At 44.7% G+C, this 71904-nt stretch overlaps 1 protein-coding gene and 1 long non-coding RNA gene across 2 annotated transcripts; both read right to left on the reverse strand.

Annotated features, from left to right (window-relative positions):
- Window positions 1-4748: 4748 nt before the first annotated feature.
- On the reverse strand, window positions 4749-44105 carry ONECUT1 (one cut homeobox 1). The gene is made up of 2 exons (XM_072738573.1): window positions 42521-44105; window positions 4749-6995 (listed from the first exon to the last, which is right to left on the reverse strand). Exons 1-2 carry the CDS (start codon window positions 43623-43625, stop codon window positions 6703-6705), a joined length of 1398 nt encoding a protein of 465 aa, XP_072594674.1. The 5' UTR covers window positions 43626-44105; the 3' UTR covers window positions 4749-6702.
- Window positions 44106-53656: 9551 nt separating this feature from the next.
- LOC140595635 (uncharacterized) lies at window positions 53657-60068 on the reverse strand. The gene is made up of 4 exons (XR_011997386.1): window positions 59728-60068; window positions 58055-58376; window positions 57784-57872; window positions 53657-56175 (listed from the first exon to the last, which is right to left on the reverse strand). It is a non-coding gene; the product is annotated as an uncharacterized lncRNA (long non-coding RNA).
- Window positions 60069-71904: the final 11836 nt, after the last annotated feature.

Consider the following 71904-nt stretch of genomic DNA (forward strand, 5'->3'; position numbering starts at 1 on the left):
TAGCTAAGGTCAAAGTGTACTGAAAACAGAAGAAGGGGAGAGACAGGTCTAAGTGAGTGACAGATGGGCTGCCTTCTGAGGGGACAAGAAACACAAGGAGATATGAAGACAACTACCGAAGCAAGTGGAAGACAATGTTTTAAAGTTTATTTGTTAAAAAATACTTGTCACTTGGTTTAGACGGCAAATCTAAAACGAGCCCACAATGATTATGTAATAAATGCAGAACATACCACAAAAAAATCAAGACTAACACAGAAACAGAAAATATGACCTTGTGAATACAATTCTGTTCAGCGTTTCATTGCTGATGGTAAAAGTCTACTTCCTCAACAATTTTCCTGGGCTTTCTGTAACTCACTGCTCAGCATTTGTATTAAAAACAAATAATTAGTCAATGCTTACCAATGATCCTGCAACTCAGAGCAGATTTATTGCCCTATTAACATACATAACAAGTATAAAAATGTTTCTAAGAAAATGGAACATTTGACCCAAATTCTAATCCCTCCCTTTCTTTCCCCACCCCTAATACCCCTGCAAAAGAAAATAAGATAAAATTCTTGTGTTGAGAGGAAAAGTATTTACATCTGTGGTTTTATGCCATGTAGTTGAAGCAACTTATTTCAGCAAAATAAAGCAGTGGGCACCGGCGCTTCTGAGGATGCTGCTGATTGGCTGAGATTTGTGTGTGTGTGCTGACCTAAAGCAGGTCCAAGTATCTGAACAGCCTCAATTTAAGGGGGCCTGGGGCAGGGCCCATCTCTGGTTTGGACAGGAAAAGTCACGGGAAGATGAAGAGTGATGAGAGACAAATGGAAAGAGGGCTGGGTTACATTCACTCAGGACTCACATTTGAGGAGAGCTCTTGCCATTCTTGAGGGAGTGGGGCTAGGGCGTGGGGGGTAATTGTAGGTAACAGATTATAAGAAACAGCTGTGGAGAGGAACATATAACTGTGAAACATCTTCCTTGAGAACTGGGGCCAAGCAATCAAGTCTTGCTTCTTCTATGGGTTGGCCAGACAGGCAGGAGCTGAGCCAGCTGCCTCTCAGCCTTGACTTTCTTTGTAAGTGCACAAAGCCATCATCCTTTCCTCAGCTCTCCAGGAGGAATTGCCCCTCTGCCCTGCCCCTTGCCTTGATGCAGTTCAGAAACTTGGTGAGATTTAGGAGGATTTCCAAATTCAAGTTAGCTTGCCTCTTTGAATTTTTCTTTTCTTTTCTTTTTCTTTTCTTTCTTTCTTTTTTTTTTTTTTAATACTCTTTACTTCTCATACCCGTGTGAACGGTTAAAAAAAAAAAAAAAGGTAGCAAAGTATCTCACAAATGCCGGTGCTTTGAAACATTTAAACAACTCTTAAATTCTTTGGAATTTCAGGTCTAACCTGCAAAATAATCTTCTCTAAAAATGAAAAAAAAATTAATAAATTAAAGGAAGAACACGAATAATGCCTTTCTCCTTTCTAAGTGTCGAAAAGACTACCTTGAAACACTAATTTTGGCATGTACAAGTTTTTTTGAGGGGGGAACCTGGCAGTGTTCACAACACACATTGAAGTGCCTGCTAAGAAAAAGCCAAAGATACACCCTGCAGTTAAGAGAAGCTCTTGCCTTCAGCTTATCTTAGCATCAAGAACAAAAAGATTGTAACATAAAGCTTTGGCCATTTCAATTCTACTATATACACGGTAAAAACTACACAGTCATAAATTAAAGCAGTGATTAAATAAGCTCATATAAAATGTAATTAAATTAAAAAAATCACAGCACATTATAGAGAAAAATAGGAACCAGTTTCACAAAAAAGAGGTTATATATATATATATATATGTTTTTTTTTTTTACCCTGTGGAAACAAATTAACTACGAAACACAAAAACTTCGTAAGTCACCAACCGTCAAAAATGATAATCCTTTCTTATTCCATTCTTGCATTTTTACACAACCTTTAACCCACCTGGGGAACATTTCCGGAAATTAAGTCTTCCTTGAGCCACAGAGCAGTTCTGCCAAGAAAATAAACCCCAAACCGAAGGGGGGAGGGCGGGGGACATCCCAAACATACAAACTACAAAATAAATAAGAATTATAAAGTTTTTTTTTTAAAGTAACCTTAACAATTATCAAACTAGTAAGTTCTGCCTTATCACATAGACTCTCTATACAACATAACCCTAAAACTTTATTACTATGAGGTATTTGGAGGAATTGGTAAAAGTGATGCACGGCCTGCCTGGCGAAGGGACTCGGGGAGGTGGGGGGACCTCGAGAGGGAACCAGGAGGAGGAGCTTTGGTTTATCAGCAAGAAATTGGGGGGGCGGGAGTCATCCTTTGGTATCAAAGAAAGTTTCATTGCATGGTTGCACGGAAAAAGCACCACGGTGAATAATTATTCCTTTTTTTTTTTTTTTCATTAGTGGCCTTTCTAAGAGGCTGAGGTATTCAAAGAGTATAAGGTGAGAGGTCAACAGCGGTTTAACACTTTGGTTCAAGCAAGGCACTCGTCCTAGGAGTTTACAAAGTTTGCAACATGTTTGCCTAGAGATTTACAAGGAGAACTAGCAGTAGTAAGAGTAGTATTTCCTAATGTTGTTGTTGTCATTTCGTATCATTATCATTAAGAATGAAGACAAGTTTACACACTGAGTGAAGAGCGAGGAGGGGGGAGGGGAGGTGGGGGAGGGGAAGGGGTGGAGCTCCCTCTGCAGACCAAGTCCGTGCATGAAAATATCTTTGGTATTCTTTGGTATCATCAATGTGATTAAAATCACCAATGGAAATCGAGTGAGGTAGCGTCTTTGGTTCACACTATAAATAGTAGATCTTTACACTTTTTTTTTTTTTTTTTTTTTTTTTTAACACATGGAAGTAGCTATTTCTTACCTTCTGCTTCTTTGTCCTTACTATTTAGGAAATAGTTACCAAATGTACTGTAAAGCTAACCACACCACAAGAATAATCCAGAAGGCCAATCGCATCCCAAAATGGCCTCTGGTGTTTGAATGCACCCTAAACAACTAGATAGGAAAGGGAGAAGTGCTTTCTCTTTGTTTGCTAAATGCATAGTTTTCATCCTTTATGTACAAAGAAGGGAGGACCTTTCTTAGGGAAAATGCCTTTATAGCTCTTGTGAAAATGTCCTAGGACTCTTTGGTATAGCAAAGTTTGCATTTAACCTGCAAAGATGGATCATTCACCTGGGGTAGCAATGGGAGTGGCATGAGTCCAAAAGGAGCATAGTACTTTTACTTTTTTGTCCTGGAAATGTAATTATGCTTTTTTTTTTTTTTTTTTTTTTTTTTAATGAAGAGTGACATGTTCAGATCGAATGCCTGAATTTCTCCACATTCTCTTTGGGCTTAAGGATCTATACCAGCTGCATCCAGGACTAAATACTTAGTTCCTGACATCCAGAATTCATTTACCTACCTGAACACTTACTGAAATCTGGGCTTTTGGAGAGTCCAGATGTCATATCTCCCATGCTCTCTGTCTTTGCCTCCTTTGAGGGAAGCTTGCAGTCATGAGAGGACCTGAATGATGTCTGGTCAAAAACAGTTTAACTTCCATTCTACCAAAAAAACCCCAAACATGTTATGTGATGTGCAGTGTGGGAAAAAACAAATATACCAATAAAAGTGTGGGATACTTTTTTTGGATGGATTTTGCAAAAGGATTGAGAAATAATGGGTGAGCAAATGGCAGGTAATCTGCTCCATTGAATGTGGTAGGTTAAAAAACCTGAGCCATAAATTTATGCTACATGCCAAGTTAGAAGCAATAATCAGTCATACATGAAATAAGAGTGTATTGCTTGTGAGAAGCTGAGTTTGTCCATTATGATTTCTAAACAGCAAAGGTTGTGAGTATGCTTGAATAGTCTAGTAAAAAAATTGCTTTTCAGGCTCTGATTTGTGCGTCTGTTCATGAGAAAATATATCTCTAAGCCCTGAAACTATGTGATGGGTGCAAATTCAATGCTGGTATGAAAATTATCTTTGGTGTTAGCAAGTAGGATCACTGGATTATTTTTCAAAAAAACTATTATGATGGGAATATTAGAGATATAGTAATATTCTTTGAGACTGTGTCTACACAGTACCAAAATAATTGGTTGAAAACGTAAAATGCAATTGGATTAACCTGACGGAGTAATATAGCAAAAACAAAACAAAAAGCATGGTGTTTGAACTCAACTTTTGTTTTTCCTGGGGTGCTGAATTTGGTAAGATTGTGTGTAGACACAGCTTGAATTTCCCTGCATTTAAAACTCTCATGTTTTAAATAAATAAGGCTTTCCTCCCTCCTAAATTATAACTATACAGCTGTACTCCTGGCCCCCTCCATTCTGGAGAGAGAGAAAAAGTTAATTAATTAGTCTTTTCCTTTTGGTTTGTGTCATTAACAAGATCATATGTTAAGCATCTCTCTAAGGGTAGCCATTGAAATGGTCTCTTTTAATAGTTGAGTTGTAATTGTGCCATGTTTAGAAGGGAAAATTTTAAGCTGGAATTTGGTGTGAGATTAAAAGAAAATACTAAAACAAAATGTGTCAAGGTAAATGCGCTATTTCATTAAAGGAGAAGTATGTGTTGGTTTGCTTTTCTTATTCTATAGCAGACATGAACGAGATCCCGATGGCTTGTTGCTTTAGCTTCCTCTCCAGGTGCCTGTCTCTTCTAGACCTCTATAGACCTAGATGCTCCCGATTTGACTAAGGAAGTTAGGTTTTTGTGTCAAGGTGGTTCAATTTTTTTTCTTTAGCATTTTAATGAATCTCAATCAACAACTTATTGTGGAGACATTTTGTTTTATATTTCTAATTAGGTGTGGTAATTAACCAAGAGCACCCAGTTCTTTACCTAATAGTACAAAAGGTATCCACTTCTATGAGTCACAGTTCAATGAATTCAGAGAGAATTTTTCTGAGAAGCAACTGATTCCCTTAGGTACTACCAATGCAACTGTGTCAGCTTTTTTTCTTCCCCTTTGATTTCTCCAGCTGTAGGTAAGTGATTTGGAAAAACAGAAACTGAAAATTTTGTATTTGGAAACTCAGGTCTAGTGTTTTATCTGTTCCTGTTAGAGAGTGGACTTTATGTCAAAAAACTTCCAGCTTAATGCCATAGCAAGAAAGAATGTAGTACACTTTGGAGGCTATGCTTAGTGAAATAAATAGCTTCAAGCCTGTAGAGCCCAAAGTCTTGTCTTCCACTAGAATTCTGATTTTTTTTTTCTATGCTGTTACACCATTTCTCAGTTACATCTGCTATTTTTATTGATGTCTAAGTCATAAACTATCCGAGACTGGCAATAAAATCAATTTAACTACGAATACTGGACAGTTTATTTTTATAATAATTTGGTCTGCTCACTTTGTGTGTTTACAAAGTATTTTAAAAGGGTATTTGGTGTCAAATGCAAAAAGCAACTTTAAGTCAAATTAACCTAAATATGATATCCTTTATTTAGTGGTCTTTTACTAAAAAATAGCATTACTTAGAACAAATTTTCTAATTTAATGACTTGCTCTGTTAAACTTAGTTTTCTAATTTACAAATGGGGTCCTACTTTGGAAGAATCCCCAGGTTTTCTCCGCTATAAATAGACTATGGCATCATGACTATGTGTCTATTTAAGTATCATTTATGGATCCCAAAAGGGAGTGTGCCATCTGGACGTACATGTACACTACATTGACCTCTCTGTTATGATATTAATTGCTTCCCTGAAGCTACATTCTTTCTTGCCAGTTCTGAAAACTAATATTTCAAATGCTTCCAGAGTCATAAATAATAGTCATGATTCTATGTGGCATGTGTATTACAGCTAGATCAGTTCATACGTATAACTTTACATACTATCTTGTGTAAAAATAGCTTTGGTTATTAAAATCATTGCAATAAAATACCTGCACTATAATATTGTGTTCTTTGGTACCTAGGTGATTTTTTTTTAAATGGATGGACTCTTGTTTCATTTCTTAAAAAATATCTGAACATTCCTTAACAAACAAAGAGAATGCACTGGTTTAGGTGTCATTCAAATTTTCTTTGCTGGGTTTGAATCTGCATTTAGGTTGCGGGCCTGGCAGGTTCAAACGCTAGGCTAGACAAGTGAAATCACACTCCTATCCAATGAACTCAGACAACCCACACTATGTTGGTTGTACTCCTATAGCACAACCCTTCCTGAAGACCAGCCCTGCCTAAGTCCCTAACCACTGGTGGTGTGTGCATATGTGTGTGTATGTGTGTGTGTGTGTGTGTGTGTGTGTGTGTATGCACTCACGTACCCACACACAGTACTGAGACACCATACACCTTCATAGCATGGTGGAACAGATGAGAAAGTCTGATCTTAAAAGATGTCCACTCAATGGCTCAAAATCACTATGCTCCAAACCACAAAACAGCCAAGCACAGCGAGAATGATCATGGATTGAAGGTGTGAGATCCAGTGGTGCTTTCCTGCTCATAATTTTTCTTGCCAAGTCGTTGCCCCGCTGAAGTGTGTGTCTCCGAACAAAGTCAGAATGCAGGTGAGCTAAGTCTTTGGTTTCTTTGGACTATAAATAACACTTTTTTTTCTTCTTCAAATATTTCTAAGTATAAACCTGCTATCTTGAGGTCCTGGTCTTTTAAAAATTTTTTTTTAATTTAAAGCTTTTCCACCGAGGTTTAGTTCGTGGTTATTCCTTCATGCTTTGGTACAAGTGCTTGATGAAGAAGATGAGTTGCCTGAATTGGAGCTGCCCTCGTCCTGCCACTTGTCCAGACTCCTCCTCCTTGCGTTCATGAAGAAATTGCTCACGGTGCTCAGCTCCAACCCCAGCTGCTGGGAAATAGTGATTTGCAATTCTTTGGATGGACGCTTGTTTTCCTTGAATATTGCATGTAGAGTTCGACGCTGGACATCTGTGAAGACCAACCTGGGCTTTTTGGGTGTGTTGCCTCTATCCTTCCCGTGTTCTTGTTCTTTCCTTTTGCAAGCTGCAAAACAAAAACAAAAACAAAGACTCACAGCAGATGTTAGAACAGACTGCCTGGGAGATTCAAGAGAAAAAGGCAGAGCCAGTAATATTTGTTTGCCATTCCTTATGGACCACTTGTTGCAGATGAGCTCTAATTTTAGCACCATGGTGGGCTGGGAGGAAGTGTATATAAGGATGGGGAATTCGGAGGAGGTGGGGTTCTCTGAGTCCTGGGGGTGGGTCCTGGCATTGTAAGCATCTGCTCTTTGTCCGTGGTAAGTGGTAAATCTATTACCCCCACCTGGAACTCAGATTGCTCATCTGTAGAATATAGGGCTCTGGCAAAATACACCTCTTGCATGAATTTTTATATTATCATCTGCGAAATGGATAGACGAATATGTACCTTGCTGGGTTGTGGTCAGGATATATGAAATAGTATATGCAAAAATTTATGTCAATTGAAATGCTTTGCAAATGCAAAGTCTTACCGCCTAGAAGTGGCTGGACCCCTCAAAGGCTTTACAGTCTGCTCCTGGTAGAATACTAAGAGCCTAAGAGAGTCTGAAAACAATATAAAAAGGGATTGCAATTGTTATCCTTCTGATCTTTTTCCCAGGCAACTCTGTATGTAAGAAAGCCCTGTAGCTAGCATGCTACCAATGCTACCATGCCCGTCAACTAGTCTTCCACTGATGATTCAGTGGACCCTGGACTTTTGGAGGTGTGATGCCCACTTCCTTGCCATCAAGGCTAAACCTGTCACGTTAGGCACATTCCTGTTTGGAGTCTCTCTGTGCCTCCTTTTTGCTCTTCATGAAGGTTTTTCTGCTGGAGTGCCACTCTTCCCCTACCTTATCTCCCACTCAGAAGGCCCATTCCCTGCTCATGCCTTTTGGTCCTGTATCATGTATCATGATTCTTGTCTGCTAGAACTCTTGTGATATATCATCCCAGTGGGGCCCTTGGGCCCCCAGGGTTTGGTGTTGGAATAGGGTTTCTCCTCATCGCAGGTGCCAGAGTTCCCCTTTGTAGACTAATAGGGCTCACTAGCTTCCACCTGCCAAGGAGGCACTGAGGGCTGCATTGTTGATACCACTCTTCACCCACTCCTACTGCCCACCATCAATCAATCCCTATAGCTATCCCCAAATAACTGTATCATTTATATAAAAATGATGCCCTGACTCCAATCAGGGCTGCCTCTCGGCACCCTACACAGGCACTGTGGAGTAGTCAGTACTATCCTTATTTCTGGATGGCTATGCTCTGATGTGAGCTTCAATCACAGTGAGAGACAGATGGGGCATCTTCCTGGTGGAGATAGAGACTGTTACCCACCCTTCTTTCCCTCCTTCCCTTCCCTTGCCTTGCCTTTCTTTTCCTTTCTTGGATTGAGTGATGCAACAGCCTTCATTGTATCAGTAACACTGATACAGATGTCCCATTCTGGGTCAGGGCTTCCCCTACCCCACCCCATCCTACCCCTTGGAGCTCATCAATCTGGAACTTTGGGGAGGAGGGACAGAATTCCTAAACAGAGCTGGAGAGAGGCAAGTGGAACTATTGAATGTGGGGGTTATCTGGAACCAAGGGTTCAACAAGGTCAGGATGCTTAAATTCTCTGTCCTGATGGGGGCTGGGAACACTTGCATCCTGGGGCCAAGATTTGGCAATACCCTGATTGGGGCTCAAAGCTAGGGTAGGGTGTGGAAAAGCCTTAGTTCAAGGTTCAAGAGAATGCCTTTGTCCCAGATCCCAGCTTTGGGGCTGAGCATGGGAGATGGGTGGGTCCCAGATTGGGAGTGGGGGAATGTCTCTGGGTCAAGTGTTTGAGGTTGACCATGGTTGCTCTGGCTGGGGTAGTTTGGTCCCCGACGTAATGGGGGCTGGTAGGAGGGAGATCTCAATTATGGAACTGGGGGGAGGGTCACAGATGTCCTGCGTTTTGAACTGAGAGAGCACTGTATCTTAAGGGCTGGGAAAGGGCTCTGGGTCCCTGGTTCAGAGCCAGAGTGGGAGTGACATTCTCTAGGTCTTGGGTACAGATCCCAGACCCCTAAGATCCAGCCTTTTGCTCTTGTCTCAGCACCCCCAGCCACAGCCCCACTGGCATCTGGTTGAGACCAATACTCTCAAACTCTCAATCTTGTTCTCAATCTTTTCTTGAGGTGTTGCAGGTACAGTGAGGTGTGCACCAGAATCAGAAGCCCAGAGACACTGAGCAGGAAGGTGAAAGTGAGGATGAGGAGGCTGATGGCCACTGTGACCAGGTGGCCAGGCAGATAGCGGGTGGCTGCTTGAGTCTCAGCTGAGGGCCACTGTCACTACCTGTGCTGGTTGGAGAGTGTGCAGCATGAAGGTGTACCTGCTCCCAGCACATTTCAATCACAGCCAAGCTCCCTGCCAAGCCCAGAGCCTCCACAAGTCCACCCTCCTAATCGTTCAGCTTGACCATGTCCCTGGCTCTGTTCTTTGTCTGAAGTCCTATCACTCTTTCATATCTCCTCAGACCTCCAGTTGGCTGCCCTGCCTATTACTCTCTCCTGCTCCACCTCCTGCCTCTTTCTATTCTATGTTCTCAGTATCTTACTAGATGGTTCATCAGCTCTGGACAGATGCAGTCTCTGTGCTCTCTTCACATAGTCCTACTCTGCCTGCCCCTATCTTTCATTCTTCATTGCTCCTGGATTTTAGAGTTTCCTTAAGGCGTTAGCATAAATTAGCTCAGCAGTCAGATCAGATGAGAGGCTAATGGGTGAAGGCTGAAGAAGACACCAGTCTTTGAAGTCCAATCTAGAGGTCTCCAGATTGTTTTTAACCATGTGCTACTTAGTAAAAGATATTTTGAGTATGCACTCCTTAATATTATTTATTTATAAATTATATATATGTGTTACTCTAATACTATATGATGTATATCACAAAGCATAAACAAAACATAAAATCTGTGAAAGGAGTAAAATAAAAAAAAGACACAAATTCTCTTCTACAGGTGAATTAGCTTACCTAGGCCCTAGCATGCATTCATCCCAACCAAGTGACCACTGGTCCAATTCCAACCATAGGGAAATATGAGGATAAGAATTTCAGAATGGACATGAAGAGAAAGCTCAGTCATGAAAGAGATATTTTTAGGCCAGTCAGGCCATATGGTACCTTTCGTAACATATCCTGTAGGTCACTGGCTATACCTCTTCTCAGTATGAGGGGTAGCAACAACATAATGGGAAGTATGTATTAAATGCCCAATCCCTCAGAGCACCAAGCTACATATACTGAACCAGCTGAATTTACCCAAATAGAATTCCTGTCCCTAGGGACCTCTAGCCCTCACTGGGCAACTAGATAAGTCTTTGAAAAAAACAGCTGACTAGACTGAAGGCATCTCTAGTTTGAATTAGCCCATGTAGACCAGCTTTATACAATACTGATGCACATGGTTGATTGATTGATTCATTCACCTTCAAAAATGAGTATGACACAGACTTTGCTCTTAAGGGGGTCAGTCTAATGATCACAGAAGCAAATGACTCTGAATATCAAAAGAGTATACAGGATATTACTTCTGCCTGAGGATATTAAAGAAGGCATCAAAGAGGAGGGGTGCTTACACTGGGCCTGAAAAGGATGTATAAGAATTTGCTAATGAGAGAAGTGGGACAAAATCATGCCCAGCAGGAGGAGCAGTGCTCATGAAAGATTGTTAGTAGACAAAGATCAGAGTTGAATTATCTTGTTGGTAAGGAGGAGGTTACTGAAAGAGTTTGAGAAAGCATATAAATTAAATTTAGGTTTAGGAAAACCCTTCCAGTGGTATTGTGGGGGGACAGGATGATATGGTACATCACCCTGGTCCCCTTAGGAGTAAGGCACTCATTCCTCCACCTGCTGCAAGAGGTGGTGGCTGGTGGCTCTCAGCTGAAGGCCATTCTGGCAATTGCCCTTGTCATGGGGTGGGGTGAGAGGCTGCCTACATCCTGTGGGAGGGTGAGAGGAGTAGGGGATAGAGGTATGGAGGACGGAGGCTGAAGAGAGTGGGAATGTACCCCCTCCTCCCCAACCCAATGCATCAAGTTGGGACAATTCTGAAGGGTCATCCAGTCCTACAGCACGCTATAGAATTGGTTGAGGCTATTCTTGTAACTGGATCAAAGTTCATCTGCTTCAACCTGGTCATTTTTCCTCCATTCCCCCAACAGGGGTTATTCTCCATCACTCTGATAACCTGCCTACATGTAAGTCTTAGAAACCCAGAGTCTGTTTCCCAGAAAACCTAAGAAAACCACTGTAGGAAGGACCCCAAATTAGGCAATGACAGTTGAGGGTGGAATACAGAGACTAAATTCAAGAGCTTCTTGGAAGGTAGAATCAAGAGAACTTAACGACAACTTGGCTGGGAGGGTGGAATTCTAAACAACTCCTAGGTTTCTGATTGGAAGGTGGTAATGAGGTCATTAGGGAATGAAGATGGAGAACTGAATTTTATGAGGTCAGTAATCACTTCTATGTGGGACAAACTGCATTTGAAGTGCTTGCTGGACATTCTGTTAAAGATCTCCAATAGGTGGTTGTCCAGTAGACAGCACAACATATGGGGCCTCCGTGGAGCTCTGGGGTTGGGACAGGTCTGGGCTAGGTCTACAGACTGGGAAGTTATTAGAGGTCTAGATGGTAAATTACACAGAACATACCTATGGAAAAGTAAGTCACTGAGCATCAGGTGCAGACTCAACTTATTCACCATTCAAAAGGCAGAGTTAAGGGAAATCACAAAGAGATATCCATTTTCTACCTAACCAGGCTGTATGTTTGAACGAATTCAATCTGGTCCTTGGCATTTGGCAGACCAAGTGGTCTGAAGCTACTTCCAAACCAGCATTTCCCAAATGGTATCAGGGGAGAGGGTTCCTGGAAAACATGGTTTGCAGGTCGAGCACATTTGGAGAAATCTACTGTATATAGCTTCTTCCTCAAAATTCACAACATGCGTTAGCACATGTAATTGTTTCCCAGATTTATTTAACCCTAGAACCCTGTTTGGTAGGGGCTGTCTATTAATAACTCATACAATACTCATGTTGGGCAAATGCAGTTTGGAAGTTTCTGCCCTGAGCTCTCAAGCATTACAGATGTCATGATGTCAGAGCCTGAGAAGTGAGATTCTCCAGGAGCATGGAACCTGGCTGACTCATGCCATATCTCCAGGGCATCCTGGCATACTGCCTGGCTGTAAGAGGAGCTCACTTACCTGTGTGGGTACTATGGAGGGGTGGCCATGACTCAGTGTATGTGGTATGTCTGGAGAGAACTCTGCAGATGTTGGAGCTGCTGAGTAAGAATGCAGGAAATATCAATAGAATGAAGAGTGGCCTAAAGCTTGCTGAGGGTCACTGGGTGACCTTTACAAAGAGGCTAGGAGGAACAACCCACAGAAATAAAATCATGCATCTAGAAGCTTGTACAGAACTACCATTGTTAGAACTGTCAAGAGAATATGAATGAGAGCAATGCTTTATACATTTTGTCTGGGTGTACAGTTTCCATTAAAAATAGAGAAATACTTATCATAGAACTGGATTATAGGCAAAAAGATTCTTATTGTTTGTGAAAGGCAGTGCTGAAGAAGTAGACGTCCTATCATAAGTCACCTTTATAAAGGTGATACATTTGCTGCAGGTATATTTGCAGCACACAGTGTGCAGTGGTCTATCCCAGATGGGAGACTTTGATCTTCTCTATGGGTGAGGCCACCCATAGTGAGTACTAAATGAGAGGTAGAAGTAGGCATGGGAGATGGTAAAAGGCAGATACGACTTTGTGTATCACAAGAATAAACACTATAACAAATTATTTTTTTTATTTTTAAAGGCAGCATATAAAGATATGGGTAAAAGGCAGAGGCTTTCATTTTAGGCCTGGGACCTGTGCTTTGCCCACAGCTGGCAAGCCTGAGCCAATCGTATTTCAAGAAATATGAATTCTGGGGCAGCCTGGTGGCTCAACGGTTTAGCGCCACATTTGGCCCAGAGCGTGATCCTGGAGGCCTGGGATAGAGTCCCAAGTAGGGCTCCCTGCCTGGAGCCTGCTTCTCCCTCTGCCTGCGTCTCTGCCTTTCTCTCTGTGTCTCTCATGAATAAATAAAATATTAAAAAAATATGAATTCTACAGGATGTTGAAAGGTATTCCATGAACAATGAGTCTGTTCAAGAAATGCTGAGTTAATTAATGATTAAGCAAGCTTCTTTAATGCAGGACTTCTCAGAGACTTTAATATGTTAAGATGCACTGATACTTACAAGGTCTCCCAAAATATGATATACTAATGTGCAGTGATACTTATAGGCTCTCCCTAACTTCTTTGATTAAGGAATTCTTTATTCAGGGAATTTCTCTCAGGAATGGTGTTGCTTAGAACAGTGTTTCTCAAAATGTGGTTGGCACACACATGCTGGTCTGTGAACTGTTACTGAGCTGCAGCAAGATCAGTAAGGAAAACTGAGAATAAGCAATTGAAAAAAATTTTAAATATTTTATTTATTTATTCATGAGAGACACAGAGAGAGGTAGAGACACAGGCAGAGGGAGGAGAAGCAGACTCCATGCAGGAGCCTGATGCGGGACTCGATCCCAGAACTCCAGGAGGTCCTGAGCTAAAGGCAGATGCTCAACCACTGAGCCACCCAGGCGTCGCAGCAATTGAAATTTTTATGGCAGTTTGATATTGCTGCAATATTCAAGTGTGGGCTTATTATTCAAGTAATGCATTTTTTATTGTATTATCAAGACTATTGTTCCAGAGGTGCCTGGGTGGCTCAGCTGGTTGAGCCTCCAACTCTTGGTTTCAGCTTAGGTCACGATCTTGGGGTTGTGAGATCAAGTCCCTGTTCAGCTCTGCACTCAGTGTGGAATCTACTTGCCCCTCTCCCTCTGTTCCTCCCCCAACTCACACTCTCTCTTTCTCTAAAATAAATAAATAAACAAAATCTTAAAAAAAAAAAAACTATTGTTTCAGGACAGGCAGAAATTAGAAACAGACAGCTAGTTCTTTAATAGTTTAAGAAACCCTGTCTTAGAACATACTTTATAAAACATGGTATACAGTAACATCCAAGAATCAGCTATCAGCCAAGCATTTCTTCATCAGCTTGTATCCATTTTCCTGATTTAATGACATAAAGGACTTTACAGCACCTAAAGTGCTGATTGAGTTAGGCAAAATCCTGCCAAGAATTTGTCTAGGAACATGTGGGCACAGACTTATTGGCCTGGGAGATATTTATAAAGCCAGATAGATTTATAATACAAGTTTGTAGATGAACCTGGGCTCAGGATGCAGCTCAAGTCCCAGTTCTGTGGCCATAGTTAGATGTGTGATCTTGGGCAAGTCCCTCACTTTCTTTGAGCCTTAGTTCATTCAGTGGCAAAACAGAGAACAATGGCCTTCTTTCATCACAGGATATAATTAACAAGGTGATATAAGTTGAAGTGATTATCAAAACTATAAACCTTGGGCAGCCCCTGTGGCTCAGCGGTTTAGCGCCGCCTTCAGTCCAGGGCGTGATCCTGGAGACCCGGGATCAAGTCCCACATCAGGCTCCCTGCATGGAGCCTGTATCTCCCTTTGCCTGTGTCTCTGCCTGTCTCTCTCAATCTCTCTCTCTCTCTCTGTCTCTCATGAATAAACAAAATCTTAAAAACAAAAACAAAAAACAAAATTATAAACCCTTAAGAGAGTATTCCAGATATTTGCAAATTAATTTTTTATTCCTTCCCTTCTCCTTAGTCACGACACAAGGATAAATATTGAATTTGCACAGTCGGCTGGAATCTTTGCTCTAATTCTAGCTTGTGGCATGATCTTGGACACCTCATTTGCTCTTTTTTTCTGCCTTCTTTAAATGAGCAGACTATGTTTGCAGGCCCCTATGGATGCAAAGCCCTATGAGTCAATAAACACATGGCAGCAGTGTCCCTTCTGGTTTCCAAAGTCTGTTATTGCTGGGCATGGTGGCACATGCCTGTAGTCCTACTAGCTACTTTGGAGGCTGAGGCAGGAGGATCGCTTGAGTCCAGGAGTTTGGGGCTGTAGTGGACTATGCTGATTGGATGTCCACACTAAGTCCGGTATCAATATGGTGACCTCCTGGGAGCAGGAGACCACCAGGTTGCCTAAGGAGGGGTGAACCAGCCCAGGTGGGAAATGGAGCAGGTCCAACGTCTATTATCACCTCAATAAATTTCCAAACATAACATTACTCTGTCTTTTAGAATATACAGCCACGATGTTGACTCTCCTTTTCTCCCACCTTAAGGCTTCTCAAAAACGGCAAGTAATGGCTCTGTAGCAACATCAGGCAGTGCTGCAAATAATCCCCAACCACGTTCATCTCAATGAAGGTGATAAACATAAACTCACATTCCTCATAGTTGCTTCAACTTCTAAAATTTATGAACTCTGGGGATTAAAGCAGTTGCAACAAGCAGTACCACAGACACTAAAAACAGTTAAGCATTTGCCCACTTGGGATTCTGTAGTTCTAAACTACAACTGTAGTTTATATTTTTATTGAGTTGCTACTTTTTCATTACAATTGTAGGGCAATTTATTTAACTTGCTTCCTGACTTCTTGATCATCTGTCCTAGAGTTGGCTGCTTCACATAAAATGAAATTGTGGATTAGGATAAAGCTGTATTCTTGGGGGCAGTAGCTACTGAGAGTATACCGTGGGTCCAGGTAGAGTCACAGTGTACTCTATATTTCCAGTTTATGAGTGAGGAAGCTTTTGTAAAAAGCATTGCACTGGTCATCAGAAGTTTTGGGCTGTGATTCTAACTCTGTCATTAATTAGTTGAATGAGTCGGTTAGGGCAGCCAGAGTGGCTCAGTGGTTTAGCGCCACCTTCAGCCCAGGGCATGATCCTGGAGACTCAGGATTGAGTCCCATGTCAGGCTCCCTGCATGGAGCCTGCTTCTCCCTCGGCCTCTGTCTCTCTGTCGCTCATGAATGAATAATATTAAAAAACAAAAAAAAAAGAATGAGTCGGTTAAAGCCCTTAGCCAAGCTGGGACCAGGTTCCTCAGCTGTGTACGTATAATGAAAGGACTGGACTAAATAACTTACAGTCCTTTCAAGGTGTAGCTCTATGACTTGATGTGTGTGAATAGCTTTCCAACATCACTCCAGGGGGAAGCAAGCAGCAGGCAGTACAGACCCTGTTCAGGACTACTGGTTTCCACATTATTCATGGGCACCTGGACAAGTGTGAGGGTTGAACTATTTACTTTAGGGAGTAGATGAGCAATCCTTCCAGTACATGCCCCATCTTTTGTCAGACTGTTCATGTATCACTACTACTTCCATCTTACTTCTGGCAGGCAGAGATGGTCCAGGGGGTGGGGGGCTTAGGGAGAGATCTTTGGGGCAGCATACCTTCTAATGAGGTAGGAAGGAAAAAATACCTGTGTGTACAGGAAGTAATATTATCAGGTAGGATTGGAAAATTAGACTTCATAAATTGTGTTATTTTTAGACATAATTTATAAAGGTCCTTTAGAAAATTCTAGTTTACCTTAGTTACACTAAGAAGGACTTATGGAGAATATGTATTTTGAAGGGGGTGGATGCATACGTAGACAAGTAAATATCAGGGATGGGGGCTCACTTCTAGGCAATCACACTATCTGATAGAATAAGATGGGAATGGGGTCAAATGAAGGGCAAATCTTATGTCTGTAACTCTAGAGGCATTACTGAATCCAGCAACTGCTTTATGAGGACATTTAATAGGCAAAAGAAATTTAGGGACATATCCTGTTGGGGAGGGCATTTTTCCTTGAGAACCCCAGAGAAGCAGGGTGAAATGACTGAGGGGTCCAGGGAAGAACCAGACCTACGTGATTCAAACCTGATTCATCTGGTGGTCTGAATGTAATGGGTTGAGGGAAGACTGTATGCCTATGGCTCCCCCATTCATACATGGCTTGTGCCCTGTGACCCCTGTGCTATGGCCAATATTTTCTCCCTCCAAACAACAGTCCGAGTGTCCACTTGTCTCAACATGATTCCAGGGGAGGTGGTTCAGAGAGAAGTAAAGGGGCAAACTGAGATTTCCAGAGCACCATGAAACTGTGGCATTTTAATAGGGGCCTGCTAGAGACCCAGTGTCTTTGCCCTAAAGGCCAAGGTTGGTGCTGAAACCTGAAACCTGCTGGGTCAAGTATTCTTGAGTAGGGAAGCCAATGATGTCCCACATCCCTCAGGGGAGGTCCAGCCTGGATTTGGAGGGGGACAGTCCAGGCAGCTGCTAAGGCTCTCTGTCCCTTTGCTGCTCTACTGACTCCAGGGTCAGGTGGGGGTGCACTGATAACATAAAGGCACACCCTAAAATTCTACCCAGATTCCTGATGGGCTTGCCAGAGACATCCTTGCACACTCTGCTCAGGGGAGCTCAGGGCTTCAGGGGTAGGGAAGAAAGGATAAAAAGGCAGCTGGGCCAGAATAGGCAAATCCACAAGGACAGAAAATGGGTTGGTGGTTACCTGTGGCTGAGTCGGTAGTGGGAGGAAATGCCAGTGACTCCTCATAGGTGTAGGGTTTCTTTTTTTGGGAGGTGATGACAAGGTTAGGTTCTAAAATTGTGGTGACTGGGCAGCCCAGGTGGCTCAGAGGTTTAGCGCTGCCTTCGGCCCAGGGCCTGATCCTGGAGACCCGGGATCGAGTCCCATGTCGGGCTCCCTGCATGGAGCCTGCTTCTCCCTCTGCCTGTGTCTCTGCCTCTCTCTCTCTCTGTCTCTCATGAATAAATAAATAAAATCTTTAAAAAAATAAAAAATAAATAAAATAAAATTGTGGTGATAGTTGCACAGCTCTGGGAGTATACTAAAACTACTGAATGATACACTTTAAGTGGATGAGTTGTATAGTATGTACATTACACCTTAAAAAAATTGTTTACAGAAGAAGTAGCTGGGCATGCACACAGGACGAGTCCTCTGTTCTCACTCTGTCTGCCACTGAAAAGGAACTTCTAACCTGCGGCAAGGAAAAGCAGGGGTCGGCTGTTCATGCCTACTGAGCCCCCAATGACCCTCTCTTGACAGCTAAAGCTGCTTTTCCAAGCAAACTCTACGTGGAGGAGCAAGAATACAAATAAAACAGATTTCAGTAAAACAAGATAGTGATTGTGAGAGATGTAAAAAGTGAAACTCTAGAAGTGAACGTGGCAGGTTCCTGAGCCCATTTTACAGCCCAACAACCACACTGTGAAGATCAGACAGCTAGTGAAAGGGCCACAACAGTTTCAGGATTATAGCTGAGACTCCAGGAGTGCTGGGTCAATGTTGGTTAAGCAACTGCCTTAGGCTCAGGTCTTGATCAAGCCCCACAAAGGGCTCCCTGCTCAGCGGGTAGTCTTCTTCCTCTCTCCACTGCTTGTGTTCTCTCTCTCTCAAATAAATAAATAAAATCTTAAAAAAAAAAAAAAACCACAACAAACCCGGACATTTCCAGCCCAAAATGATCTATAAAATTCATCACTGTATCTTGTTTACAGTGCTTAAAACATCACCATTGAACCCTCCTATATGTGATCCCCACAAAAGTCAAGTGAGGCAGGAGTGGATATTACTTCTTTTTAGATAAAGAAACAATGTCAGAAAGGCTAAGTGACTTGCCTATGGGCACACAGCTGATTGGGTGGGGGACCTTCAACCCACTGTGCCCTGGAGGCAGATGTCAGCCCAGTGGATGCATCATGAGCACTTCTTCAAAAATGGTTAAATGGACAGGAACAGCTGGTGAAAGAGAGCCCAGGGAACCTGCAGCCAAGGTGAGCAGAGCAGGAGCAGTTAGCCAGCGGGCAGCAGACCAGTTGTCAGCAGACCAGTTGTCAGCAGGCCAGTTGTCAGCCAGACCTGTCGAACTGTGGCTGAAAGGATTATACTGAGCCCATCCAGGAAAATGAGCAGCATGAAAGTTGGACTGGAGGGAGTTTGGGCAGTGTGGGGACAGCACCCCCACACTGGCTTGGGAGAGGAATCTAGTTTCAGTAGGGATGCAGAGGAAGCAGGGGACAGTTATCTTCATGTGCATGTGTACTCTGAGAGAAAGCTACACAAAACTGAGCTGACCAAATGGAAAAAGAAGGATAGGGAGCAGCTAAAGCATGTTCTCCATCAAATTCTGGTTGGAAAAGTCACCCAAACCTCTCACCATCCTGTCTCGTTTGCTTCTTTAATGAAGTCATCTAGGACAGAGACCTGCCTTCCCATGCACCTGCTGCCTGCACTCCTTCTGGAATCAGCATATAAAATATTACCATCAACCTACCTTTTCTAGGTAAAGCTCAATAGTCTGTAGCCTAGGAGGTAAAGCTATTGGACTTTATGATCCAAAGAGGCAGAGGCTGCCTGTGCTTGGGAGGGATGGAACAGGATCAGCTGAAACATGTGGCTGCTTCCCCTGTGCAAAGCTCCACACATGTATCACCTTACAGAGCCTCTCAACAACTATGGGAGGTAGGTACTACTATTATCTCTAGTTTACAAATGGGCAGCCTGAAGTATGGAGAGGTTCAGGAACTGGTCCAAGGTCACCCTAACAGTAAATGGCAGAGCTGGGACTATAGCCTGTGCAGAAGGGCCTGGTGATGGTATTGGAGGAGATGTGGCTCAGGTATTCCTCGGGCATAGACCAGGAGGACACCAGAGAATCACATCAGCTTTCACTCTCTGTGACCCCTCAAACAGCCCTTTATGTGTGGTTCTAGACTACCTTAGTTCTCTCCACAATCTTTGTCTTCTCCCTTTGTTCTGTGTTCCTTTTCTTTCTCGTTCAGGCTGAACCTGAGTTAGAACGGTGAGCTGAGAATCCTCACTGAATGCATACATTTTCATATCCCTATTATACTTGTATTATCCTCTTGCTGGCCATTTACACCCACACATTCATTTTCCTGAGCACAAGCTCAAGCTTTTTGACACTCACAGGAAGGAACACCCACTAGTGGACCCTCCCTTCCATGAACCTCTTTCCCTGCATTGCAGCTTCAAAGAAGCCGGTGGGAAGAGCCACTGCTGCCTCACAGTTGCTTGTTCAGTTAGTAGCAGAAGGTAATGTGGCTCTTCTGAAAGGCTGGCTCAGGAATTCTGATTTTTAAATTCCTAAACTTCTCTTCATGCCTGAACCTTTGGAGTTTTACCATATCTGTATCCCTCATCTTAAAGAGACCCCAGTAATTGGAAATGTAATACTGATGCCTAGTTTTGATGTTGATTCCTCAAAAAATCAAAACAAATGGTAGACCTGATGAATTTCATGCTTATTATGTGTTATTATCTCATACAGGCCTATTGTGCACTACAAGTCTTAGTTTATTGATCCTATTTAATTAATAGCCATGTATAATACTGTATAATATTCATAGCAATTGAAAGTTATAAAATGGAATTCCTTTAAAAATAACCTACAGTTGGGCAGCCCGGGTGGCTCAGTGGTTTAGGGCCGCCTTCCGCCCAGGGCCAGATCCTGGAGACCCAGGATCGAGTCCCACATCGGGCTCCCTGCATGGAGCCTGCTTCTCCCTCTGCCTGTGTCTCTGCCTCTCTCTCTCCCTCTTTGTGTGTCTGTCATGAATAAATAAAATCTTTAAAAAAAAAAAAACATTAAAAAAAACCTACAGTTTTGATTTTTTCACTAAGTTATCAGAAATTTTCCGTAATTAATTTCAAATTTCAAATTAGTGGTTTTCCTTATTTGCATTTTTGGAAAGTTGTCTGTAGAGTCGAATTGTAAATGCTATTCTCCCAATCGCATTTTATAATTAGTCTCACAAGGGTCTCCCAAGAGCCTGAAAGGAAAGCTGTCCGTGGCTATTTCAGGACCTTGACACTGACTGCAGCCACCTCTCCCATCTCACTACCTACTATTGCCTACCCACCATCCGTACTGTGTCTCGCTGCTCAGAAGTCAGTCCCAGATCTACAATCAATTTCACACCTCTATTTCTCTCACTCCAGTTGTCCCCTCACCCCAAATGTCCTTCCTTTTCTATACAAAAGTTTCCTTATGTAATCAAAATCCAGCTCCAGTATCTCATTTCCTGCTAAGCCTTCTCCATTCTTTCTCCCATCCAAAGAGAATTGTTGTCTCCTATGCTCAGACCACCTCCCCATCAGTTTCCCAGATAATTGTTTACCTACTCATCTCTCTCCCTAGACCATGATGTCTGTAAGAGCAGACCATGGATTATTTCTTTGGCATATTCAGCATCTTTGTTGGAAAAATAAGTTGGATGTGGCTCCATAGAAAATGGAGATGCCTGAGACACAATTTTTGAAATGTGTACAAGAAATGAAATTGAGATATTTTTAATCCTTTCACTGGAGATATTTTCCATGAGATATTTTTAATCCTTTCACTGGATAATTGTTTTTGAGCAGTTTAATGGTGCTTCAAAAACTGTGGGGGATACTTCTGAGTTGTTATTGAGAAACCAGTAAAAGAGGGGCTGGGCCCCTGGTGAAAAAACTGGTGCTGCCACCACTCCGATGATTGAGTTGGAAGGTAGTTCCAGGACAGGTCGCAAGGAGGCTGAAGTAACAGAGTGGAAGAACAGAAGATGCAGAGGGGCTGAATTTGGGCTGAGGCATTGAAATAAGCTCTAAACACGGCAATCAGCCTTATCCAGATGAAGTGCCTCAGTGGGGGCAGTGGGTATTAGAGGGCAGAAAGCTACTGTGTCTGTCCTTGCTAAGTCTGGTGATTGGCCCACACATATGGCTTTAATCAAATACAGGGACGCATGCAGTCAAATCAAGGGATGAGGAGCTCAGATGAAGAATGCTTTATATATAAGGTGAAATGAAGTATCATTTTGTTTCTTTTTCTTCTGACAACTGCCAAGTCATTGGTTTTTTTGCATAGGACCCCTCTGGGTATTAGTTCCTTGGATCTAGGGGTGAGAGGTATCATTCCTTCTACCCTGGGTTTCCAGGCTGGCATGAGTTCTGCAATAAGGCTGGAAGGACCCTCAGAAGTTCCTAGCCTTGGTTATAAATTGGAATCACCCAAAAAATCTCAAAAACATTGCTTCCTGAGACCCATCTCCAGAGATACTGACTTATTCAGTGTAGCAGAGGTCCAGGCCTGGGATTTTGAAAGCTCTTGAGGTGATTATAACATAGAGCCAGGTTGAGGACCAGTACTCTACATCAGTGCTTCTCAAATTTGCGTGTACAAACTTGAGTCATTTGGACATCTTATTAAGACAAAGATTCTGATTCAGCTGGGTCAGGTGAAGCCTGACAGTCTGCACATGGAACAGACTCCAGGTGATGGTTCAGGACCCCATTCTGAGGAATCAGGGTCTACAGTTCAGAGAAGACACTCTAAGCAAGGTGTGGGCCAAATACATCAGCAGCCCCTGGGAACATGAAGAGGACATTTATTCAAAATACATTCCAGAACCCCATCCTCTCCTGACTGAATTAGACTCTCAGAGAGTATGGGATCCACAAACATACATTCTAAACAAACTTCCCAGGTAATTGAGAAGCCCAGTAAAGTTAGAGAGACACTTGCTCCTAGGCCAGTATTTCAGCACTTGCCAAGATCAAAAGAATCACTCTACACACTTGCCAGGAATACCGACCAACTGAATCAGAATTTTAAGAGTGGTCTAGGAATCTGTATTTTAAGAAGAGCACTAGGTGAACCAGTTTGATCTTAGGTTTAGGAAAGCCTATTTGGCAGGATCCTTCATTGGGGCTGGGAAAGGTCTAGGTAGCCCTTCTTCCTTTTTCCACCATGAAACTGTTCCTGTAAAACCCGGCTACAGTGACTGTTGCAGTCTGCAGAGGAAAAGAATTGGGAGGTTAGAGCAGAAGCATCCACAGTGTTCAATGCTGGAGGCCGAGGGATTTTGTATTGTGATTTTGTATTGTGATGCATGTATATAAATATGCATACACATATGCATATATATATTTCCTGGAAAGAGGAGGTTAGGTGAGAACAGAAAGGAACTGATTAATGGCTGTGAGCTTTTCAGCACTGACGACCCTCCATCTTGAGTGTACTGTCAAATGTCAAATGCAGTGGGGTGCAGGGGTGGCAGATGAGGGATTGGAGGCTACCCCTCTGGCAAGTAATGGTATTTCACACTCACCCACTCTCTGCCTCCTGATTATCCTCCTCCTGGCACCAGGAAGAGAAAATAGAACTGGGGTGTTTATTTTCTTTTACTTTACACGTTCACATCCATGCGGTGACAGAAGAAAACCTCTTGGTTGGCACTGGACCTGTTTTGTGGCTGTTACACTTAGAATACATTTAAAGCACTATGTTACATAATTACACCTGGTTATGTGCACACACTCATAAGTGTATCATAAACCCAGGCTGCATATTTCCAGCTATGCTTCTCAAACTTTAGCTTTACTCATGAGAGACACAGAGAGCGAGGCAGAGACATAGGTAGAGGGAGAAGCAGGCTCCATGCAGGGAGCCCCATGTGGGACTTGATCCCGGGACGCTGGGATCATGCCCTGAGCCAAACGCAGATGCTCAACCGCTGAGCTACCCAGGTGTCCCCCTCAAACTTTAGAATCACTTCCAGAGCTTGTAAAAATACAGATTACTGGGCTCCACCTCAGAGCTTCTGAATCAGTAGGACTTCTAACAAGTTCCCAAGTGATGCTGGGGCATAGGTATGGGGGAAGAAATGCAAATGAACCCTACCTAGAATTTGTTATAACAGGTTTGTTTATTTTATGGGTATGAGTGGAGCAATTTTGAAATTATTTTAGATGTATTAAAGGACTGAATAAATGAGCAAGTATGGGTGGTGAAGAGAGAAAGAAAAAGAGAGAGATGTTATGGATGCCAGGGATCTCACTGTAGAGAAGTGGTATACAGACATACTTTGTTTCATTGTGCTTTGTGGCTATTCCTTTTTTTTTAAATATTTTATTTATTCATGAGACACAGAGAGAGAGAGAGAGAGAGAGGCAGAGACACAGGAAGAGGGAGAAGCAGGCTCCATGCAGGGAGCCCGACGTGGGACTCGATCCCGGGTCTCCAGGATCAGGCCCTGGGCCGAAGGCAGCGCTAAACTGCTGAGCCACCTGGGCTGCCCCCCCCCCCCTTTTTTCTTTACAAGTTGAAGGTTTATGGCAACCCTCACGGAGCAAGTTTATTAGTGCCATTTTTCCAACAGCATTTATTCACTCTGTATCTCTGTGTCATACTTTGTTAATTCCTAAAATAGTTCAGACTTTTTCATTATTATGTTTGTTATGGCAATCTGTGATCAGTGATTATGACTTGCTAAAGCTCAGGTGATGGTTCACATTTTTTAACAATAAAGCATTTTAAATTAAGGTATATATCTTTTATAGACATAATGGTATTCCACACTTAATAATATAGTATAAACATAACTTTTATATACACTAGGAAACCAAATAATTAATTTGACTCATTTTATTGCAATATTTGTCTTATTGCAGTGGTCTGGAACTGAACCTATAATATCTCCAAGGTATGCCTATACAAATATGGAATGGGAGGAGGCAAGAAGAAATCTTATGAGTATGTATTACAATTAGATATGGAGGTATTGGTGTGAACTGATGATTCAAAAATATGTATATAAGCATGCTATGTGTATGTATATTATGTATGTATGAACATATATGTTTATTTGTATGTGTGTATATAATATGCATACATATATTTCCTGGATTTTTTTTTTGAGGGAGCCCAAAACAAAGTCACTGTAGCAGCCACACCTAGTGTCCAGGACTTCTTGGTTTCTAATATTATTCCCCACTGTAATATACCAGCACTCATTAAAGTGGCAGATTCTAGGGATGGGACAGGATACATAACAGATGAGCCTGACAGATCTTATTATAATGCCAGAAAGTTTAAAAAGGGGGAGGGAGAATGTCATAAGAACAGAGGGCTATTAAATCTGAGATAACTTGAGCACTGAAATAGGTGAGTACAGTAAGGAATTATAAATAATTTGGGGGGGGGGAAGAATATCTGAGTCTACACCAATAATAAATGGATGAATAAACGAAAGAGAAGGGAGGTCTTACTCATGAAGAAAGCTGAGAGCTGTCTGCTACACCTGGCAGGACTGCTGGAAACAGAAATTCATTCAGAAACCATTGTGATAAAGACTAGATCAGGCAAGAATCTGTAGAAGCTAAGTCTTAGGGAAATTTTGAAAAGAGATATTTGCATGACCTTAAAGTGTTTCCTCACAGATTGCTTATTAGTTGTAAGAAAAAGAAAACCCCACAACAGTGATTATACACCAGAGAAACTTGGCAACAGCTTGGCTGGGTGATGGAAATGAACTCACCAGTTAAGTGAGGGACAGATAGACTTTGTGGGCCTCTCGACATGAGAACACTCCTCACCCATGCAGTGTTCTGGGTAAGAAAGCATCACCTCAATCCATTCATGAAGAAACATCAGTCAAACACAAAATGAGAAATATCTTTTTTTTAAAATGGGGATCATATGTTTCAAACATGTCAAAGTTATAAAAGGTAAAGAAAGGCTGTGGAATTGTTTCAAATTAAAGAAAAAAGGAGAAGTGATGACTGAACCCAAGACTGTATCCTGTCTTGGAGAATAATGCTGTGTGGGACATTACTGGATCAACTGACAAAAGTGAACTGTAGTTGCATAGGGGCATAGCCCTACTCCTGGAAACATACTCTTAAGTATTTAGGGGAAAAGGACCAGATGTATGTACGTTACATTCAAACAGTCCATGAAAAACGTTTCTCCATATGTGTGTGTATGTATGTGAGAGAGAGAAAGAGAGTGAGCATGAGTGCCTCAGCATGTGTGCTTACCCTTAGCAAATGGGGTAAGATGTTAACAGTTGGTCGATTGGTCCTGTTAACAATCAGTCCTGTTAGCAATATATGGATGTTCTTTGTACTCTTTTATTTTTGTACCTTTAAAAATTTTTGAAATAATTTCTCCCCAACTTTTACTTATTTTTAAAAAATATTTTAATTTATTTATTTGAGAGAGAGAGAGAGTATGGGAAAGAGCACAAGCAGGGGAAAGGGGCAGAGGGAGAAGCAGAAGCACTTCCCACTGAGCTGGGAGCCCAACGTAGCGCTCCATCCCAGAACCCTGGGATCATGACCTGAGCTGAAGGCAAATGCCCAACTGACTGAGCCACCCAAGTGCCCTCTTAAATAAAAATTTTAAAAATCAAGCTTTTGGATAATATTTAATGACATTGAGATACCTTCAATAGTAAATTCTCTATCAGCTCAATTTTGTGAAAAATAAAAAGTGTAGATGTATCTTTATCTTTGTACTTTTAAAAAGCTAGAAGGAAACAAATCAACATAAACACAGGTATCCTCTCTGGATTATGGAATGGATAATTTAATTTTGTTGTATTGTTTATAATGTTTCATATTTTCCAAAGCTTCTACATCTAGCATGTATTAATTTAATAACTAGAGAAAAATTATTTTTGAAGGAGTAAAACAAATGTTCAGTAATGTTTTATGTTTAATGTTTCTGACTGCTGTGTCATTCGTTAGTAATAGCAAAAACAAAACAAAACCAAAACATCTGAAGTCACTGAAATGTCCAGTGATAGAAAAGGTTGTATCAGTTATGATACTTTTAAGTATTATAAAGTCTTAAAAATGTATGCTTACCAATCAATTTATGGACCAACCCAAGGGTCCAAAAATATGTGATTGCATAAGTTACCACATAGATAGAAAGCACAAAATGTATGTTTTCTAAAATAGAGTATTCTAGGAATAGAAGGAACTATCTTTGTCTTTCTCTGTCCATTTCTGCTATCCTGCAAATCATAAATACCTTATCTATTCATATTTGTTAAATGAATAAATGCTAGTCATGAGCTATTTGGGAGGGAGAGGGATGATGGAATTATGAGGGATTATTTTATCATCCCCATTATTCTTTTATGTATATTCAAATGTTCTACCATAAATTTATTATTTTTTATATTTATTAGAATAATTTTTATTGATATGCTCAGTGCTACCTTGTTAATACTGTCACATTGTCACCATAGGTGAGGTAATAGGGACAGACCCTCTGATCGCCAGCCCTGGGTGCCCACAGGAAGCAGCGTGGGCCCTTGGATGGGAGGCTGGTGGCCTGGTTGGGGGGACGTGGTTATTGTGTTGGACTCCTTCCCTTGCACACTGGGTCCACACCGTCTCAGCCCCATGCCCAATCACACACCCGTGCATAAACACTTGTGCCCTAGTCCTGTCGCTCACGCCCATGCACACACCATCTTGTCTCCGGGTAATATGTACACTCAGTAGTTACAGTAATCATAGTAAAATAAAGTACGGGTATGTTGGGACTCAAGGAGAACGTGCATGTTGATTGGATGGAGGGTGGACTCTGGTGCCTCACGCTGACCTGAGCATGGCCCCTTGGGCCGGCAGGCATGGTGCTGTGACCGCCCCAGCACCCTCCCAGCTTGGGACCAGAGCCGTCCTGCCACAGCTGGGCCCTCAGGGCCAGCATCCCAGGCCCAACACAAAATCACCTAAAAAAAATAAACTCTTCAGCTAGCAGCCAATGCCTGATGCAGGGTGGCTCTAGGCCTTCTGCGGGGGCTCCACTGGGGTCAAGGCTGGCCCGGGCCCAGCCAGCACCTACCATAAATTTAATAATATGGAATTTTTAATTTTAAAAGTTATAAATAACATGTATATATCATCCTGTTGAAAAAATATTAGAAGGATATTCATAAAAAGGGGGAGTTATCTCTGAGTGGGAGTGTCATGGGTAAGATTCTTGTCATCCTTTTCCTTGTTTAATATTAATATTTTTACAAAGAATCTTTTTTAGAGCCCTGGAATTATTTTATTTTATTTTATTTTTTTAAATTTTATTTTATTTATTCATGATAGATACAGAGAGAGAGAGGCAGAGACACAGGCAGAGGGAGAAGCAGGCTCCATGCAGGGAGCCTGATGTGGGACTCGATCCTGGGTCTCCAGGACCAGGCCCTCAGCTGAAAGTGGCGCTAAACCACTGAGCCAATGGTGCTGCCCAGAGCCCTGGAATTAAAAAATGGATTATAAAAATAAGATACAAGGCACTTGGGCATGGTAGGTATGCATCAAATAACAAAAAAGCGTATTTATTAAGGCTATGTCATGACAAAAGCGGGATCTAATAATATACAGTAGAATAACTCATGGAAAAAATTCTACTTTTGTGTTGAAGGTAGTGTTCTAAAATGATATAGCAGTTGTATTCAGGTATTGTATTTTTTAAAGCAAGGAGGTTAGGTGGTAGATAGCATATATTTATAAACCATAGACTATCTCTAAAAGATACACAAACTGGTACAAAGTTTACCTCTAGGGGAGGGGAACTGGGAACTGAGGGACTAGATGAGGAGGAGAGCCTGGTTTTCTCTGTATATCTTTATATGTTGTTTAACTTTTAGAACATGATATATACATAGTACATACTCAAAAATAAACAATTAAAAATAATTCTAAAAAATTTGGGGCTCATGGGGGTAACAACTGTGTAAACTAGATTAGAGACAAGCGAAAGTTTGACTCTGGAATGGGTAGTTCCCATCCCAGACTAATGTGAATGTGACAAAAATTAAGACTTGCCAACACCTATCTGCCCTCCCACATTTCTGTGCTTCTATACCCTCCCCTATTGTCTTTGCTTTTAGACAGAGGGCTCCTGATCTACTATTACAGGGGATTCCTTTTGTTTCTCTACCAGCAGGAACAGATTTGGGCTAACCTCTGACACTGGTTCTTCAAGGCTCTTATATACCCAATAGCAGGCAGCTGGCTGGAATGAAAGCACCCATCACTGCCCACCAACACTGGGAAATAAAAACCAGACCTAAAGGACTGAACGCACAATCTTCACCATAGCTCGATGCTAACATCATGTCTCCTCCATTAAGTAACAGGTTCCTGTGAGGAAGAGGCAATTTACCCCATTTTACATCTCAAATTTGTGTGGATGCTGGAGAGCTCACCTCTCTTAAGATTATGCTTGAGAGGGGCAGCCCCAGTGGTGCAGCGGTTTAACGCCACCTGTGGCCTGGGGTGTGATCCTGGAAATCCCGGATCAAGTCCCACATCAGGCTCTCTGCATAGAGCCTGCTTCTTCCTCTGCCTGTGTCTCTGCCTCTCTCTCCTCTGTGTCTTTAATGAATAAATAAATAAGATCTTAAAAAAAAAGATTATGCTTGAGAGTTGTAGGCTATTCTGAAATGTTCTATCTTTATATTCACATCAACACAGCTACCCTATGGCTAAAGGTATATCTAAGCACCCAGCTTCCCAAATTAGAACCATATGAGTCAGTTCCTCTCTCACTTTTGCTCTCCACAATGTCTTCTCAATTTTGAGAGGTAGATCGCTCAAATTTTGCTCACCGATTTTTTTCAACTCTGTTGACCATGACATACAATCAGACCCTCATAATCTATTTCCACCCTTCCTAGCTAGTTTCTTGTTATTGATAGTCTATTATTTTACTCAAGCTTCCTTTTAAAAGCACACATCTGACAACTTCATTTCACTATATATTATATCTGTATCTATCCATTTCTATCTCTCTGCCTATGTATCTATAGAGTTATGGAACTATAGATTATTTCAGAAAAATGGTAAAGTAAAGGGGCAAAATAAAAGTCATTTGCCTTTAAATTCTCAGTATCAATGTTCTAATTCTCAACTTGGAGTTATGTTAGAATTACCTAGGGGCACCTGAGTGGCTCAGTGGTTGAGCGTCTGCCTTTAGCTCGGGTCATGATCCCAGGGTCCTGGGATTGAGTCCCACATCTGGCTCCCTGCAGGGAGCCGGTTTTTCTCTCTGCCTGTGTCTCTGCCTCTCTGTGTGTCTCTCATGAATAAATAAATAAAATCTATGGGGAAGCCCAGGTGGCTCAGGGGTTTAGCACCGCCTTCAGCCCAGGGCCTGATCCTGGAGACCCGGGATCGAGTCCCACGTTGGGCTCCCCATGTGGAGCCTGCTTCTCCTTCTGCCTGTGTCTCTGCCTCTCTCTCTCATGAATAAATAAATAATAAAAATCTTTAAAAATAAGTAAATAAAATCTTTAAAAAAGTAAAAGAATCACCTGGGAAGCTTTTTCTTAATTTTTTATTTTTTTTTTGTGAAAGAAAGAGCGTGAGGGTGGGGGGTGGGGAGAGGGCAGAGAGAGAATCCTCAAGCAGACTGTGAGGAGCAAGGACCCAGGAACTGGAAGTGGGGTTCCATGTGGGGGGCTGGATGGCAGACTGGGGGGGGCTCCACACTCGGCTTGAATTGGGGCTTGTCAATCTCATGCCCCATAAGAGCATGGCCCAAGTCAAAACCAAGAGTTGGATGCTCAAGCACCTGAGCCACCTAGGTGCCCCTCACCTGGGAAGCTTTTTAACCAATGCACATTTTCTTGCCCCCTTTCTCCACCAATCTGATTTGCTCCCTTGGAGGAATGTAAAATCCTCTGCCCACTCCTCCCCAGCACTAAAAACCACAGCCTTGGAGAACACTTTTGTTACTGATGGGAAGGTATTATGTCACTTAGCTGTGCTAGGGAAGAAACAAGCTTTCAGCTATGTAATAATTCAGATTCTAGAAATCTGCAAAAAATATTTCGGCCAGGACATCCACACATACTGTCATTCTCTCTGCATGGGGGCCTTTTCTTTCATTTCTGACTCCAGTCCTATTCATTTTCCAGATCTTCAAAATTGTCCTTTCATCACATCCCAAACTTCTTTCTTGGAGTGCTCGTACACACACACAACAATCAAGAAGGAAATGAACACCTGTTTGTTTCTCTTCCCCACTAGACTGTGTGTCCTCAGGGACAAGTCTTCTGTATATGCCATTCCCAGTACTGAGCACATTTAGTGCTGTAGCTGGTGCTCAAAGGAATGAAAAACAAACCCCACTTTCCATATCTAATGAAATTTCCTCTCTCACTTTTTAAAAAGTTTTAATTTAAATTTCAATAGTTAACATACAGTTTAATAGTAGTTTCAGATGTACAATATAGTGATTCAGCACTTCCATACAACACCTGGTGCTCATCACAGCAAGTGCCCTTCTTAATCCCTATCACCTGTTTCACCCATTTCCCCATCTGCCTTCCCTTTCGTAATATTATTTTTTCTCTAGTTATGAGTCTGTTTCTTGGTTTGCCTCTCTTTTTTCTCTCCTTTGCTCATTTGTTCTGTTTCTTAAGTTCCACATATGAGTGAGATCATATAGTATTTGTCTTTCTCTGACTGACTTATTTCACTTAGCATAATACTCTCTAACTCCATCCATGTCATTGAAAATGGCAAGATTTCATTCTTTTTTATGGCTGAGTAATATTTCATTTATGTACATACCACATCTTTTTAAAAAAATTTATTTATTTTTAGAGCGTGCATGAGGAGGGGAGATGCCCAGTATGAAGCCTGGCATGGAGCTTGATCTCATGACCTGAGCTGAATCAAGAGTTGGATGCTTAACCAACTGAGTCACCCAGGTGCCCCCATACCACATCTTCTTTATCTATTGATCAGTCAAAGAATACCTGGGCCATTTCCATAATTTAGCTATTGTATATAATGCTGCTATAAACATCCTCTTTCACTTCTTATGTCCTGTCCACAATTGGTAGAACATAATTTCTAAGAGGGCTGACATGTAGTACATGGCTAGGAACTGTGTACAAATGCTGTGGGGTTTGTTTGGGCCAAGCTGTTTGGATTGGGAAACCAGAGGAAAAAAACAGTCTTTTTCCTCCTCAATGTTAAAATTAAATAGTATTTACCTCCAGGAATAATACATATATTAAAGATAGGAAGCCTAGTAAGAAAATGAACATTTGTGAAGGCAGCATCCAACAAAAGAACTACAACATAACTGCCTTATAAAGCTGCTTATCTTCTGACCTTCCCCTAATAGTACATAGCCGTATTCTGGAATGTGAGTTTATTAATTCATTTGTTTTTTTTAAATAGCTTTACCATGTGCTTATGTATCTCTAAACAATAAACTGATCAGCACTGCTTGCTTTTGGGCTTTGGAAAAGCAATATTGTTCTTATGAGATCTCCCACAGCTTTTTTTGTTTATTTTATTCAACAGTGTTCTTGACACTCAACTATGCTGTTGTATATAGCTGTGTTTATTCATTTTCATGGTCGTATGCTACTGCATCATATGAATACATCACAATTTATGCATTCCTTGTCAATGGACATTTGGAATGTTTCTGGCTTCTTTGATCTTATGAATAATTCTGCTACGGTCTTGTACACATTTCCAGGAGCATCTCTGAGTTTACCTAGTGTATATACCAAAGAGTTAAAACCACTGGATAGGTGTAGGTTCAAGTTTATAAGGCAATACCAAGTTATCTTTTGAAGCAATGGGCCCAATTTACATTCCAGCAGTATATGAATTCCTGTTGATTCAAATCCTCGCAAAAGGCTTGTATTATTAGGACACAGGAATTGTGATCTTAAACTGCAAGATATTTGTGCCAGAAGCCGGCACTCTTGATTGGATGGGCTGCTTTCTCTTGACCATCTGACAGTAGAGCCTGATCTGAGACTTTGCCCAAGAGATGAGCCCCTAGACCTTTCCTTGTTGAATCTGGACTTTGGGACAGAGCACTAATAAAGACAAGAGACTTTACCATGGACACAGAGGCATCATAGAAGGCAATCAATCACAGAATGGGACCTAGAAGGACCCTGAGGCCACATCCTTCATTCTATATTTTAGGAGACTGAGGCCCCAGAAAGGGTAAATGACAAGTTCTCTGAATTAATTAGTACAAGAAAAACTTGCCTCTGGGGCTTTTGATTCTTAGTCCAGGGCTTTTAATTTTAATTTGTTTTAGTAATGTAAGATGGTATAATATAATCTATTATGTTAATAATAACTGTAAGTATCCAAATAATTGCCAATTTCTTTTTTAAAGGTAGTGGTTTGACTTATGTGACTGATGAACTCAGTAACTTTAGCTTCTTTACATATGAAAGAAACAAGGATAATACTGAATTCCAATGGGATAGAGGGGAAAGATGCAATTTCCACAATTATGATTTTGAGTATGCAAATTTAATAGTACTAAAAGACACCTATCTCTTGGCAAAAATAATCCTCAATTTTATGACTGACCACCTTTGTCCTCAGATCATCCTCCCCACACCAGGCAAATGCTAAGCACTGCCTTAGGAAGCCATTTATTTGAGGAAGGCAAACTTCAAATTCAGTTGTTTCAATTCATCTTCTTCTTACCAGCACTTATAATTTTTTTAAAAAAGATTTTATTTATTTATTCATGAGAGACACAGAGGGAGAGAGAGAGAGAGGCAGAGACACAGGCAGTGGGAGAAGCGGGCTCCATGCAGGGAGCCTGATGTGGGACTCAATCCCAGGACTCCAGTATCATGTTCTGAGCCAAAGGCAGATGCTCAACTGCTGAGCCACCCAGGTGTCCCAACCAGCACTTATAATTAAGCCATCATAAGAGGCTGGGAACTGTTTGTGGGCATTACAGTAAAATAGCCTCAGTAACCTAATGATTTATAATCTCAGATGGCTTTACATGAGCATGCAGAAGAATCCTGAATAAGACTTATTTGCACCTGAGATATACTTAGCGGTCTTCTGAGTGTGCATAATAATCAAATGTGGCATGATCCTGTGTGGAGGAATCTGTCCTCCTGCACCAATGGCAGTAGCAGTGGAACTAGGGAGGCGGGGAGGGACTGCTTACTATGAAGGGTGCTTACATGAAGGGAGCTGGCCTCAGAAACCTTCAGTGGAAATCTTCATTCTGGAGGTGTGTGCTCCAGGAGTTCCCTCCCCAGCCCATCTGACTAGCTCCTCCCTGTGCTGAGCATCCATTTAGCATTTAAAAATATCCTTTAGCACTTAAAAATAACAATGTCTGTAGGCTCACAATAAGGGCTTTCTCTGAAATGCTCCTTTTAAAATGTCATGACAAAACTCAGGAGTTGCTTATTACTTTGGGATGAGGGACATGGAGGGAAAGAACACCAAGAAATTTTGCTTGGGATGCTAACCAAACTATTGAGGCGCTCCTGGTTCAGGTTTTCCTCCTAGCAGTCATTTTAATCAGCACTTCCCCTACTTAATGAGCTTGTAGTGCCATTACATAATCACCCGGCTCGCTGGATTAATGATGAAAAGAGGAACTGATTTTTCCAGTTGCATCATTTGAAGTAAATGTTAACTTTCTTTCTGAGTCCTTAGTTAACCGCATTAGTGTGACAAATATGTCTTTGTCTAGCATAAGTAATTAGAATTTAATCACTTTAACTGCATCTTAATTATCCCAAATGAATTGAAAGGACATTTAATAGCAAAGATTAAATTGCCTTAATGAACGATTTTTGTGACTCCATCAATACTTGAATCGCGTTAGCCACTCCTCTCACGCACCTCATCTGCAGTGAGCACGGAGGTCACTAGGTGGCGCGCTTCGCTCGTTTATTTATTTAATTTCCCCTGCCATTGATCTGTTTCAGAAGACGACAGGAAAGAAAGCGAAAAGCTCATAGTTTATTGTGTTCCTTTGATAACCTCTCTTTGGGACTATGAGATCATCACCAGATGCAAAAAAGAAAGTAGTGATTTCAGAAACTGTCGATTCTGAGTACCCTATGGCATATGCGAAAGAAGATGAGAGACATGGATAACTGGAAACGCCCAGTGTTTGAGGGAAATTGTAAGTTGTCCTCTGGATGATTGCCAATTTGTGCACAGAGTTTTACTTAAATTATTATTTTTTAGTGCAGAGTCCTAAAACATGAGTAGCAGGCAAGCGTGGAATAGCAATATAGGCACTGATCTGAAGCAAAGAAATGTAATTGCTGTGCAAGTACAGATCTCAGAACACCAATGCCCTGAAAGTATGGGAGGTTTGGGCCTTTGGACCCTCCTCCAGGCAGGAGTCCCAATGGACCAGTCCTACCCACAGAACACATCTAACCATTGGGTCTTGCCCATCAATAATTGTTTAAGTGAACAAATGGATACAGAGACTCGGGTTCCACGTCTACCTCTCATTCTGCCTTACATTTCCTCTGGCTGCTTCTTAAAAAGAGAGCAATAAGAAGTCTCTAAGTTTTGAGTAAAAAAGAAATGTTTCCATACGTAACTTTCCTTGAGAGTCCCAGAGGAAGACTCTCCAATTTCAAGACATTTATTATGCACTTTCTAGATCAGGTGTTTATGACAGTAAGTCAGACATCTTCACATTCTAGGTCCACTGATCTGGTGGGTCTGTACTAGTAGGCACAGCATGGAGAGTAAGAGGGTTCTAGGGTTTTGAGCCGGGAAAGGTGAATTCCGGGTACCAGTGCTTTCCAGTTGTGTTACCAGAGATAAGTTATGTAACCTTAATGAACCTAGAAACAGGGAAAATAATAGTAATTACCACATAAATTAGTGACTCCTCAACTTTGCTGCTCATTAAAATCACTGGAGTTCTTAAAAATCCCAATGCCTAGGTCAATGCCCTGGGTTTTAGCTAGGAATCATATTTGTAAAAATCCCTAAGTTATTCCAACATGGAGTAAGATGTGGGAGTCACTGAAATAGAATATTAAAGGAGAACATTTGTGTTCTAGTTCAGTACCTAATGAACATACACAACAGACACAAGCTCCTTCTTATCAAATGCCATGAAAAATTAGATGGGTAGTATTTCAAGGACTGGGTTCTGTTCAGCTGTTGTTTTACCAAATTGTTTCATCTAAAGGAGAAGAAAAATTCTAGAAGCTATTTTTTCCCAACTTTATGATAATGTAACATCTTTTGAGAGGAACAACAGATGATTCTATATCAAGACTCAGTGGTAAAACATAAATTCCCATGTTTGTATCAAAATCATCAGACTGTCTTATGACTGGTCTAGTCATGTAATCCAATCTTATCACTTCAAGAGGAAATTAAACCTTATTAGTATTAACTTACTTGTCACAAAATAAAAACCTGTGCAAATCTATTGGTAGAAGATAGGGATTTATGACTGTGCAGTAAATTCATACACATTAGAAATCCGCTTTTTCTTTTTACTGAACTGTAGGAGGCTGACACTTTTCATGTAGAAATAAGGTGGTTTTCTTCTTCCAAAGGTGCTTATTCATCTTACTTAAATAGAGACATGATGAAAATAGTATTTAATGAATACTTGTTGAACACTTTTATTCAGAATTATGAGAAATCTATCCTAACTGCCATGACTTCAATAAGACCCTTCTATTTCTACCCTAGGTTGGGGACCATTCCATTTTACCAAGAGTGTGGAAATTCTGCTGTTTTAACTGAAATGAAACTAGCCATTTCTCATCCAATCCATCAAGGCTCCTTGGTTGATTTAAAGCATTAAGTTAGTGTTTATTCCAAAATGCAGAGTCCACAAAAAGCACTGAGCACTTACTTGAAGCACAAGGCTTCTAACTATGGATTTTGAGGAGCAAAACACAGAGAACCTCTTTTTAAATTACCCAACTCCATCAGACTTGAGGATTTTCTTTCTTACAAGGAAATCAAGAATAAATTTTACAGTTACACTCTGTAAGAACTATTCCTTCTGAGAACTTTGGGTAGCAATGTCTTTTTGATTAGCTGAATTTGCCATGAATGTGGAAATGATGACATCAAAACAGCTCATGTAACAACCTTCTTAAAGACCTCGTAGATTAGAGATGACTATAGATTTTCCTCAGCACGGATCAAAGTGACTGAATTGAACGTTTTAGCTTAATGATCCAACCCTTGTCACACCCATAGGGACTCGAATTCCGATTTTATAAGCAGGTGTGAGCATGTACTCAGACATACATAGAAAGCTGCGGGAGAGGGAAGAAAAGATCAATCATCTGATCGACGAGGATAGGTTTGATCTTTTTGATTACTTGACTGTGCTGGTGTATATTCCTGGCGGGGCCTCGAGATTTCTCATAAACTTCAGAATATTAGCTGTTAGTTTTTGCTTCCTTAGTACAACTCTTCAAAGGCATCCTACCCACTTTCCAGCAGCGAGGAGACACGCGACCAGGCTAGCGCTGGCGGGGCCCTGTCCAGGGTCCTGACGCCGCACCAAGGTTCTGGGCCGGTTGGCCTCCGCAGGCCCTTTCACCCACCCCACCCCAGAGGACACAAAGCCCTCCAAGCTCAAAGCCTCAGGGCAGCCTCCCGACTCCCCGACTCCCCGTCAGTTAGCTAGAGGGGGAAACAACAAAACAAAGGAATCACTAATCCAGGTTCCCAGTACTACATCCTCCAGCCGCAACCTCCAACACAGGATCCCCTTCTCTACGCTGACCGTGCTTTGCTCAGATAAAAACATGCCAGTAAAAGTATAATTTAGATAGAAAATCCAAATACACATCTTGTTTAGAGAAGTCAGAGTTGGGGTGTACTTTGGCGGGGGGATGGCAATTTTGTCTCATCAATGGGGTAATACCTAGACATCAGTGAGGACCAAGATAGATTCCTCCTTCCCACCCCTTTCCTATCAAAAAATAATTGTTTTGCTAATCACTAGGACAACGATGTAAAAACAAAGCCATAGCAAGCATCCCTTTCCTCTCCATAGCATGTTGAACCAAGAGCTTGCTTGGCGGCCGGTGGCAGCCCACAGGGGGCGTGCAGAGCTACTGCAGCACACAGCCCATCAGGCTACTGGGGGAAGGTGAGCCCAATGGAGGGCATCTGGGAGGACAAGATTCCAGCTCCCTGCAGGGCACTGATGATCAAAGCTTGAAGATGAAGAAAGATGCAGCCTGGGCTTTGAGTTGCTTTGCTGCTACAATATAACTGCTTTGTTGGCACAGTCTGTCCCAAGTCTCAGGTGAAACATAGCTATGGCAGGGCCTGGGTCTCTAGTGACCACTACAGCCCTGGGGCCAGTGGGTCACTCTAACTGACCCTCATCACCTTTTGGGCATTTCCAAGGGGTTTGGGGTTGCACCCACTGGCAGGACAGCCAGCTGTCTTCAGAATGTGGTTATTTGTCTCAGGCAGTCATCCTTCATGTGCTGACACTAGAGTCCCCACACCATAACCACCAGGTCTCCTCAAGCGTCAGAAGCAGGTCTTCCTACTCTCATCAAACAGTCAACTCCAAACTTCACCATATGCACACTTCTTAACACTAGGCATTCCTTCCTCCCTTCACTGTAGTTTGTGCTCCCTAGTGGGGACTGCAGGAAGGAACTATTGACCCCCAACCCTCAAGGTGTCAGGCATGGGCTCAGAGAAGGGCCCATGCAGAGTTTTTTGGTGACTGGGGTGAAAATTTTTGGTATCTTGCTGTGTGTGTGTGTGTGTGCTGGGGTGGGGGTGGTCAGCCAACTCCCTGGGTACATGGCCACCATTCACCCTGAGAGGATGAAGGTTCTTTGGGACTCTTCCTGATAACTGGCTGCCCCACCACTGCACATTCAGGAGGAGGCCACACCAAGCCTCTGGAGGAGGTGCATCTTCCCCTCCACCCTGGGCAGTCCCTCTGGCTTCTGGGCTGCTAGCTAGCGGATGTGGTTGGCCGCGCCCCACAGGCCCTTTGTTAGAACCGCAGCAGCTGGGAGCAGCTGCACTGTGTGAGAAGTGGGGCATGAGGGAACCAGTCTACTTGGTGCCTTCTTTTGGGCTCAGGAAACCTTTCAGTTCTCAAGTCCCAAATGCCCAGTTCCGGTTTTTCTCCTGGCTGGGGGGTCTTTGAGATTTGGGGAAGTGAGGTTCCCAAGGCCCAGCACAGCACTCCTTCTTGGCTCACTTGGCCTAGGGAAGGGGGTGGGGAACGGGACAGTTGAAATGTCACCCGCTGGGATAAATATTAACAAAAAGCAAATGGACTTGCGTGGAGGCCAGTTATCAATCAACCAGACCACAAGGCCACTTATGGCAAACACAGTCCAGGTTGGTCCCTGTGAGACTTTCTCATGGTCACCTCCTGGCTGGACATCCCTTCCCCCACTCCCACCCTCTCCTAGGCTCAGGCTCTCCTTCAGGCCATTCTGGGGCCAATTCCGGACAGGAAGGGGGGCACAATCCTGGGTATAGGCTCTCCAATGATGTTTGGAGGTACCCTTCCTTCAGGTACCCTAGGGTTAGAGAGGCCCAGCACCTGCCCCTGTCCAAACCCACTGGGCCTTGCCTCCTGTGTTCTGAGGTACCAGTGCTGTACTCTGTGGTGGGTGTGTGTTGCAGCCTCTTCAAAGGCTGACAGCTCCCCTACTGTGGCCAAAGCCTTCTGAAATCTTTAATTGAAAACTAATCTCTTCAAGTCTTAATAGATGCCCACGTCAGAGGCCAGGCGCCCACCCACCCATACAGTCCAGCCCATCCACCCCACCTCGGATGAGATGCGGCAGGGAGCCTAGTTGTACTGTACTTTAATGGGGCAGCAGCAAGTATTACACTGAGGGAACACGTATTGATTTTTTTAAAGGTAGTTAATTTAGTGAGAATTTCCTCCTGTCTTCTACCAAGCTGATATAATTTTGTAAGGAGAAGGCACCTCCCCAAGCATCCTGCCCAGTGTGGAGGTTCTGACACTCTGCAACAGGCTTCGTGGCACCCGGTGTAACCAGAAAGAGCATGGAGAAGCCATTCTTCGCCAAGGAGTGAAGGAAACTCCCCAAGGGATAGGGACAAGGTTGAGGGGTCTTTAGTGCAACAGCGAGCCGAACTGCAAGGGGCACCTCTGTAGGTGAAGGCTGAAGGAGGGGAGGTCGAGGCAATGTCCCACAGCCTTGGCCAAAGTAACCTGAAATGCGAGTAAGTCTGCAATTGGATTCGGAGAGTTCAGGAAAGGGCCTCACTCCCTCCTTACCCCATCCCCAAAGGAAAATGTTAAAGGACTGCTCAGTGATTTCAGTGATTTTAAAGTAAGTCGTGGTTCCTGCAGGGTAATGGATTGCTCCCAGTTAGGCTCACTCTGCAAGAACTCCCCTGCCAGCCTTTCCCACCCCTTCAATTAAGTTAAAGAAAGGAAAATTAAACATTCGACGCTCCATCCGGGTCTTAGGATGCGGATTCCACTTGGGGTTGGGCGCCAAAGCTTGCCCTGCTAGAGTCTCTGATTTTCCTTTTTTCTACCCCCAAAGAAAAGTCACGTGCCCCAGGCAGAGCAGGACTCGCCTTAGGCTGCTGGGTGCCAGACTGTCACCCCTTAGATGACCTCCTGGGTCCAGGGAGTACGGGAGTGCCGGTCCTGGCCCCTGGCCGCAAGCAGCCCAGGCCTCCCATAGGAGGGTGGCAGTACTAGTGCTACCCCTTCAAACGGTCCTGAGGCGCCCACGCGTGTAGGTCAGAGGGCTCGCGCTGGTCGCGCTAGGCCGGGTTTCCAGGGCTGCGGGTCGTCTCTGAACAGAACCTGTCAGTCTGACTTTCCAGGGCGTGACAGGGGGCAGCGGGGAACGGCAGTCATTGAAGTCTCCATCAAGTGCCTTCACTAGGTGTGGGGAGGTGGTAACATACTTCCCTGGGTGGGAAATCCCTCTTCATTTCCACCCCTTTCCTCCATTTCTCCCCACCCGACTGGTAAGCCTGTGTGAGCACTGCCTGGGTACAAGGTTCTGAAGCGGGGCGCTAGGCTGATGTGAGCCAGCGAAAAGGCACTGACTACCTGGGCGCCGGCAGCTGCGGAGCAGTCGCGGAGAAGGGCATCTGTTTCTCCCACCCCTTCTGGAACTTGAGCTGCCCTTGAGTCTCGGTCAGCTCACAGAGGTGGGAAGCGATAGGGTGGATGCACACAGGGCTCGGGAACGGATTCGTGGGAGCCCCAGCGGGCACCTCTGTCAACCTCTCCCTTACCCTTCCTGTCCTATCACCACTTCGCTGACTTCCAGGCACAAGCTGCAACAGCCTGCGTGGGGATTTTGCTTGGAATCAGTAGGCACAGGGCTAGGACTGCAAACTTGGCGGGGCAGAGGCTCCTCCAGGACGGCGCGCGGGAGGGAGGCCACCGGCGCCCAGACCCACGGAGTGCTTTGGGGTGGCTTCCGCTCGGGCTCCGGCTTCTGGCTCACTGGCACGCCGGCACCTGCCTCCCTCTAGCTCCTCATTGGCCCGCAAGAGGTGGGGGAGGGGGCTCTCGCCTCTCGCTTTGATTTTAGACTGTGAAACGGCTCAGTGCCCCCGGCTCTGAGCGGATTGACTGTCTCTCATTCTCCAGGGACGAATTAATGGAGAACGATCAGTTAATTAACAAACCCTCATTCCGGCTTTTACCTTTCTCTTCACCAGGACTCGGGCCAGGGCACCAGGCTGAGACTGGGGCGGGGGGAGTAGCACGGACCCAGGAGTCAATCAAGTCGGCGGGGTCTCATCAAACCGTGTCCGCCCTCGACTGCCCTTGGCTCTGCCTCCCCGTGTGTCCTCTGCCCTCGGGGGTCGCCGAATCAGCTTGAAATCTCTGGTGTGATTCAGCCGGGGCTAAGCTGTCCCCTCGGCCAGCTTCCCGGAGCCTCCCTTGCACCTTGGCTTAGAGAGGCTGAGACGGCGAGGCGCCGGCGGGCTGCTAGCGCCGCGGAGACCTTCCCGCTCAACTCGGAAACGCCCGGACCTCGGGGTTTCGGGCCGCGAGACCTCTGCTCACAGACTTGGGGGCCACGTTCACATTCCCACCCCCATGCATGGGGATTCATTCGAAGCATCATGCAGAGGAATAAAACGGAATGTGAAGTCGTAAAGGAGTCGGCAGCAAAGGCGGTCCGTGGGCTCAGCTGCACGCTCCCCTGCTGCTCCGCTGCCCTCACCCTTACCTCGGAACCGTCTGCCTTCCTCTCCTTTCCACAGCCGGTTACCAGGGCTGAACGCGCGCTAACTCTTAAACGGCTTCGTTGCCAAACACACATCTTCCCGCGGCTTCGGAGCCTTTTCCTGGAACCCTCAGAGTGTGCTCCCCATCCCTCCCACCCCTGCCCCGCGCCAGCAGAGTGAGCGCGGGAGGGGGTCACCGCACCAAGTTCAGCCAAACGCGGGCGGGCTGCTCCGTCACTTTCCAACCCAACTCCGGGGGCTACGCCAGGGGTACTAGCTGACAGCATTTGCGCGCAATTGCACACACGCATCGCCTCCCTCTTCCCAAACCCGGAGTGCCTAACTGAGACGCCACACACAGACCGTGTGCCGCCAGGTGCGGGGGGTGGTTTCTCTTCGCCTCCGGCGGTGACCGCTTCCAGCACCGTCTCCGAGCACACATGCGTCCCCGCACACGCCCAGGCCGTACCACTCAGCTCCCGGAGCCTACCACAGCCCGATGCACTGAGTCCTGGAGGAGGCGGTCTGCTCCTGGGAGCCGTGCGCTGCCTTTTCCAGGCCCGGGGAACTACTCCCCCCGCCTACCCTGAGGGAAAGGAGAACGGAATGATGCGTGCCCCGCTCTCTTTTTCCCTCCTTCCTTCGGTCTCTTCACTTCCCCAATCCCTTATCTCCCCACGCGCCCAGCTCCTTGGCCCGCTCACCTGCTAAGCGGAGCGCAGACATCCGCTGGAACTCCGGCTCCTGCAGCCACTTCCACATCCTCCGGAAGGTCTCCCGGCCGGACTTGAGTTTGCTCCAGGGTTTGGGGTTGCGCAGCAGGTCCGAGAGGGTCCCTTGGGAGCGGCAGAGCACCCTCTGCGCGAAAATGGCCTGTGGGATGCTGTAGCGCTTGAGCTCGGTGGTGATACGCTGCGCCACCTCTTTGGTATTGATCTCTTCCATCTGCCCTGAATTACTTCCATTGCTGACCTGTGCTCCGGTCACCGAAGGGTTGGGCTCCCGGGCCGTGCCCAGGAGCTGCCCGTGGCCCTGGGCGTTCAGGTGGGCGTGGGGGTGGTGCGGAGGAAGGCCGTTTATGGGCACCATGCCGGCCGAGGTGGGCGTGAGGTGCTGCTCCCCGTGACGGCCGAGCATGGCCGGGTGGTGGGCTTCAAAGCCGTTCGGGGTGAGCATCTTGTCGGTGGGCATGGCGGCGCCCGGGTGGGCATAGTGAGGGAGCCCTTGCTGGGAGTTGTGGATGCCGCTGAGACCGGAGCTGGAGAGGGGCGAGAGGCTCTGGCCCATGCCGGCCACGTCCTTGTGGTAGGGGGTATAGAGGTTATTCATAGAGGCCAGCCCGCGCTCGTCCCGCATGAGCGTGAAGCTACCGCTCACATTGCCCGCCAGGCGCTGGTGGTGGTGCGGATGGTGATGGTGGTGGTGGTGGTGGTGATGGTGAGGGAACTTGTCCGAGACGGTGGAGATGGGCGGCAGCGGCTGCAGAGGGGTTAAGGTGGTGTAGGTGGTGGGCATGCTCATACCTGGGGGAGTCTCGCAGGCCATGGTCATGGTGGGGTGCAGGGGGCCGGCCAGGCTGTGCTCGGGGGCCCGGTGGTGGTGGTGGTAATCGCCGCCGCCGCCGCCGCCGTCCAGCAAGGACGCCATGCCCATGGAACGCGGGTGCGCGGGGGGCAGGTGGCTGCCACGGTGCGCCACGGAGCTTCGCGCGTGGGGACTGCCGCCCAGGAGGTCGGCAGGAGCGGGCACCGGCTCATGGCTCACCCCGTGCAGCTCGCCGATCGCCTCCATGGTCAGCTGCGCGTTCATCGTGATCCGGGCGAGCGGGCGGCGGACACAACATCGATGAGGCCGGGCAGAGGCGGCGAAGGGCGCACGCAGTCCGGTCTTCACATCGGCTGCTGGCGACTGTTGCCTGCCTGCCTTCCTCCCTCTCGCTCTGGGGCTCTGTCTCCCTTTCTGTATATCTCGCCTTCCCTCTTGCCCCCACCTTCCCCTCTGCGTCCTCGGCTTTTTTTTAAATATTAATTTCCAAAAAGGATCCGTGCCGTTGGGCGAGCGCGGCGCCCCCAGCCCGCCCGCCCCCGGCCCCCTCTCGCCCCTCTCCTTCTTAGAATTCTGGGGCTCCCGGCTCCCCTGACGCAATCCGCGCGTCTTCCGCGGCTGCTGCTTGCCCGCGCCGCTGGCCAGCTCCAGCCATGGCTCGGTTACTGTTGCAGACTCTGTGGCCGCGGTTCCGCCGCCGCCGCCGCCGCCGCTGCCGCCGCCGCCGCCGCCGCCGCCGCCGCCGCGGCCCGCCCTCACGCCCGCCGGGCTCAGCGCGCAGGCGCGCGGCTCGGCCCCGCCCCCTCGGCCCCCGCGCGCGCGGCCCGTGACATCCCCGTACAAATGATGAAGGGGGGCCCCGCGCCCTGACAGCGGCGCCGGGCGGCCCTGGGCCGGCGCGCACGTGCGAAGGCCTGGCGTGGAGCGCGACCCGGGGCTGCCAGCGCAACCCCCGAGACTCGCGCGCCTCTCGGTCCGAGCGCCCGCCGGGCTCCCATCCCGGGTGGTGTGCCAAGGCTGGAAGGTCCTCACCCCTTTCTCCAGTTGCTGCCCCTCGGCGTAGGCTGCCCGGGGAGCCTCAGCCTGCGTCGTTACTCCTCCCACCCTGACCTACCCAAGCTTTATTTCCCAAAGGGCTTCTGGGAGCCCCTGCTCTCACCTCCAGGTGCTTGGCTGTTTTGGAGGGAGCAGAAGCAAATGTCTTAAATGCCTTGGTCCGCTTGGTGACTGTTGACCCTTTGCCCACCCTTCCTCTTCCGTGAGCCGGAGAGGGGAACGCTCGCGCCAAGAGTTCTGGCCCCGGCCATACCTCGGAGTCCCCCGCCGCCTGGGTCCTTCTTCATCGCAGCTGATAATTAAGGCGACGTGCCGCTCCGCGAGTACCTGGGCGTGTGTGTCTGTGTGTGTGTGCTGGGGGTGGGGAGCGCCCTGGCGGGTTCCCACGCTAACTTCTGGGTGCTGGTGGGGCTCCCGAGGCTCGGGCTGTTCCTGCGGCTTCTCTGTGGCCCTCCTGGTAACGCACCCAGAGGCCGCTGCTTGAGGGAAGGACTGACGCCGGCAGAGTGGACCAGGCGCGCTGCTCTCCGCTTGGCCCGTAGGGACGCCCTCTTCCCGGCGTCCCCGCGAGAAGCCTCCAGATTTGAAAATCAATTCAGCTTTGGGAGTAATTGTCCGCTTCCCACAATCACGCTCCAATCTGGAATCGAACCTGGTCCTTGCGCTCGGTGGGGACGCAAGCGGAGGCCCCCAGTGTGGGACGTACACCCGGCTACCACATGCCGAGGCTTTCTTTCATTTACAAAAGAAAGGAAGAAAAAAAAACCGTAACAAAAGGCAGAGCCGTGTCTGCTTAGGTGCTTTCATCCCTCAGAGAAAGGACAGATGTGCCCATTGTCCAGCCCTTGGCAGTTACGACCCGGTCAGCGCCGAGCCTCAGCCCCGGGCAAGCAGTGGTCACAATGGGGGACAGCCTCTCAGAGCCTGGGTATGGGGACCTGGATGTGGAACAAAGTGTGTGTGGCCTTCGCTGGGCCAAACTTGGACTGTAGGTTCCTTTCCTGGGGCAATTGGAGCCCTCCAGCAGTGTTCCTGCTGAAAATGTTCTTAGACTCTAGGACAGGCCCCGGTTGGGGTGGTGGGAGTAGTTGGTGGCTAAGTACCCTAGGCAAACACTTGGGCCAGCCAGTCCTTGGGGGACACTTCCCACCAGCTAAGGCATGAGCAGGCTCATCTCTTTATCCAGTTCCCTGGCACAACCAGGGCAAGATCATGATCCAGATAGGTCAAGGCCAGTGGGTACAGTGCAATCTGACTTCCTTGAAAGTGGCCATAGAGATGTAACATGTAATAGAGATGTAACGTGGTCCTGAGATTGGTTAATCTGGCTGGCTTCATCACTGGAGGCATTCCTATCTTGTCCAAATAATGCCCACAGAGGCCCAGGAAATGGGAGTCCATCTCAGTGGGACTTAGTGTCTACCTGAACAGTGAACATTTAGGAATTTAAGGCCCCCAAAGAAGAAAAATGGGGGGGGGGCACTGAATAAAGGCACTCAGAGAACTACTCTATTTAAACTTGTAGCTACATCTAATTATGCATACACATAGACACAAAAGCATAGAACACATTCTCTGCCTAGTGGATCACGACGATATATTGGTGGAAGCTGCAACCTTGGTTCAGTATTGTTTCTGTTCTCTTTTCTTACAACATAGAGCATGTAGCTCTCACATAAGACCAAACAATGAGTTTCAGGAGTAGGCTACCTGTGAGCTAAACTGTTGAGTCCCCACCCCCCAATTTTAATCACCTCTGAAAGGATTGATTTGCCCTTATGACAACTCTCTTCCCAAAAGGCAGTTTGTCAAAAGAAAGAAATAAATACCACCAAGTGCACAAATTGTTCATGGTTTTCTCTTTGTGTAAGTTATTACGGACTTGATCCTGGAAACCCTCCTTTCTGTGTGGTTCCTGGCTGGGCCGCTGGAGCCTATCTGAAGAGGGCTGAGATCAGGTGAGCTCAACACGGACTCTCCCATGAAAAGGGGGTCTGGTACAGGGTTAGTCTCTAAAGGAGAAGCCAAAGGAGAGATCTATGTTGAGCTAACGTGTTTGCAGGACTTGCTTTGGTTTGCAAATCTCCCTAATCTTTCTTGGCTTTCCATGCCTTTCATTACCATTGTTTACCTGTGGTTGACAAAATTGCAGTGATTTTTAAAGAACCATTATATTCTTATTTACCCTTTTGGAATTTTCCTTTTGGAAAATTTTCCTATTACTAAGGATGTGTGATGAGTGGAAAGGATGTTCTTGGGCCTAAAGATGAATGTGTGTGTGTGTGTGTGTGTGTGTGTGTGTTACACTAGATGGACTGCCAATTGCTGGAGGGCTGGGATAGCTTTTCATCATTTTATTCCTCTCTTCCTTTCCCCCTTCCAGTGCCAGCACAATGCCTGGTATCCAGCAGGTGCATTATGGGGAATGAAAGAATTAGAGTCCAAAGACGGAGTCCCTTAAAACTACTTGGTTGATCAGTCTATGTAATTACAGGATGCTGTTCAATTTTTTTTTATAACAGCCAAGAAGTTTGAGGGGAGGGATTATTGTCAGCTGGTTAGATTTTAAGTAGCTGCAGGAAAATTAAAGAAAGAAAAATAGGGTCAGTCACCATCACAAAATAACATTCGTGAATATTTTTAAGAAAACAAGGATTCTAGACTACTTATTTTGTAAATGTTGGGTGGTGGTGGCTGGGCAGGTACAATCCTTCCTGTACTGAGTGGACTAGAGCTTGCCAGGAGACTCCACCATATTTAGAAAAGAGACTGAGAATAAGGTCATTTCTCTAAATGCTGGCCACACAAAGCTCTCAGAAGCTTCCATCAGTTTCAGAGTTCCTTGGGTTAGTTCTTTTTTGTGAGTAATAGAGATGTAATATGTGGCCCTGTCCCAGTTTTCAGTACCATTCCAAAGAAATGTTTCTAGCCCCCCTGAGCCATCAAATGTTTACTTGCTGTTTGTTGACCACACATACAGCAAACCTGGTGTCAGGGCAGATTCCCCCATTCAGGGCTCCAGGGGGAGGCTGACTCCCTGGCCAGAGTCTCAGAATGGAACTCACCAGAATTTCTGATGCCTGTAGCAAGTCTAGGATTAAACTCCTGGTAAGAGACCATTTCTTTGGTGTCTAGCGATAGTAGAGAACTTGATAACTGTGGGATGAAGGATTTGATCTTGGGTGCTTCCTGCCAGCCTCTCCTGTCCATCTTCACATCTCTGCAGAAATTTTATTCAGAAAATTACTGTTAGTTCAGAATAGAACACCAAAAAATTCAAAGTGACCTGGTGATTGATTCACTATTGGAAATAATTTTAAAAAAATTAGTCAATGGTTTCTCCCCATCCTCTGGGGGACAAGAAAGTGGTAACCAATTATTCTAGCCCTTTTCGGTAGTCTTTGATCTTCTGTTTAGCGTATAGTTTTTATTCATCTGTTAGGTTAACTTTTTTCCCTTTTTAAGGAAAAAGGAAACCTAACAACATAAATTATGATTTTGCCCATGACATAAGTATATATGTGTATGAATAGATATAGATATATAGATATCTATACTTATATAGATATCTGTACTTTTGCAGTCTTTTTGTTTCATTTCTTACCCCTTCCCCCTTTAAATCCCAAAGAGAAGATGCACTGGTGAAGGGTTCATGCCAATGCCTCCTGACGCTGGGTTCTAGAAGATGAGAAGATTGAAGATTGCATTCTGGGAGATGCGAGGGGCAGCGGTCTCACGATGTCAGACCCCTCTGCGAGCATCTCAGATTACTACTTCATCTCTTGGGTCACTTAATAAACTAGAGGCGGTTTCTCTTGGGCTTAAATCCATTCCACTTCAGCAATGGCTTTTTAAGGCCTCAGGTCAAGAGCGCTAAAGGGATATGGTGTGTCCTGAGGCGGAGGCTGGAGAGTGGGGGTGATGGTGGTGGTGGGCTGCCAGAAGGATTCAAAGCGTCCTAGTGATGCTCTGGCCAGAAGACCTGGCACTGGACGCAGTTAGCAGTCAGCTCTATTCTGGGAGACTTGGCCTTTTCTCACCAACCTTTCAGTGGATTTTCTTAGTCTTATCTCTATAAGGTTGAAACGTATTACAAAGCAGACCTATAATGGCTGCAGAGGGCGACAAAATTTTTTCAGTTTTGGGGCAATGGCTAAGGCTCCTCTTCCGTTGTCACCCATCTGGGGCTCTGTTTTGGATTAGCCGAATGCAGGGGTAGAAAGCAGCAGGGTTAGGGGCTAGGGGGACAGAGGCAAATGAGAAAGGTCCCTTGTGGTGCAAGTCAAAGCAACCCGAAATGAGTAAAACTCAGGACAAAGCGGGCAATGGAGGGCAAAGTCGGCTCTGGACGGTCCCCGAGTGCAGGGTCCTCCAGCCCTGATGGACACAAGGGCAGAATTCCCAGGTCTCCGTCCAGCCCGTGGAGCCTCAGGCTGGAGAGGCTTGGACCAACCACCGCCGACCGGGCGTAGGTTGCGGGCTCTGCGGTGGGTCGGGCGCACAGCCCACTTGGCCGGCTTTTCCGTAGCCTCGCAGGATAACGTCCACCCAGGCCAGAGAACAGCTGCACTTGGGAAGGAAAACTCTTTAAACAAATCATTTTGGTGTCTAATCAATTAGTGTTTGCGCAGTCAAGTACCATAGATTTAACAGAATAATCGTTACTGCCCTTGTCTTTATTTGACCTGCAGACACCTAGAAGATTTAAAAATGAAACGCCAGTGTTCCGGGCTCTGCGCTCTCCACCCCTTGCCTGTGCTTCTCTCCAGGGTCTGGTGGGCCCCTTGCTGGGTCCTTTGTTTTCTCTTGGCCAACTCTTCTCTTTCCTTTCCTTCCTTCATCTGTCCTTTCCTCTTGACACTTTCCGCACTCTTCTTTCTTTTCTTGCCCACGTGGCTCTGTCCACCTTGCTGGTCTCGGCTTCATGATCCCTTCACTCCAGTGACTGGCACGAGTACCCATCCTCAGAGTATGGGACCCTTTTTGTTCTGGGCGCGCATACCTGCCTTTGGCCCTTAGGGCCCTTGGGGCACAGGAAGGCCCTGGGGGTCCTGTTCATCCACTTTAGCTTTGCTGGAGTTCGGAAAAGACCTTCACCTGCGCTGCAGGGCATGAGTGCTTCTCTGAGACTTGCCACATAAATGTTGAGAACCTTGGCCCTCAATCCACGAAAGCCCCGGACAGAAGGCAGGGCCTGAGACAGTGTCCCTAGGGATTGGTGTGTGTGTGTGTGTGTGTGTGTGTGTGTGTGTGTGTGTGTGTGTGTGAGATGTATCCTCTCTCCATGGTATGCTTTTCTGAGCTGGGTCCTTGCCCAAGGTCCGGGGGTCCCAGTTCGGAGGGTCTGTAGGTGCTTGTCAATAGCTGCTCCTGTGTCTCCCTCTCCACCTAGTGTGTCTTTTTGCAGGCCTAGCCTGTGCGTGTATTTGTGTAGGCATGTGGGCTGTGCACCCTGCCAAACCCCCGGCCACCAATGCTGGGATGTGGGAGCCCCTAGCCCTGGGTCAAGCCCCAAGAGTGTTTGTAAGGTTGGTTACCAGGCCCAAGACATCTGGAGGCAGGGCTAGATGGGACGGGGAGGTAAGGAATTTTGGGGGGATCGGGGTAGTGAAGAACACCTCCACCTCTCATTTTCTCTATTCATCATTTAACCCAAGCAGAGGGGTCAAACCTGACACACATGGGTAGTAGGCTGGTTAAATATAAGGCTGTAATTTTCTAAAAGGGGAAAATGAATGAACGGGAGGTAAAGCCACCTCCTTCTCCCCACACTGCCAAGCCCCTACGGACTCTGACTGCCCCAACTTAAGCCTGGGTGGTCTAGAGGTCCCTGGAACTGTCTCTTGAGTCTCTGGCACTCACCTGAGAAATTTTGCTCTCAACAATAGATGATTATAATGTACTTGACTAATGCCTGTATTTTCCTGTTTAACATACATTAATCCAAGTAACAAAAAAAAATCAATATTGCTAACAATATTGCAAACAAATCCTGTTTCTCTCACACAAAAATTGCATCCGATTTCAGTCACTTCTACCCACTTTTTTTTGTTGTTTCTCCTCACCTACTCTACTTCCTGGCTAACCTGGAATCCAGTTCTGGATTTCAACAGCCTTTCTCTAGAAATCTTGATTTATTATTGTTATTATTATTTACCTTGGGGAAGAACCAGGAACCCTCCAAATCCCAGCCTCCTCTCTTCCAGAGGCCCTTTGAGGACTCTTGAGTTATCGTCAAACTCTGTCCCTTCTGGTACCAGCGAATGCCCAAAGTCACTGCTCAATACTTTGGATTTTGTTGTTTACCTTCCCTAACAAAAATCCCTATATGGCAGCCCCCAACTCCTCAGAGAACTGGAGTCCATACTAGACTCTCCTGGCCAATCTGCCCCCACCCTTGACACCCGCAGCTAATTGCAGCCAGGGGTTTTTGCTGGGAGATTTTTATGGTTCTTATTATGATTATTTAAAAAAATTGGTGTTTTCCACCTGGTAGGAATAAACCGGAGGGGCTAGCTAATGAAGGAACTTAGGTTTGCAAAACACCGTAAATAATTTAGTATTGTATTTCAAGGAAAAAAAATAGCTTTCTTAAATCATCCCCGCAATATAAATTGCAGACTTACAGTATGGTCCTGGTAAGTCTAAATTTTTAAAGGAGCAATATTCAAAGAGACATAGATGTCTGTATTAATTATTTATTCGCCAGTGCCTTCCTTCGTTTCTAACTTATTATTAATTAGGCGCCTCTAGTCTTTCGCAGAGCGCTCCACCGAGCCGGTTGCAGCTTTAAATATGAATTAAAAGCAAATCCAAGCTACTGTAATGCGAAAATTATTCCGTGTCTTGCATGGCAGAGATGAATAGCTGCGTGGATCAATACCGTGAAACTCGGCTCCGAACGACAGGGTTATTGATAGCGTATATTAATGATGTTAATGATGGAAAAAGGAAAACAGCGGCCCACACGACTTAGAAACTTTTTAGCCGCTGAAACCCCGCAATAAAAATGGGTAGGGGGCAGGAATCGGGCTTAAGTGTAATAAGAAAATTATTTATGAATCCGGATAAATGACTTCAGAGTCTTGATGCATTTGAACCTAACGCTCTGGCTCCTGGCGGCCCCGGCTCCAGCTGGGGAGACCGCGAAAACCCCAAGCCGCGGGGAGCCGGGGGTGGGGGGCGTTCCGCCCTCCGCTGCAGCCTCCGGTTGGCCGCCCACCTTCCCCATCCCCATCCCCGTGGGGTGAGCCCTCTGGGGCGCGGGTTGTAGGCGCTTTTGGAAGTTAGTGGGATGAAGCAGGAGCGAGGCTGATCTCTGCTTTCCCAGAAGGGACCGTGAAGCGGTCGCTGGGGTCCGTCAGCCCCGACCTTGCCCCGATTTCTTCACTGGTACTCTTGGCACCCGCTCCCAGTTCAAATACTTCGGGCTTGAAGGCGGGGGGGGGGGGGGGGGGTACCACTAGTCTCATCCGGCACTGTCGCCTTCAGTGCATCTGGCCAAGTCTTTCCGGATCCCCAAAATGCAAACGAGTGGCTCATGTCTGAGAGGAGAGTTGTTTGGATGAAGGGAAACTGCTCTCAACGGGGCAGGAAAACTGGGAAGGATGCTTATTCTGGTCCTCCGTGCCTCAGCGGCTCTTCACCAGACCCCGGGTGTCACCGGGCCTTAGCGCGCCACGCAGGACAGCGCGGGATCCTGGAGGCTCGCGTCCCTAAGCCTGGGGAGGGCAGCGAGCGCTCGGGTTAGGGCCTTGGTCTCGCGCCCTCGGCCTGGGCGCCGCCCGCCTCCTCCCCGCCGGCCCCAAATATCGACCCGCTTTCCCTTTCTCCCCAGCCGGGGACCAGGGACTGGGAAGTGAAAGGTTAAATACTGACCCTGGAGGACCGCGGGAAAGGTCAAAGCCCGAGGGTCACTCGCAGGCCCGAGGTTCCAGCTCCCTGTGCGGGGCACACGGCGCCCGGCTCCCTCTAAGGGGCTGGGTCTTAGGCCCCTGGAAGCGGTGGCGCGGGAGGGAGGGCGCCGGCTGGGGAGTGGGAGGAGAGGGCGACCCCTCCTTGCAGACTATGAGGGCGTCGTTATAGCGGACGATGCTAGGGTAGTGGGTGGGTCCCCCTGACGTCTCCGTCCTGAGTTTATTCTTTTGGATTGGAGTAGGAAGTTGGGGAGCTTTTAATTTATGCTTGGGCTGTCATTTGTTCTCCGTTTCTGGAGGGAGTAGGAGCCACCTGGAGCTGTGGGATGTGTTCCAGGTCAATTACAGTTTCCCTGCCTAGGATGGGGTAATTTTGTATTTTTTCTTTGTTTGTTCTTTTAAATTTTGTTTTTACTCCTTCTTTTCCTTCCGTCCCGTCCTTCACCATGTTTTTCACTAATCCCTTTCCCTTTCCTTTCTTTCCCCCTTTCCTTCTCGTTTGTTCTTTCCTCTCCACCTCTCCTTTTTTACTTTCTCCTCCCTTCCTTTTCTTTTTTCTTCCCTCTCCATTTCTTATTGTTTTCTTCTCTGTAGCTTTCCTCCCTCATTTCTTTCCTTCTTCTCTTCCTTCTATAGTTAGGTGGAGGCCTGGCCCACCTCTCTTCACCTCAAGACTTTCTCATGAAAGGTGCCAACTCCATTCTGCACTAAAATCAAATAGTCTTTGTTTTTTAAAAAAGAAAAAGGCAAGTGAACTCCAGAATGCAGAGGAAGCACCCTCTAGGCCCTTTTGCTGTAACTGGTATCCCCTGACGCTTTGGGCTAAGCCTTTGCAGTGGCCCATGTCCAGCTGGCTCAGGGAGCACCCCTTCCCCAGGCTTGGAACTCTGCAAACAGGGACAGTGTGCTCCCCTTGCTAATGCTACTCATGGTGCCATCTGGGCCCAACCCATTAACAAGAATCTTGGGTTGTTGTTTTTAGTTTTATTTGACTTTATTTTGGAAAAATTATAGTGAATCTCTGAGGCCATAACTCCTAAAAGCACCAGCTGAGAGCCTTAAATCTATCCTGAGGGTCTAGGAGCAGCCCAGTTGAAACCATTACCAGATAATTAGACAAAAACCAAACTTCCTGCCATTCAGGAAGAGGTGCCTCTCAGCTATCCAGCTTCAAAGTCTACAATCAACTGCATGTTTCACATTATCACCAGGCTGGGCTGCGTAGATGCAGCGTTATGCCCACACAATCTACCAGCAAGCAGCCATTCTTTGGAAAGGAAACACAACAGACACTGCACAAAAATCACTTGATTCTGGAAAAAATCAATAACGAAATTAGGTTTATTGTCTGCTTATATGATTAAAAATGACAAAGTGTTGCCTTTTATTTTCATAAAAAGACAGAGGGCTGAACAAAATAATTTACTGAGGAGTTCTGCTCCTTTCATTTGCCTAGCAAAACCTGGAAGAGGCTGAAAGGGCAGTTATGATGCTCAGTGTGGGTGCTGGAGACTCCCTGCTCACAGATGAGCTCGCCATCGGAGAAGATGTGTGCCGCTGTGTGTGCAAGGATAATATATTTCCTAATCTCCAGTTTGCAGCAATGCCTGTCCAGCTTCCTCCGTTTTTAGTTCTGCTTCATTCCAAAGAAATGTTGGGCCATTTGTTCCTTGCCCTTAACTTCTTTAACTGAAACCCAGATCCCAGGTCTTGTTCCCCTAAATAACTATAAGGATGACACTCCTTTAGAGGTTACACCATTCTGGCAGCACCAGAGCCTTTGCTCAGTCAGGGTCTCTCATATCCCCATCCAGCCACCATGGATCTTCCATCCAAGGAATCACAGCCTCTGGTCCTCCCGTGCCTGTATGCGCTGTGCGTGTGTGTGCCTGACCCTCTGCTTGGCCGGGATTAGGTTCCCTTCCCCGAAGGCTCACGGGGTTTCCAGAGTCTGGGCAGCAATCAGGAAAATGGGGTTTTGGAAATCTCTGTGGGCTGGATTCTCCAAGTGTGGCGGTGGTGCGCGCATTCAAGGAACACAACTGTTTTGGGCACGCGCTGGTTATGCCAACGCTGAGAGTTATTTATCTACGTTAAAAACAAGAAGAAACACCCCCCACCCCAAATCCACCATGTGAATCTTGGCTTAAATTCCACCCCCCCCCCCGCCCCCCACCCGCTGCCATTCCCTCATCCCCAGTAGTCGAGTTAGAATCTACTGTCATCTCTTAGTTGCTGTTCTTGGGTCAGAGACCAGCGTGCCCAGAACACCCTCCCACTCGTTCACTGCCTTGTTCTAGAACAAAGTGGCTCCCAACTGCGCTAGGGTTCACAGAGCGCGGCCTTCGAGAGAGTGTGAATAGCTTCGCCGGCACTTAGCACCATTAGGAAAATAACTACTGAGCCGGGTCCTTTAGAGTCTCATGTGCCTTCCGATTTGGAGCTGGCACTCTTTCCGGGGTTGCCTACACCGTGGGCAGGTTTGTTAGAGTCATTAATTGGCTCTCCTTTTATTCTGGAACCGAGAGGACCTATCTCCTATAGGTTTCGGAAATGAAACCCAACCTAACCACCTCTTCTACGGAATCCCCAGGGACATGGCTTCTCCAAGGTCGTCTGGCCTCTTCTTGGGGTTGAAGGCTTAAGGTGAAGCAGGCAGGCGTGGACTGCTTGTTACTTGGAAATCCGACAGGCGCGGCTGGGCGCCGGTATCGGGGTAGCAGTGGTCGAGCCCCACCAGCTTAGCTTTCGCCGGCCGGGTGTCGGGCTCCGCGTCGCTCTCTCCCCTGTCCCGCCGGGCCAACGCACCCTTGAGTCAGGCACCTTTCCCGAACACGTCCAAAGGGAAGAGGAGAGGACGCAGGGGTCCTGACCAGGCGGGTTCTGAGGAGCCGCCTTAGGGAGGAGGTCCGCGGATGGAGGTTTGGGGCGTCGCGTGTCCTCTGCTGTATGGTAGTTCCAGTTCCTTCCCGTGTCAAGGCAAATTCAGCCACCTACAAACCCGGCTTCTCCATTCCTCTCCGGGTCTTTCTCTCCAACCTCATTTCCCGACTGGCCTCCGTCTCCAGCCTTTAGAGCCCCAGAGCTGCGGGGGGTGAGGGTCAAAGGTCAGACCTTCACTAGGCTTGAGCTTCCACCTGCACCACTGCTGGTGTGGCGCAGGATTCGCTGGCCTGTCATTCTATTCTGGACGCCCATTGCCAACCGTTAAAGAGAAGAGACGCTGATCTCAGAGCTCCCTCCTCCCTTACTTAGCCCTCTCTGATGAGGTGGGGTCTTGGTGTGTGTGTGGGTCAGTTTAATCTAGGAAATCACATCCAGATCATAAAGTTACTCATCTGGGTGTTTTAGGAGGTTTATTTTTATTTTGGTGGGGATGGGGAGGTTTAATTATTTCTGCAGGTGTCCAAATTGGGGTGTTTTTTGAGCACACGATTGGCCACAGGAGCAGGCTTCCATTGCATCATTTCGATTGCCCCAACCCTGGTCAGAGCTGGAAAGAAGTTGCCAGAAGGGATCCAGGAGAGGCAAACGAATGCCTAGCTCTCCAAGTCGGCAGATCTGTTCCAAAGGGGCCGACCTTTTGCTTGAATGGGGGCAAGGTCGGCAGAGTAAAAAGCAGATTTCTATGCATGTTCACGTGGCCCAATGTAATGAACACATCTCCATCAATTCCTGGAGGCAGAGGGCTCAATTTACTTCAGTTTTAGCAGAGCAACGTCCTCAGCCTTAGCTTTGACTGACTATAAAGCAGCGGAGTAGTTAGAATTCTCTCTCCAATGAAAGTGATGGTCAATAGAATTCTCGGTATCAAATGAGCAATAATTTGCTGTGGCTACATGCTGGATAATGAAAGATGTTAGCAGGATCAATAAAAAATGAAAACACTTTTACTTACATCTTGAGTTACTGTTTTAAGAGAGGGAGAGGGATGCAACAAACCCAAAGCTAGGTTCAGAGCCTCCTCACACTCCCCTCAGACACACAAAGCTCTGTCACCAGCAGACGGAGGCTCTTTGTAGTCAAGGCCTCTACCTTACTCCCTCTGTGCTCATAGAAGACTAGGTTATTTATATCAAATTAACCCCTGAGAAACCTGTAATTTATTAACTATCAAGACATTAACATTTTCACTTTTTTTCTACAGCCAGAAATATATTTTAAATTGTTTTCCACCAGAACTGAAGGTCACCTAATTGGTTGTAGTTTGCCGAAAAAGTAGGAAAGCATCCCAAAGCTGAACTGTCCTTTGAAATGCCTAAAAATAAATGTGCACTTGACCAAGATACCCAGGAGGACCTGTGTTCTTTGGTTGTGCACACACAGGCAAAGGCATAGATTTAATTCTTTTTGATTTGTTACGTATGGTCATTAAATCTGGACACTTCAGATCTTAAACTTGCTCTTTCCAGACTATTTAATTCCCTCATCTTCTTTCATAATCATTTCATCTGTTCAATTTGTTTTCAATTTGCACTGGGTTTATTTGTACCTTCCAGTCTGCTTTTTTCACCATTCAACCCTAAATACTCCCCCTACATATCTGGTCTTTAAGAAACCTATTGCGAAATGATCAGGAAAGCATCCTATATTTTTTAAGTTTTACAAATACTTAAAAAATGAGAAAAATATCCCAAGTGCTCTGCATAAAACAAGTACAACGAAAAAAGCTCATGGACAGTCAGCTTTCAGCAGCAGAACCAATATAAGCAAAGAACATTGGCAAATGCATGTTTGGCTGCTTCTGTGGGTTTAAGAAGCCTACATTTTCTCATCACTTAAAAAAAACATAAAGAAGGAAAGCGAAAGAAAGAAAAGACACAAATTTAGTTGCCGTTTTTCTGCTCTCTGACCAGAAGAGCTGGTTCTGCCACCGAGATAATGGTCAGTGCTGCAATAACAGTGGCCTGTGAACATCTTTAGCAGGTTTGGCCTGGATTTGGAGAGACAACCAAGCAACCTGGGAGATTCAGAAAGCGGGAAGCAGTCTAAGAAAGTGTAGACAAGTTTCATACGGGGGATTTGCCCCCGGTTTGTGAATTCCTCTGGCTCTAGTTCCACAACGCGCACCAATGCAGGTGCGGTTCTGCAGCCGTTCGCTGCTTCGCAGGAGAACCGCGCACAAACCGCAGACACGCGCTCGCGTACCGGCCACCCAGCTGGGCACGCCGGGATATTTACACCCTGCTTGGGAGGCCTCCTCCCAGCCCTTATTTGCTACTTTAAACTCGCCAGGAGGACCCGTTAGCGGCCGTGGCTGGGAGGGCAGGCGGGAGGGGGGCGCCCCCGCTTGGCTCCCGGGCCGTGACGCGGCTTCTGCCCTCCGCCCTCGGCTCCCACCCCGTGTGGCTACAAGCTCAGCAGTGGACCCGCGTGGCCGGGCCCCTGAAGCCCCTGCCCCGGCCTACCCAGCCCCCCTCCCCCCGCACGCGCCTGTGAGACTGGCTTACCCCGGTGGGCGAGTCGCGGCGCATTAGCGGATTTCATGGCAAGTTGCTTCTGTGACAAGCGATCAGGTTTGCGTTGGAGGATTTGCCCCCTAGGAGGGAGGGAAACGAGAATCAATCTGCATAATTTCAAATGTGAAAGAAATCGGGAAACTGGGGAGCCTAATTTCAGGTCCCCTAATTACCCCCTCCCCCAGAACCTGTAAACCGCCCCACCCGGCTCCCGCATCAATGAACACTAAGAAAAATAATCCGCACAGGTCGCAGGTGATACCTTTTATTGTGCTCATTTTAAAGACGGGGACGAGTTGGCCCCCTCCACGAAGCCTTTCTCGACAGCCTGGCCCGGGGCAGGTGGGTCAGCCAGGCCGCTCCTGGGCCCGCGGATTCCTGCAGGGTCTCGAGGTGAGGGGTGCGAGAAAGAAAGACCTCGGGCTCGGTGCCAAGCGGCCCCCTTTGGCGCGCAGGGTCTGCGCCAGACGCACAAACCCAAATTCCCTCCAGCGCCTTCGGCTCCATCTTTAAATCCAGGCAAAGATCAATTCTCCCTCTGCCTCGCACACACACATTTGCAGCCATAAATAAACAGCTCCCAGCTAAATCAGGAACCGGAGAAGAGAAAGAAAAAGGAAGAACAGAAAAAGGATCAGAACCAGAGCTCGGGTCTCGCTTCTCCCAGCAGCAGGATGGCTCTTTTTGGTCAGGCCAGCCTCGCATTTGGGGTTGCAACTTGCATTTGAATAGCTGCCTGGGCTTGTTATGGACCCGGGAAAGCTCTGAAAGGGAATCACTATGCAAATTGTCCCAGTTACAATCGAAAGGTTCGATCTTCAGGAGCTGCCTGACGGAAGTTGATGTCAGCTATCTGTGCATTAGGGTTGCATTACCGCCTTCGCTGGCCTCCTCACCACCCCCTCTCGCGCCTGCCGGGGATGCTTTTTTTTTTTTTTTTTTTTTTTTGCTTATGTGTATATTTCGCCTTAGTAATTAAAAAAAGGGGGGAAAAGGGCTGAAGGTGGCGGTGTAGCTGGCTCGGGCCTGAGAGGCCCACGGGTGGAAGGGGAGGAGGTGTGGTCGCTCCGGCGGGTAGGAGAAGGGGGGGGGGGAAGGTCATTCTTTTGCAGCAGGTGTTGATGGTGTGTCTGAAATCAAACATTTAGAAACGTTTTTTTAGCGCTTTGCAGGACTAGGTGGCGGTGAGGGGTGGGGGCGGAGATGTCTGCCTCCGCCCGCCTGCTTGATCCTACAATGCCGGCTGCAGATCAATACCCGCTCACTGTAATCCCAGTAATTGTAGGACTCGCAGCTTTTATTTAAAAAGAGAGAGAGACAGAGAAAGAGAGAGAGAGAGAGGACACTACGGGTAGTCTGCTGAGGCAGCGCGGCTAGACGTGGTGCCCCGGGCGCCTTTCTGGGCGCCCACCTTTTACCCTAGAGCCCTCGAAGCTCCCCGCAGTGGGGTGGCTTTAAGATTCCAGCGCGCAGGTATTAGCCTGGGAGGCTGGGGGCCGCGGGAACTGTGAGGCTCGAGTGGTTTCCTGCCAGAAAGGGCACTCGCTCGAAGGCGCTCCTGGCTACTCAGGGCAGGCCGCGTGCTGCCGGGCTGGCGGCGTGGGATCCGGCTTTTCCCCGGCCTCCTGGCGTGCCCCGGAGGGCAGGCCAGGTCTGGAGATGGCCGTTCTGCGCCTGGACGCTGGCGTGTTGGCCTTCGGTGGCAGAGGCTCCACGTTCTGGGCCACGAGATGTTGGAACATGGGCCTTCCCGCATAGACGGTCGCTTCCCAGGGCTTGAAGCTGGGCCAGGCTGCGGGCTGCCGCGGAGAATGCCCAGTGTGGGCCTACCCTGGGCGCTCTGCCTGGGAAGCTGGCAGGGGCACTAGGATCTGGAGATTTCCCCCCGCGGCCGCTAAGGCTTTGGTTTCCTTCCTGAGCGCGACCATGACCCACCGACCGCGCAGTGCCCATGGGCCGGGTGTGTTCCTCAGGGCGCCTGCTGCCTCTGTCACCCGTCCTTTGCTGGCAGAGTCGGGGCAGGACCGCTGGGGCCTGGGGCCGCAGCCCCCGCGCGGCTGGCAGTGCGCAGCTTCTGGCGACCTCGAAGATGACCATCTGTCATTCAATTAAGGTTTCAGGGCAGCTGATGGGGGAGCCAGGGTCAGCGACCCCAGGACAAAACGGCCTGCTGCCTCGCATAGGAGAAGTTCAAATGTTAAATGCAGAACATTGTGCCCTCTCTCAGCCCTGGCCCCCGCCCGGCCGCAGGTCTGGCCGGTGGACAGCAGCGGGGTGAAGGGCAGCGGTCATTAGCACTTAGATTTCAGCTCTGGGCTGGGCTCCTTCTGTTGGGTCATTTTGACCAGAGAACCTTTAACCCTTTCATGCCAGCTCTCCCTCTAGGGAAGGCCTGCTTGTCTGAATGAGGAAGAAAGAGAGGGATCAGATGCACCCATATAAAGAGGAGTTAAACTATTTCTGGCCGCTTGTCTATTAGAGAAGCAAATCTACAAGATAGAAGGAAAAGTTTCTTATAGCCAAAACAAACTAAAAAGTCTTCATAAAGTTCTATTTAAAAAAAAAAAACATTTTATTTATTTGACAGAGAGAGCACAAGCTAGGGGTGGAGGGCAGAGGGACAAGTGGACTCCCGCTGGGGAGGGAGCTGGTTGCAGGCCTCAATCCCTGGAACCCTGGGATCATGACCCTAGCAGAAGTTAGACTCTTCATCGACAGAGCCACCCAGGTGCCCCTTATTTTTTAATTTTTAGTTTTAGGTAGGAAGTACATTCATTAAGTGTGATCATGAAGCCACTGGTCTAATGTGGGCAGAATGGGTTTGTAAAAACTCCAGACTTTTCTCCCATAATTATGTTTATCCAAACGTGTGAATGGTGGTGAGCATTAGCCAGCTATAGACAACTTCATTTAAAGTGTTGGTGATGAAAAGCCTCTCTTGCAATCAGCCTCACCTACAATTGAAAATAGGTTGGGTATTTGGCCTTTCCCTTTTGGACTTTCCCATAATAAAATGAGGCAAAAAATTTTTCTTTAAACTAATAGAATTCTGAAAATGCATTCATTAAGCATACACAGGCTGTGGGCATTTAGGTGTTGCTATTATTGGCTTCCTGACACTAGATAGAAGGAAAAGCAGCTGCATACTTAGCCATTTTCAGTGGAAGATCCAACTATTCCTCTCAATTATTAACCATGAAGCCTGAAAACAACTCTATTAGCAAGATATCATTTCAAAGCTTGGAAAACTAGGTTCTTCAGCAGGCTTGTTAGTAATTGAGTAAGGACCCAGTGCTTCTGGCTTCCAGCCCCAGTTCTCAACATTAAACCCTAACTCCTACTTTTTTGGAAGTAACTATCATGAAATCAATTAATCAATCAAACATCCAGCATTGAAGTACCTTAGCAAATTTTTCATTGGATAACAATGAATAATGCATGGCCCTCCAGTATATTGACTGTGGTAAATGGTCTTTAAGGTAAGGTGCTGCAACAAGTACCTTTAAATAAAATCAAAATAAAAAGTTTACCACAATCATAATAAATTGTTCAGTCATCTTCCTATTGACTCACACAGCATCTTTCTTCAGGGGCATTCGGAGTTATTTTTTCCCCCTTACAAACAGACCAGAACAAATTGATGAATTGAGCTTTCACTATGCTAATTTAGACATTATAAATATTTAATTAACATCCCTAATAGCCAGTCATAGTGGGCTCCCACTCTACTTTACACTGTTCTTAATCTAAAGTAAATGCTTTTCCCATTAATAGCTTGATGCCATATTAGCTGCTTCCTCGGTAAAAGGGCCCCATTTAGTCCAAAAGGAGGGGGTCATTGAGTAGTCTGCATTAGACAGAGGTTTCTTCCTGTTTGTAAAGGATCCTGGGAATAGTATCAAGTCTCTACAGATTCTACCTTTCCCAGTTCTTGCTCAAGTGAGATGATCCTAAGAATAGGAACAATGTCTGGATATTATTCTTCTAGACAATGTAACCTTTTGTGGTTGTACTATAATAAAAACTTATTTTAGTAAGGCTTACATTAAAAGGTGGATTATAGAAAATGGAATGTATTAGTCTTTTCTACAGAGTGGTGCAGTGAAAAGAATTCTGAACCAGGAGTCAAGTGATCTAAGTTCAAATCCTGTGACACTCACTAGCAGTGGGACTCTTGGGCAAGAGATTTAACCCCTCTGAGATTCAGTTTGCTCTTTTAATGTGGATATAACTAATGTCTGTGCCACAGGGTTGCTTTAAAGATTAAATGAGAGAATATATGTGAAATTGCACGGCATATAGTAGATAATTAATATTGGGTTAATTCATAAATGACTTCCAAATATTCATTAACCTTTCTGTCCTTTTTATTTATTCTTGTCTTCTCTCAAATATCCTGTTATCATCATCTAACATGATATTTGCAAATGTTTGTCTCATTAATTCTTGGATCTAGTTTCTATAATGTGAATTGGAGAGAGAGTGGGAGGCCAAAATCCTGTTCAGCAAGCGGTGTTAAAACAGATACCAGAATTTAGACTTTTAAAAGCTGTGAGTCACAAACTCTGATCACTGAAATGTCCTTATACAACAGCCCGTGTGTGGTTTAGAAAGACTCCAGAAGCAGCCTTCTATATCCCAGGGGGCAGGAATCAGGCCAGAATGGAGATTTCACGAAATTAGAAACTCTCTGGGCTGATCTAACTCTGGGGCCTGATTCTGCAGATGCTGAACATGAGAGTAAACAGCTGAAGATGGAAAGAGAAGCCTCAGACAATTTAAACTTAAAACACTGGAAAGATAAGCCATCTTATTCTGATAATATTTCCCAAAGAATTTGAAGAAAAAATGGAATTGACTTATTAGATGTTGTTGGTTGCAGAGACAATAGAAATTCTGAATTATTATTTACTAGCACAAAATAAATACTACCTAATGTAATTTAGACATTAATATTGGCAATATATTTATCTAGATACAGTAAATATCCTAGTAAAATCACATTATTTTGTTTTTTTTTTTTTACAAACAAAATTTCCCTTTTTAGTTTTGGTTAGCAGTGGAAAAGCTCAGAAAGATCAATAGGAGAGGGATGAAAGATTGGCTGAAGATGACTTCCTAAGTAGCAGAGTAGTAGGAGGTATACACAAACACCGCAGAGTCTGGCATTGCTAGTTCACTCTCTCTTCCTTGTACTGCTTTTCCAATTCTTTGCTCTCTCTCTCTCTCTCCCTCTCTCATTTTTTCTTTCTACTGTGTGAAGATTCATTAAAAGGAAGGAAACGTTTTTGCATGTCCCCTCCCCTTCCCCAGTATTTTATTTTATTATGATTATTAAAGATTTAATTTTTTTTATTTGAGAGAGAGAAAGAGCAATGGCAGGGGGAAGAGCAGAGGGAGAGGAAGAAGCAGGTTCTTCGCTGAGCAGGGAGCCAGATAATGGGGCTCAATCCCAGGACCCTGGGATCATGACCTGAGCTGAAGAAGAAGAGACTTAAACCCCTTAACCCACTGAGCCACCCAGGTGCCCCTCCCCATCATTTTGTTTTGAGATACCCATGGGAAATGTTTTTGACCAGTGGTTCCCAGGGGTGTGTCCCAGAGTGTTAGTTCTTGAGGACACCATTCCTTCTAGGGGAATGCTTAGTGTGGGTTTAGTGAACTCTCATTATTCACTTCTTAGGCCTTCTGAGTGAGGACAATGGGCCTGTTGGAGGTAAGCTATGGTGAGTTGTCCCTAAAGCTCCTAGGAACGGGTAGAAAGTGATTGGCAGTTTGGAAAACATAATGTTTGCACAGCCATCCACCGCCCACTGTGTGCCAGGCACAGGAGTTAAGAGGAAACAGAAAGTGTTTGTTGTTCCTGATCTGAGGGAAGTGACATATACTTAGATGCTATTTCAGAGATCTGAAGAAAGTTGTGGGAGTCGAGAGGATGGGTAGCTGCCTGGGGCAGAGAGTTTGTCACTGAAGGCTTTCCCCAAGGAAGCAAATCTTCAAGCTCAGGAGGAGAAATGGAGTTGAGCAAGTGAAGATGAGGACGTACTGGGGACGCAGAAGCAAAGTGAAATAATATGTGCTAAGGCATTGCAGTCTGAGTGTTCAACCTGGCAGGCATGATGGTGCACAGCTCCAGAAGTCCGCTGGGGCCTGTGAGGGGCCTTTTTGCCAAGTTGGGCTTAAATTTTATAATTTCCTCAACAGGGAACCATATAAAATTTTTAAGCAGGCAAATGAGATGATCTGATTTATTGCTTAGTAAAATAACTGATGGCAGAATGAGGAGGTTGGGACAGGAAGGCCAATATAAAAATGACAAAAACAGCAAACCAAAACTAGTATTCATACTCTTGGTGCTTATGAAGACTGAATTCCCAAATCTCTGTTTCTTTTAATTTAACCACAGAGAAATCACAGTTTTAAATTTATCTGAAGATAGTAAATGTGATTATTTTTTCTATTTCCTGTTACTTTTGGTTAATTTTGTAAGATTTTTTTTTAAGATTTTATTTATTTATTCATGAGAGACACACAAAGAGAGGCAGAGACATAAGCAGAAGAAGAAGCAGGCTCCCCTCAGGGAGCCCGATGTGGGACTTCATTCCTGAACTCCAGGATCATGTCCTGAGCCAAAAGCAGAGCTTAACTGCTTAGTCATCCAGGAATCCTTGTAAGTAATACTCTAAGTACTCCATAGCTTTGCCTTTGGACCTTGTTTTCTTTTGAACTTGATTTGCATTTTTTGGGGGGATAACCATTGTTCCTGGACTGGAAGCTTGTCTTCAGTGGTGGTGGAGCTGGTCATATTCAAACAAAACACAAAGCTACTCAAAAAGCCTTAAAGAATAAAATGGATCTACATTATCTGTCTTCTTGGAAGTGTCTTAAAACCTGCATTGCTCTTTTTATAGATAGCATTCCATATCTTAAATTTCTTAAAGTTCCTCTTTAGACATGTCTTTATTTTTCCTCCCAAAATTTCTCCTCTTCTTCTTTAGTATTGAAATTCCTATAATGTTGGGTGTAACAATGTGCCCAGATATGCAACTGTGTCTTCTGGTCTCTCAGTAAAAGGGTAGTGGTCCATGAGAAGTAAGTGGGGGTCTTATAGTGAGACTTTCAGAAAAGTACTTTAAAGGAGGCTGAATCAGCTGGATGTTTGACCTTAGGTCTTGCCCCTTTCTTTTTCCTGATATCTGGATCATGGAGACTTCCTGGTTGGAGCTGCAGCGATCATCTTGCAACTATGAGGCATTTTTCAGGATAAAAGCTATATGTTAAAAATGGTGTGGCAGAAAGGTAGAAGTAGCCTGGTCCTAAGGACCATGGAGTCATCATTCCAGCCCTTAATTGTGTACTTCTGGATTTTTTTCATGAGAGAGAAATAGACCTTTATCATTTTTAAGTTAAGGTTATTACAGATGTATTACTAGCAGCTGAATGTATTTCTAAGTGATACAACCTCCACAGACCTTGAAAGTAGATTCTAAAATCTGGCAATCCTGGCATGAGTGTATTGACATTATTATCAATCAAAAATATATTTCCTTATTTTCTTGACTTTGACAGTCTGCAACTTGTCATTGCAATGTTGCTTATTTCCTTTGTTGTCCTATTGCTATGAGGGTACATTTTGATTTCTTGTTACTAATCCTATCACTAGTATTTATTCCATGTCCTCCTATTCATATGTTCTCTCTTATTTGTCTGTTTCTCATATGAAATGGCTTTGGATTTCTTGTATTTCTCAACTCAGACTTATTCATTATTGATAGTTGTATGCTTCTAATTACTTTATTAGGTGTTCCAGTTCTCCTCAGTCTTAGGAAAATATATGATTACTAACAAATGAGCACATATAATGAAAAGTATTCTTTTTAAAAATAAAATTTGGTGGCACCTGGGTAGCTCAGTGGTTGAGTGTCTGCCTTTGTCTCAGGTCATGATCCTGGGGTCCTGGGATTGAGTCCTGCATCACGCTCCCTGTGGGGAGCCTGCTTCTCCCTCTGCCTATGTCTCTGCCTCTCTCTGTGTCTCTAATAAACAAACAAACAAATAAAATCATTAAAAAATAAAAATAAATTTTAGCTTTCAAATAAAAATAAATCTTGAACCATATTGATAAAGATATTCCATGTTTTTCTGAGTTTTTAGTTTTGTTTTGAAATGTCAAGGATCCCTAACTAGATTTTTGATGTTAGTTACTGATAGTCCTTTAATAATGTTAAATATTTTAAGACTTTTTTTTTGCCATAGTGACAATACAAATGCCATTTTGCTCTATAGAGATAATCTGAGTTGGAATCATATCACAATTTTCAGAGACAGAAAATGATGCAAATGTTTAAAACATGGTTCTTTAAATATGAATGTAAGAGATGTAGCATTACAGTTCTTAAGATTTTTTGTAATATCAGGTGGATATTTGATGCTGCCTTAGTTATTACTCTGCAGGATGAATTATAGGCTGAAGTTCATTAGCATTTACTTTACATTTAAGTTAGGTAAATGAGGTAGATATGGCTATTTCCTGCATTATGACTTTGCATGTTTGTTTCAGTTTTACAATTGTCAAAGAAGAATAATAGTATCTGCCTACTAGTTTCAAATGAAAATCTTTTATTATTTTATTTATTAATTTAAAAATTATTTATTTGGGAGAGAGAGAGAGCGAACATAAGTGGACAGAGGGAGAGAGAGAGAGAGAGAGAGAAAGAGAGAAGCAGACTCCTTGCTGAATTTGGAGCCCAATGTGGGGCTTGATCTCACAACCTTGAGATTGTGGCCTGAGCTGAAATCAAGAGTTGGGTGCTTAACCAACTGAACCACTCAGGCAATTCTACTTATTTTTTATTTTGATTTTATTTAAGAGGCACATATAAGGCAGTGCAAATGTTAGGTATGAAAGAAAAAGGACAGAGATAGTATCAGGATAATCCTTTAATTTGGTTGGTGATATAGGTGGTATGCCACCTTCCCTCTGCTCACCCCAACAAAGTTGAAATATATCTTGTTAAAATGGACTAATTTGGTAGTTAAAGAATAGTAGTTGAGTGCTACAGTGGCACAAGACAAGATTGGAGACTTGGAACTCAAAAAAAAAAAAAATTGGAGACTTGGGCAGGGACGGACCACAAAGGGCCTTTTGGGCCAAAATGTTAAAGACCTCTGCATTGTACTCCAAATGCAATGGGAAGCCATTGAAGAATTTTTAACAGAGTGACATGATCTAATTTGTTGTTTTAAAAGATTTCTGTGGCTGCTGTATGGGCAATGAATAATAGAGGTTGACAAGTGGAAGTGGAAGTTGAAGGGGCTATTGCGGATTCAGGTGAGAGATGATGGTGGCCTAAGGTGGTGGACTAAGGTGGAGAGGAAGAAAAATGAAACTTCTGAATGTTAGTTTTTTTTCAAATCTTTCCAAAAAATTGAAGAGGAGGGAACACTTCCAAACTAATTTTATGTGGCCAACATTACCCTGATACCAAAACCAGACAAACAATCAAAAGGAAAGAAAACTATAGGCTAGTATCTCTGATGGACTTTGTGATATTGGGATTTATAATAAGAAATATATATTTGGTCTTGGTCCCATTTCTAACACAGAGCTCCAGAAACCGTGTAATTTCCTAAGTGATGAGAATTGTAAAGGTGTCTTTTGTTACATTAATGAGATGACTTGTGGACCCCATCTAACAATGGGGGCTGGCTGCCAGGAGAATTAACTAGATGATTAGAGGGCTGGAACTTTAAGTCCCACTCCCTATCCTCCAGTCAACGTAGAGGGGTTGGAGGTTGAACCAGTCTCCAATGACCAATGGTTTAGTCAATTATGCCTAGTAATAGGCCTCCCCTGAAAAGAGAATTCAGAGAACTCCTGGGCTGATGAACACATGGAAGTTCAAGGAGAGTGGCATGGAAACTCAACAGTTTCTCCATACCTTGCTCTATGCATTTCTTCCATCTGGCTGTTCCTGAGTTATATCCTTTTATAATACATAAAACTGATGATACAGAAAGTAATATATTTCTCTTAGTTCTGTGAGCCACTCTAGCAAATTAATCTTACCAAAGGAGGGGAAGTGCTGATTTATAGTCAGTTGGTCAGAAGTACAGATAACAACCTGGACTTGTGACTGGCATCTGAAGTCAGAGGGGGGGCAGTTTTGTAGGGTTGAACCCTTAACCTGTGGGATCTGATGCTATCTTTGGGTAGATATTAAAATTGAGTTGAATTGTAGGATACCCAGCTAGTGTCAGATAATTGTCTGTTGGAAATGTGGGAGGACTCCCTGCTCTACACATGATACTTGGTGACTGAACATCTTTAAAACATAGATGCAAAAATCTTAGACAAAAATACTAGCAACCTGAATTCAACAGCATATTAAAAGGATCATATGCCATGACCAAATGAGATTTACCTCTGGAATATAAGGATGGTTCAAAATAAATTAATAATAAATTAACAAAATAAATAATATGATACATCACATTAACAGAATAAAGGATAAAAATCACATGATCATCTCAGTTAATACAGGAAAAGCATTTGATAATATTCAACACCTTTTTATGATAAAACCTTCAACAAATAGGAGTAGAGGAGAATTGCCTCAACAAAATAAAGGCTATATACAGAAGGTCCATAGCTAACATCATATCTCAATGGTGAAAAACTGAAAGCTTTTCCAGTAAGATTGGGATTAGGACAAGGATGGCCATTCTCATTATTTCTATTCAACATAATATAGTATTAGAAGTTCTAGCCAGAACAACTAGTCTAGAAAAAGAAATAAAAGGCATCCAAGCTGGAATGGAAGAAGTAAAATTATCCCTGTTTGCAGATGATATGATCTTATATGCAGAAAACCCTAAAGACTCCACTAAATGAAACCTGTTGAAACTAATGAACACATTCAGTAAAGTTTCAGAATACAGTCAACATATAAAAATCAGCTATGTTTCTATACACTAAAAACAAACAAAAGGAGTGAATTAGTACAACAATCCCATTTAGAATAGCATCAAAAGAATATAATACTTAGGAATAAACTTAGCCAAAGAAATGAAGGAATTATATACTGAAAACTACAAAACATTGGTGAAAGAAATCAAAGACACAAATGAATGCAAAGACATTCTATGTTCACAGACAAGAAGACTGAGTATTGTTCTTTTTTTGTGAAGGCTTAATATTCTTAAAATATCCATATTACTCAAAGCAATCTGTGATACAATGTGATCCCTATCAAAATCCCAATGGCATTTATTTTCAGAAAGAGAAAAAAACAATTCTAGAAATCATATGGAACCACAGAAAACTCTAAATAGCCAAATCAATCCTGGAAAAGAAGAGCAAAGCTGAAGGTATTACAGTTCCTAATTTCTTGCTCTCTTTTTTTTAAAAAAAAGAATTATTTATTTATTTAACAGAGGGACAGCAAGCACAGCACAGTGAAGGGCAAAGGGAGAGGGAGAAGCAGGCTCCCTGATAAGTAGGGAACCCAATGCAAGGCTTAGACAAAATAGATGACAGGACCCTGGGATCATGACTTGAGCAGAAGGCAGGTGCTTAACCGATTGAGCCACCCAGGCACCCCACTTCCTGATTTCAATATATATTACAAAGCTCTAGTAATTAAAATAATATGGTACCAACATAAAGACAGATATATAGACCAATGGAACAGGATAGATAGCTCAGAAATAAATCAATGCATATATAGTATGCTCACATATATGAGAGTATATATATATAGACATGCAATGTCTGACAAGGGTGCCAAGAACACATAATGGGTAAAGAATAGTCTCTTGGATGAATGGCTCTAGGAAAATTGTATATCTACATGCAAAAGAATGAAACTGGACTCTTATTTTAACACCTTACACAAAAATCAACTCAGAATGGGTTAAAGACATAAATGTAAAACCTGAAACTGTAAAACTCTTAGAAGAAAATGTAGGGGAAATCTTCATAATTCTGGTCTTGGTAACATTTTCTTTTCTTTTTTTAAAGTTGCTTTGTGGTTACCTTTTTTTTTTTTTTTTAAAGATTTTATTTATTTATTGATGAGAGACACAGAGAGAGAGAGGCAGAGACATAGGCAGGGAGAGAAGCAGGCTCCCTCTGGGGAGCCTGATGCAGGACTTGATCCCAGGACCCCGGGACCACGACCTGAGCCAAAGGCAGATGCTCAACCACTGAGCCACCCAGGCACCCTTTGGCAACATTTTCATGGATATGACACCAAAAGCAGAGGTAACAAAAGTAAAAATAGACAAGTGATACTATATCAAACTAAAAAGTTTCCATATAGCAAAACAAAAGAACGACATAAAAGACAATCACTGGAACGACATAAAAAGACAACCTATGGAATGGGCGAAAATATTTGCAAACCAAGTATCTTAAAAGGGGTTAATTTCCAAAATATATAAGGAACTGCTACAACTTAATAGTAAAACATTAAAAATGGGCTAAGGATTTAAATAGATATTTCTCCAAAGAAGAAAGACAAATGGCCAACAAGTATACAAAAAGATGCTCAACATTACTAACCATCAGGGAAATGCAAATCAAAACCATGAAATGTAACCTTACACATCTTAGGATGGCTTTTATCTAAAAAAAAGAAGGGTTGGAAAGATTATAGAAAATTTAGACTTCTTGTACAGTTGGTAGGAATGCAAAATGGTGCACCTGCCATGAAAAACAGTTGGAGGTTCCTCAAAGAATTAAAAATAGAACTACTATATCATCTAACAATCCTACTTCTGGGTATTTATCCCAAAGAATGAAGTCAGGATCTTGAAGAGATATTTGCATTTGCAAATATTCATTGCAGCTTTATTCACAATAACCAAGAAGTGGAACAAATATAAATGTCCATTGATAGCTGAATGAATGAAGAAAATGTGGTATATACATACAATGGAATATTATCCAGTCATAAAAAAGGAGATCTATGTTACAGCGTGAATGAAACTGGAGGCAATTACGCTAAGTGAAATAAGCCGGTCACAGAAGGACAAATACTGTACGATTCCACTTACATGAGATTTTAAAAATAGTTAAACTCATGGAAGCAAAGAATAGTATCATGGTTGCCAGTGGTGGAGGTGGGGAGGGAAAACAGGAGTTGCTAATAATAGGTATAAACTTTCAGTTAAGCAAGATGAACAAGTTCCAGAATGTGCTTTATAACATTCTACCTATAGATAACAATACTGTATCATACACTTAAAAATGTGTTAAAAGGCTAAATTTCGTGATCAGTATTTTTACAAGAAAAATACAAAAAACAGTATAAAATAATGGAATAATGGAATATCATTTAGAAATGGAGTTGATAGCAATTGCAGATAAATTGGAAGTGGAGAGGTGGTAGTGAGGGAAAAGAGTTTAAAAATTAGCTTTTAGGTGTTTGGCTTAAGCAATAAATGGTGGTATGAATTCCTGAAGTAGGGAGTCTGGGTAAAAACAGGCTTTTTTGGAGAGTGGCGAGGGAGGAGGACATAGAGAGCTCCTGTTTTACCTTTTACATTTGAGGGACATTTTACATATGCTCATTTCTTCCTATGACCGATGATAAATACAAGAAAGCCATCATGGATCTGTTCAATGCTATGAAACTTGTGAAATTGATATATTGAATTATGAAATCATGTGTCTAATTTGTTTTCCTAATGACCCCACATTTAAAATGGTTTGATTATTGTTTTTAAGGATTTTGTTGAAGTGCTGTAATGTGTCAACTTGATCAGATTGTTACAAGGAGGAGAGTGGCCTGCACTTTCAAAACAGAAGTAGGATACTCATAAAAATAATTTGCTGCTGGAAAATAACCATGGATTTACTCTTCCCTTATGACTCTGAAGGAGGCAATACTAATGTGCAGTGGCAAAGAAATGGTTACCCAAAGTCCTTGGCTATTTATTAAAGAGCTCAGGGTTACCTAGGTAGCTCAGCTGGTTAAGTGGTGGATTCTTGATTTCAGTTCAGGTCATGATTTCAGGGTCCTGGGTTTGAGCTCTGTGTTGGGCTCCATGCTCAGTGGGGAATCTGCTTGAGGATTTTTTCTCTCTCTCCCTCTCCTTCTGCCCAAC

The sequence above is a fragment of the Vulpes vulpes genome, chromosome 15 (genome assembly GCF_048418805.1).
Source record: "Vulpes vulpes isolate BD-2025 chromosome 15, VulVul3, whole genome shotgun sequence".
NCBI classification, from domain to species: Eukaryota; Metazoa; Chordata; class Mammalia; order Carnivora; family Canidae; genus Vulpes; species Vulpes vulpes.

Excerpts from the sequence above, each read along its gene's own strand:
- ONECUT1 (XM_072738573.1), bottom strand. The coding sequence starts at position 43,625 with ATGAACGCGCAGCTGACCATGGAGGCGATCGGCGAGCTGCACGGGGTG. Across the intron at positions 6,996-42,520 it reads GTCTGCGCTCCGCTTAGCAG|CTTGCAAAAGGAAAGAACAA; the intron begins GTGAGCGGGCCA and ends TTTGTTTTGCAG.